Source organism: Onychomys torridus, chromosome 7, assembly GCF_903995425.1.
Source record: "Onychomys torridus chromosome 7, mOncTor1.1, whole genome shotgun sequence".
In the NCBI taxonomy this organism is placed as follows: Eukaryota; Metazoa; Chordata; class Mammalia; order Rodentia; family Cricetidae; genus Onychomys; species Onychomys torridus.
In genome coordinates, this window is record NC_050449.1 from 15,231,106 (window position 1) to 15,303,194 (window position 72,089).

At 39.5% G+C, this 72,089-nt stretch overlaps 2 protein-coding genes across 6 annotated transcripts in view; both read right to left on the reverse strand.

The window, feature by feature from the left end:
• Positions 1 to 15,614: 15,614 nt before the first annotated feature.
• LOC118587702 (zinc finger protein 345-like) lies at positions 15,615 to 41,134 on the reverse strand. 5 transcript variants are annotated; one of them, XM_036193705.1, is made up of 6 exons: positions 40,817 to 41,134; positions 23,516 to 23,698; positions 21,838 to 21,926; positions 20,899 to 21,025; positions 18,691 to 18,773; positions 15,615 to 18,267 (listed from the first exon to the last, which is right to left on the reverse strand). In XM_036193705.1, the coding sequence occupies exons 2-6, from the start codon at positions 23,538 to 23,540 to the stop codon at positions 16,435 to 16,437; spliced, it is 2,157 nt and encodes a 718-aa protein (XP_036049598.1). In that variant the 5' UTR covers positions 23,541 to 23,698; positions 40,817 to 41,134; the 3' UTR covers positions 15,615 to 16,434. The 5 variants fall into 5 exon arrangements, with proteins under 5 accessions (XP_036049598.1, XP_036049600.1, XP_036049599.1 ...); XM_036193707.1 differs by lacking the exons at positions 20,899 to 21,025; positions 21,838 to 21,926; XM_036193706.1 differs by lacking the exons at positions 23,516 to 23,698; positions 40,817 to 41,134 and having other exon boundaries at positions 21,836 to 21,877.
• Positions 41,135 to 68,252: 27,118 nt separating this feature from the next.
• The window catches only part of LOC118586953 (zinc finger protein 26-like), a 4,792-nt gene continuing 955 nt past the window's right edge, over positions 68,253 to 72,089 (reverse strand). Inside the window, exons 2-3 of the mRNA XM_036192422.1 lie at positions 70,582 to 70,670; positions 68,253 to 70,408 (exon numbers count right to left, since the gene is read on the reverse strand). Coding sequence (XP_036048315.1) covers positions 68,978 to 70,408; positions 70,582 to 70,670 — 1,520 coding nt within the window. The 3' untranslated portion in view covers positions 68,253 to 68,977. The remainder of the gene's footprint in view (positions 70,409 to 70,581; positions 70,671 to 72,089) is intronic.

Genomic DNA, 72,089 nt, shown 5'->3' on the forward strand with positions numbered 1-72,089 from the left:
TTACAAAGGCTGAACACAGCTATAACAAAAGCTGTGTCAGATAAAGAATTAAGAAATTAACTGAGTCCTTGGCATTCAACAATGCTAATGCAGAATGCAAAAGAATACTTACACCATTAAAGATCAGATCAGCTCCTTTGGAAGAATGGATTCAGTATACTAATGGTGTTGAGTCTCTTAACTGCAGTAATGAGGCTTGGATAGGAGAAACAAATCCCAGAGGTGAAAGAAGGCCCTGTGGTACCAAATGTTTTAAATGTGGTACACCAGGTCATATAAGTAAAAACTGTACATGGGGTAATCCTAGAAGTAATACTCCTTCTAGGAACAACCTAAACAGGAGACCCCAACCACCTCCTGGATTATGTAGAAGATGTGGCAAAGGCCGACATTGGACCAGTGAGTGCAGATCAAAAATAGATATATGAGGCAACCCTTTACTGGTGGGAAATACCTCAGGGAGCCTCTTGCAGGCCCCCAAATCAAATGTGGTAAGAACATTACCAGCCACTATGAAAGACATTCCTCTCCAGGACAACTGAATAAACCAATGCCTAATGTAAACAGCAATACTGCAATGGATGATAGAACAGCTCTGATAGATGAATCACAGTTTACAAGAAACACAATAAAACAAATATTTTGGCAGACTTCCATAAAAGAACAAAGACCAAAGCTTAGAATTAGAATTAATGGCTTGGTTCTGGAGGGCCTGGTAGACACAGGTATGGATGTGACTATAATTATACCAAAATCATGGCATCTGAATTGGCCTCTTCAAGAGGTAGATGTCCAACTTTTAGGAATTGGCACCCTATCTCAGATAAAACAGAGTTCGAGATGGGTTGAATGCATAGGACCAGAAGGACAGAGAAGAAGTCTAAAGCCATATGTAGCAAATGTAGCAGTAAATCTATGGGGCCGAGATCTGTTACAACAGTGGAATACCCAGATTAAAATTCCTACACTCTCAGAAAAGGAATACAGGCCAATGTGTGTTTCTAGGAATAATATCATAACATGCTATAAAAAACGGTCACCAACCATTCAGGCTGTACACAAACAGAGTACAACTGCTGTTGAACTCTCAGAAGTACCAAATGCCTTACCTTTAAAATGGCTAACTAATAAACCTGTCTGGGTTGGACAATGGCCTTTAACAAAAGAGAAGCTACAAGCTTTAGAACAACTGGTAAAAGAGCAGTTAAATGCTCAACACATTGAGGAATCTACCAGCCCTTGGAATTCTCCCATATTTGTTATTTTAAAAAAGTCTGGTAATTGGAGAATGCCGACAGATCTGAGAGCTAATAGTAAAGTAATTCAGCCAATGGGCTCCCTACAGACTGGGATGCCCTTGCCCTCTCTGCTACCCAAAGAATGGCCTATAATAGTTATTGACTTAAAAGATTGTTTCTTTACCATACCCTTACAAGAAAATGATAGAGAAAAATTTGCCTTCACAGTTCCTAATTATAACAATTCTCAGCCAGTCAAGAGATATCAATGGAAGGTCCTCCCACAGGGAATGTTAAACAGCCCTACCTTATGCCAATACTTTGTGCAAAAACCATTGGAGATAATTCCTGTAAAGTTTCCACAATCCATAATTTATCACTATATGGATGATATCCTATTAGCTGATCCAAAGTTAGACACATTAGAAAGCATGTTTGAAGAAGTAAAAAAAGTTTTGCCTCGCTGGGGACTGCAAATTGCTCCTGAAAAAATACAAAGAGGAGATTCTATTAATTACTTAGGATATAAGACAGAGTTACAAAAAATTAGACGCCAAAAGGTACAACTGAGGAGAGCTCGATTAAAGACTCTTAATGATTTTCAAAAGTTGTTAGGAAGCATTTCCAACTTATTGGGTATCATGGGAATACCCAAAGATGGACTACAAAATTTGGCTAATACTCTAGAAGGGGACAAAGAATTAAATAGTCCAAGAGAATTATCAGTCGAAGCTGAGAAGGAATTGGCTCTAGTAGAAAAGACAATTCGAGAAGCACATATGGATCGTGTGGATCCAGAACTTAAATGCATTCTTGTCATATTCCCCTCCAGACATTCCCCCACAGGTATTTTGATGCAGAGGGAAGATATTATATTGGGATTCCTACCACATAAACCAAATAAGAAATTAAAGACTTATATAGAAAAGATCTCTGAATTGATTCAAAAAGGTAAATTAAGACTTCGTCAGTTGATAGGAATGGACCCAGCAGAAATTGTAGTACCTTTAACTAATGAGGAAATTTCGTCACAATGGAAAGATAATGAATACTGGCAGAGAGCCTGCAGTAACTTTTTGGGAGAGATTAACAACCATTATCCCAAAAGCAAGAGAATAGAATTCATAAAGAAGACTGAATGGGTCCTTCCTCACATTGTACGACACAAGCCAATTTCTGGAGTCCTCACATTCTATACAAATAAATCAGGGAAAGCAGGATACAAATCAGGAGACTTAAGTAAAGTGGTACAAAGTCCATACAGCTCTGTACAAAAGGCAGAACTGTATGCCATTCTTATGGTACTGAACCCCTCAATATAGTCACTGACTCTCAATATGCAGAGAGAGTCGTTTTACATATTGAAACTGCTGAATTTATTCCTGATAATACAGAATTAACTTCATTATTCATACAACTGCAGGAAATCATCAGAAAAAGGGAACATCCTATAGATATAACACATATCAGATCCCATACAGGTCTGCCAGGACCTCTAGCACAAGGTAATGCGATTGATCAGTTACTAATAGGTAATGTGCTAGAAGCCTCATACTTTCATAAGAAACACCATGTAAATAGCAAAGGTTTGAAGAAGGATTTCTCCATTACTTGGCAACAAGCTAAGGATATTGTGAAAAAATGTCCTACTTGTTCCTTCTATAACCAAACTCCATTACCTGCAGGGAACAATCCAAAAGGTATACAAATAAATGAAATTTGGCAGATGGATGTGTTTCATTCACCATACCATTGACACCTATTCAGGATTTCAGTGGGCAACTCCTATGAGTACTGAAAAGGCTGATTCTGTGATTACACACCTATTAGAAGTAATGGCCATCATGGGAATACCTGTACAAATTAAGACAGATAATGCCCCAGCATATGTCTCCAATAAAATGAGACAGTTCTTTGCTTATTACACTATAAAGCATGTTACAGGTACACCACACAATCCCACAGGCCAAGCAGTCATAAAAAAGAAAGATCCAATCGAACTTTAAAGGATATGTTAAATAAACAGCAACAGGTAACAATGACTCCTAGAAATAGATTGCATAGTGCTTTATTAACCTTGAATTTTCTCAATGCTGATGAGAAAGGAACAACAGCTGCAGAGAGACACTGGATGACAGACAAAACTCCTGAGCTAAACCAACTGGTTTATTTCACAGATATGTTGACCTCAGAATGGAAACCTGGGTATGTCCTACGTTGGGGAAGGGGTTTTGCTTTTGTTTCCACAGGAGAAGAAAAGCTATGGATACCAACAAAATTAATAAAAATTCGATTCGAACAGGAGAAACCCCTTGATGAGGAGAAGTAAAAGATCATCCACCAATGTGACATCTCCTCAAGTTGTAAGAAAAATTTAACAATCAAAGGTTGGGGTAGGGTTATGTTTTTGTCTTTCCAGGATAATGGAAATACCCATCTTCCAGAAATCATAAGGCCTTGGATATCCAGATGTTTACAGCAGAAAGAAAGAATCTATTGGTACCAATCTACACAGGGTAAATATCACTGTCTAATATCTATATCTCCATCAATCTAGAATAGTTGTGGTTCCAATTCAATTATAAACCAAGCTGGCTTTGGAGATGGAATTGGCTCACTCCTTCTCTAAAACCCAAGCATATTGATAAAAGAAAAGGTTGAGAGATTCTTCATTCACATATCAGAAGAGCCCTCTGATGTGAGACAGAAGGAAACCAATTATAAGGGACCATTATCTTCAAGATTCTAATTCTCGCCATGCTTACTCTTGATTTCTTGGAATCCTTTCTTACATGTCATGACATCTTTAAATCCAAACCTTCCATTCTGATAAAAAATAAGTTTTTCAAATAGCAATTTCTGAAGTCTCCAGAAGGAAGATGGGGCCCCAACAACAACGCTACCCAATCCAGAATGATGCCATGGTAATCATCATCATACTACACTTCTTGCCAGAATTTCAGACAATCTTACCCATTAATCTGAGAGTTGCTGCAGAATCTACAGTTAGTCTAACTGAGATTTAACTATCTGAGCTTTCTCACAATACCCAACAGAGATACCATCGCCCCCTTAAACAGCAGGAAGCAATTCTAAGAAAATGATACCCCTTCTTCCTAAGGTTTCATATTTCTCAGGGTTATGGATGATGGTTCTAGGGTTGGGGGTGGAAGAAACTGTTAAACTCAGTACTCTCCTTAAGGAAAGGAAATATGTCTCAAAAAAAGGAGGAAAAGAAGAAATGGAATGGATAGGTATAAGATATTATGGTAGACTACCATATACATTAGTAAACAAATTTAGTAAAATAACCGCCTTAGATAATTTGCACTGTAATTTGCACTGTTATGAATTCTTATATGTTGATACAAATATAAACTTTTTATATTCCTATTTAAGATAATTGTATATTGATACAAATACAGAACTATGCTTGTTATATTGTACACATATTTTTACTCTTATTTGAAATATTTGTATATTGATACAAATGTAAATTTATATCTGTCATACTGTATGTATGTTCTGCTTCTGTTTAAGATATTCTGTATACTGATGTATATTTAGGATTATTATCATATTGCATATTGCACTATACATTTCTACCTTTGTTAAAGATATTTTGTGTATTGTCACAATTTAAAGTCATTGTCCTTTTACTGTACATTTGCTTACAGACTGTTTACCTTATTTATATGAAGCCTTAGTCCTTAGGTTGTTTAGGTAGATAAGACTTATAGATTTATTGTCACCTATGCTTGTCATCTCTATAATTATGTTAGTTAGGTTATCCAGATTTATAAATACATAGGTCAGATGGACAGGTAATCTTCAAACACTTCATGGACCTAGAGAATATTGCATTTAAATAACTTAGAATTCTGTTGACGTGAGACACAATTGCTCCTGGCAGCACCAATTTGATCCCGAGAGGATGCTGGGCTTCTTAGACATTTCCATTTGGAAGTTTGTCTTCTTGGCACAAAATGGCCTACTGGGCAAAGAACTGCCCTTGCCTCAACTGCTGACAGTACAAATGCTGTCCTTTCTGGACAAGCGGGACACAAGGAAAGTGACCACTGTACTTTGCCAAGACAGGGTAAGATGGTCTTTCAGAATTCCTGCTTCTGAAAATGGTCTGTCAGATACTCTAGTCCTGTAGCCAATTTGAATGCACCAATGATGCTGAGAAACATTAGGTGACTGTCAATGCTGCCAGCTGTCTCTGTCTACTCTTGCAAGACTCCCAAAAGTTGCTTGCATCCTTCTCCCATTTCTCAGGTATTATTATATTCCTTCTCAGGTCTTTGATGAGGTTGAAGACTAGCAGTTATAGTTACAACTTAGTATATATACATATATAATATCTTATAGATAGAATAGATAGAATATATTAAGTATTAGACTCAGGTACTTTAGGGTAGGACACCTTTTGGAATGATCTTTGTAACATGCCACCTACCCATACTCTAGACTTCCCTGGATTTTAGTATGTGTTTTTTGCTTGATATTGTTTGCATTTATTGTAATTCCAACTTATCTAGGTCATTATCCCTCATTACTCCTGGACAATATTTGATAACCATTTCTTAGTATATAGTCTTGTATTAGGTTAGAACCTTCTTACTTAGACAAAAGGGGGAGATGTAGTGGGTAGCCATCCCAGCCTTGGCCTGGAAGTTCCAACCCCAATTGAGGCTTCAGTAATGGTCATGCCCACAAGGCGGGGCTGAGGGAGGAAGCTGAAGACCCAGGATTGAGGGGAGAGGTCTCTCTTGGCTCTGGGCCCCTGGACGCTGGAGGTAGACCAAGCAGAGTTCTCCAGAGAACACTGCCGGGTTGCGCCATACCTTTGCCAGACCCTGTTACCTATCCCTTCATTTGTAAGTTACCCCACAAAATAAACCTCCCTTTTAACTATGTGGAGTGGCCCTAATAATTTCACCAATAGCTGGTGTCTTGGGGGATAAGTGGGTTTGGCAGATGGAGTGGGACTCATAGATTACAGGGTCCAATGGGGGAGTGGGCAGACCTTCCTGAAGGAGTTTTGCCTGCTAGCCTGCAACTTGGGCTGCAATTGGTGGGGATTGGGGGCACAAATTGTGCCCTGGGGCCTAGAGTGTAGAGACTGGGCTGACCAACTGGGAGAACAAGCACTCACCTCTTGGTCCAATCGGAGCTGGCAGAGTCTGTATCTCAAAGGGCCTCTGAGGTCTCAGGGGATGAGTGGGTTTAGGGGATGGAGTGGGACTTGTAGATTACAGGGTCTGGTGGGAGAATTGGGCAAGGCTGCCTACTGGAGGCTTGCCTGCTGCCCTGCAACTGCGGTTGCATTGGGTGGGTCAGCAGTATGGTTTTTAACAGCAGACATTAGGTCCTTTAATTGCTCTGTGTGTAGGAGTTTCCCCCTTGCTGACAGGGAATGATTGAACCAAATTTGACATGGGGGCCTCCAAGAGGCCCCACAAGGCATTTATCAATGGCAAAAGGTTACCCTGCCTGTCTCCTGTTGATCTGCATTCATTAGTCCAATGTCAGCCTTGCTGCATCTTCTGCATACTCCAGATAGCTGGGGGCTTCTGTTGGGATTATCTCTAGAAAAAAAACTTTGTTCCCAGAAATGCCTGTCCTTTTCAGATGACCTAGTTTACCACAATTAAAAGGTCTAACATTTTGAGTTTTCTTAAAATTTTTAGTAATCACTTCTCCTATCCAAGTATCATTGTAAGTGTGAAATCCAACTAGCTGCATTTCTAATCCATTCATCAATGGGTGCTGATCTTGCTTTTAAAATCCTAATCATCCTTTTGCATTCTGAATTAGCATTTCCAAAAGCCAAAGATTCAATTAATTTTTGTCTTACTTCTGGATCTGATATCATTCTATTTACAACTGAAATCAATCTTTGTAAGAAATCATTGAGGGCTCCTTTGGGACCTTGTATAACTTTAGTAAATGGCTCAGTCCTCTTTCCTCATTCTTCAAATTGTCCTAACCATTCAAAGCTGCTGTACAGCATAAGGCCAAAGTATGATCATCAAATGTAATCTGTCATTCCAAATCAGTATAATGGCTCTCACCAAGAAGTTGACTTTGGGAAATCTCATAACCTCTAGCCCTACCTCATTGTTCTATTACTCTAGCTTGATCTCTCCACCATGTTTTCCATTGTAATTGAGGACTAGCTTCCAATAATGCTATAACTAAATCGTTCCAGTCTTGTGAAATAATTCTGTTCCAAGTGGCCCATGAATTTAACATCTGCTTCACAAAAGGTGAATGAAAGCCATATGAAATTATTGTGTCCCTAAATCTCCTCAAATCTAACATTTCTATAGGATCCTAATTAACTTCTGAATAGCCTTGCGAGTGCCTATCATCTGGAGGTCATTCTTGAGTGGTAATTGGATAAATTAAGGTTGGTTTTCTATTGACCTTGAGCTGCTCCTCTTTAATTTCATAACGCAATGATGCAGTAGCTTCTGCCCTAAACTCCTCTGTGTGTGAATATTTTTATTGTTTTTATTAGTACATTTTTCCAAGATTTGTATCTTATCAGATTTTTAATTATTTAATTAGTATTTCTAAGGCTTGTATCTTATTAGTCACATTTTTATTACTTTCTTACTAAGTATTTCCAAAGCTTGTATCTTACCAGTCACATTTTTATTATTTTCATTAGTAAATATTTCTAAAGCTTGTATTTTGTCAGTCAAATTTTTATTATTTTCATTCATATTTTTAAATACTTGCATCTGATCAGTCACACTTATTATCACTAGTAAGTATTTGTAAGGCTTGTATATTATCAGTAGTGACCTTTCTTAAGGCTTGTGTCTTATGAATGGTAAGTTTTTCTAAGGTTTGTATCTTATCAGTCAATTTCTTATATTTGGCACAATTATCAAACCATTTTAAGTATAAAATATGAATTATCAAACTGATAATAATAATGACTGACATTAAGTTGATCCCAGCTAAGTTGTTCATTCCTTCATTTATCTTTTCTATTTGCATCCCATCCACGGTAGTAGAAAACAGGGTCCTAATTCCCTGCATTGCGATACGTCCAATTTTTATCATAGGGAAATTTTTAATGTTGCCCTTCACCCTTTTTTCCCTTTTTTAAAATTTATTAATTTATGTATTATTTATTTATTTAATAGACTAATTTGCCATTTAAAAATTCCCAATGCTCAAAAGATGGGGGTGTGCAAAGGTAATCAGATGTAGTGATGATGTTCAACCAGCAGGTGGAGCAGCTGTGGCACCATGACACCTCAGGCTCCGCATGCTAGGGACTAGCTTCTGCCCTGGCGCTTGTTCATGCTGAGCAGAATTGGCCTGGGTAGGTAGCAGCAAATACACAGACGGACTGTGAGGAGCCAGGGAATTGTGCCTAGGAAGATAGCAATGGAAACGCCCAGAATACAGGAAAGCAGGCTAGGAGAGGCTGGGGGAAGGAGATCTTCGTTTTCTCCTGCACTGCAAAGGCAGCTGCAGTGGGCATGGCGGAATCACGCTGCCTTTGTGTGGTTTAATAATGCCCCACATGGGCACCTGATAATGTGACTTTTTACCATTTCTTATAAAATAAAACTCAGGGATAAACACTAAATGAAAACCTGAGACAACAGCAAGTGGCTGTGATACCACCACCATCCACTTGCTGGCTCTAAGACTACGCAACCTTCCAGCCCTGCCTTCTCTTCCCAGTGGCTTCTCTTTGTAAGTCCATCAGGGAACTCTATGATCCATTCCAATCAGCTGAATATGAACCCCTTGTATTGGACCAATGCCTGAATCCATTGGACATCTGGCCACAACATAGATAAGATTTCATAGCAGTCCTACCTTGAATTGAGAAAGCTTGGCAGTTGCCTTTTTTAGTGTCCTGATTGTCCAATTTGGACAGCGTACTGTCAGTAGCCAAGGAAAGGGCAATTTCTTTGCCCAATGGCTAATTTAGCCAAAAAGTAAAGCAAACTCCATGTGGAGGTTCTTCAATGCCCATTATCTTTTCTAAAGTAAATTAGTGCTGCCAGGAGTAGACATGTCTCACTGTCTTATGTTATTAAAACATCTTAAATGCCAGACTTCTGTAGGTCTCTAAAGTGTTTGAAGACCATATATCTACCTAAAATAACAGAGACTAAGGGGGTCCTGCCCCTCAATAGTCCTCTACCAGGGTCCAGGAAGAATCTACAACCAGCTGATAATCTAATCTTTGATAATATGAAATGAATCTATGTATACAAAACTCCTTAGTCCATACACTTTATTATTCTGAGTCAGTTCTTTCTCTACAGTTTCTATTCTGCTCTCATGCCTGGCTCCTTTCTTGACTTTTCCAAATAGTAGCTTTTGTGATAGTAGCTGAATTCCATTACGTTTTCCTGTGGCTTGCAGCACTAAATATATCTCTGTTTAACCTTGAAAACATAACTAACATGACTACAAGTTTGATTGTTATAGATGACTAACTACTAGCCTGTATTTCTTAATTATCTTAAATAGTTTATAATAACTTTCAAGAACTAGAAATTTACACTACACTATTGAATGGGCTACATAGGTGTATCTTAAACAAGAGTAGAAACATATACAGTATAAAAAATCTTAAAATTGTATCAATTACAAAATTCCATACCAATGTAAAAATACTTAAGACTAGTAGTTCCTTTTTAGTTTAAAAGTAGACTCGATAATCTACTTTTTCTATCATTTCTATACTATATTCTTCCCTTTTCCTTTCAGAAAGAGATCTCTGAATCCAACCTCTCATTTAGTTTGCTTCTTTATCATGATCAGTAGAAATTTGCAACCAAATCCCCTAAATGACAAACATCCATAATCCACCAGATGACCAAAAATCACATCACCCCACCTTGTAGAAATGTGAATGTTGTGTCCTCTAGACTGATTCCTGTTGTTGGGGGGTGATGACATCTTTAGGGGACGCCAAGAAAACTGGGATAATGATCAAGTCCTGGGAGAGGTAGCTGAATCATTTGTTGTCCAGTCTATGTGTGATGGATAAGTGGTGAGTTTATCTGAAGTTTGGCTGGAGTAGTCTGTGAGGTTGGACCATCTCAGCTAGCAACTCTAAAGTTGTTCTGGATATAGATTTTTGAGGAAACTCCAACTGAGGCATTCTGAGAGGCTGGATGACTTGAGTCACTTGTCTTATCCTCGTTGTTGTCTGGTCCTTTTTTCTGAAAACACACAAACTTTTCAAGGTAACTTATGTATCCTCATTAACACAAGCATGGAATGTGTGGTGTGTACAAGTCAGCTAAAGATTTTTTGTTCTATGGGAAGGTAAAAAACATCTGTCAACTTTTTACGTCCATTTGGACTGTATAACCAAACTGTCATGAGGACTCTGTAGCCAACAAGATTTATCATGTCTCATCTAGTCTCAGAGATGTTCCCATGTGCCCCGGCCAGTGGGGTTTCAATGGGGGCGACGACCCACCTGTGGGAGCGAATGAAAGGAATAGGGAACACAAAGAGACGACAGCAAGACAGGATTCTGATCAAGCTGCAAATTTTATTTTCCTCTGCAAGGCTTATATAGCATAGGAGGGGAGGGGAGGGAAGGACATAGAAGGGGTGCAGAATGTGGGGAACGTGCAGATCATGCAACTGCAAGATGTCAGTTAAGGTCACTGGTCAGGGGCCATTTATTCTGTTGCTAGGCTACCTGACCATGGAATGCTTTTTACGTTTGGTTGTCATGGCACCTGACTGTGGAATGTCTTCTTATCTTTGGGAGCCTCCAGTTAGTAAACAGGTGTTACTGCTCTGGGGAAGGGCAGTGGTCTTATAATTTGTTCTCTGGTCTAGCTAGTACTTTTCCATGGTTCATGTTTGGTTCCTGACATCTTGGTCCTTGACACCCATGTAGCGGTATCAGCATATACATCACCTGTTTTGTAGTTTTTCTTCGTTTTTTTTCTTCATGTCTGTAGCCAAGATTTTCAGGTCTCCCCTGATCAAATCTGGTCTTTATTAATTTTGAAGAACTCCATAGCTATTTGTTTCCTGTGGAAACAAAAGCAAATCCTCTCAAATACAACATGTATTTTTACTTCCATTCTGAAGTTAATACATTCTTAAAATATATAGATTGGTTTAATTTAGCAGTTCCATGATCCAATGTCTTCAGCAGCTATTGTTTTTTAGACATTCATATTTAAAAATTTTAAAGTCAACAAAATACCATACATGATCAAGACACCCTGTGTATTTCCCATCTTTATGTGGCCTTTTTTCTAATATTATTTTACTCTTTCTTAAAAGATTATTATTTTTAAACTTTTGTTTTGTTTTGTTTTGTTTTTCAAGACAGGGTTTCTGTGTAGCTCTGGCTGTCCTGGAATTTGCTTTGCAGACCAAGCTGGCCTCAAACTCACAGAGATCCACCTGCCTCTGCCTCCCAAGTGCTGGGATTAAAGGCATGTGCCACCACCACCCAGCAACTATTTATTTTTCTATGGTTGTCTATATCCACTTTCTTTTCTTTCTTCAGCATTTAAGCATTTTAAAGCATATTATATCTATTCAGAGATTTTCTTAATTTGGGACCTGACTTTCTGCACGTCTGCAGCCTCCTCTGACTATGAGTCAAATCTTAAACTGCTAAACTACTGCCAAGTTTGGCTCTTATTAACATATGATACACTGATGGCTGGCTCTGCCCCCACTTGGTTCCATAAGTGCCTAGCCTCATGCCTATGGATACCAGCCCTGTAGCCACATTTACCTACTCTAGCTCTAGGAATTTGCTATGTCCACCTGTGGCAGACATTTTACCCAGTGCTAGCTGCTCAAGTACTCAGCTGCACAGTAGGGCCTCTTAAAAGAGCCACACCTCTGTATGCCACTAAGCAACCACAGTCATCAGGAAGCTGCTTATTCAGAACTTTTTTTTTTTAGCTTCTCAAGCCTTATGTGAATATACGTGGCCAAATATTGGGCACCATATGTAGCAAGCTTTCTTGTCAGACTGGATCACCAGCCCCAAATATCAAAACAGAGACTTCTTATTAATTATGAAAGCATGGCCATTAGCTTAGGCTTGTCCCACTAGCTCTTATAACTTAAATTAACCTGCTTTTATTAATATGTTCTGCCATGTGGCTCAGTTACCTCTACTCTGTACCACATGTCCAACCTCTTCAATATCTCCCTGGTATATTGCTGGTTTTATCCATAAGCCTCCTAGCTTTCTCTTTCCTCCTGGATATCTTGCCTATCCTCTCCTGATTATCTTTTGGCCATTCAGCTCTTTATTAAACCAATCAGAAGAAGGCTGAAGAGATGGCTCAGAGGTTAAGAGCACTGCTTGTTCTTCCAAAGGTCCTGAGTTCAATTCCCAGCAATCACATGGTGGCTCACAACCATCTGTAATGAGGTCTGGTGTCCTCTTCTTGCCTGCAGGGATATGTGCAGACAGAAACTGTATACATAATAAATAAATAAATCTAAAAAAAAAAAAATCAGAAGGCACCTTGTCAAAAAACACATCTCCCCAGTATACAAAACAATTATCCTACAATATGAGATTCTCTTTCATCTCTTGTATTCTACAAGTTAGGTGTCAAAACCTGCCCAACCTGTCAAATGGTTCTGAAGAGGGAGTGGAATTGGAGAAATGATAGCTTTGAAATATAAATGTAGATGAAGAAAAAGACAGAGGCACAGAATAGCTTTGGGAGGGCTCTGGGTCAATACCACAGACAACTGAGTTTATTATTAACAAACTATTTTTTTTGAGCTGAGGATCGAACCCAGCGCTCTACCACTGAGCTAAATCCCCAACCCAGTCACAAACTTTACATACCTAAAGCAAGGGGACAAAAAGACCTCCCCCTTTCAAGGACATCAGGGTTGAAGGTACAAAGTACAGTCAAGTGTAAACACCTCCTTAGTACTCAAGGCATCTGGGGACCACACCTTATGGCAAAGCATCCTGTGATTAAGTCCTTGAAGTATAAGACACTTGGTAACCATGCCTTTGGCTAAAACATCCTATTATGGGACTTGTAGGGGTAGGGGAGAAAAACAAGCTCAGACTCTTACCGTGAGTCAAGATAAAAACAAGTCACAAGCTGAGGTATCTGTGGGCACCCACACTGAGGTTCCTGTTCAAGTTCCTAAACTTTTCATTTCCTGATTTCCTCAGTGTGGGTTTTATTGGTTCAATTTCCACTTTCAGTTCTTAAACTATTTTATTCTTATCCTTCAAATATTTGTGTCTTCATAAATACCTTTATGATTCATTTCTTCTTTAAGGACCTCTATCATAATCATAAAGACTATTTTAAGGTCTTATTCTTGTGCTTCAGTTACGGTGCAATACTTAGGCCTACAGTGGTTGAGTTGCCAGGCTCTAGTGGTGACATACTGTCCTGGCTGTTAGTGTGTTTCTATTATGGTATCTAGGCATGGGTTTAGGAAGATTCCAATTCTAGGTGCTGACATCTGGCCTTGTGTTTATTGAATGGGTGTTTTGTTCCTTGGTTTCTGTTCCCTTCTCTGGTTTTTAGGAGAGTGTGGTGCTGGTCCTGTGTTGCCAAGTGGGAAATTCTTCTGGTATCCTAATATGTGTGGCCACAGGGGCTCCAGGTAAAATGTGTTTCTAGGTTTTGGGAGCTGACACTTAGGAATGGGGATTGGCTAGAAAGGGGGGCTAAGAGGGTTGATAGGAGGGAGGAAAGCAGAAATCCACCAAGATCTGCTTAGTTAAGAATAAGAGACAGTAATAGGTGGTCTGCTACAGAGCTGGGGATGAGACTGGGGGATTGGATTTGGAGAAATGGAGGGAGAGGTGAAGAGCTGCAGTGAGCCTGCCTGTTTCCCTGGCTGGAGCAGTGCCTCCTGGAGTTGAGGGTATGGACAAACCAATGAGTTGCAAAAGGGAAGGTGGGAGGGGAAAAAACAGTGTGAGCCATTGGAGGAGGTTGGAGAGAAGACAGGCCATAGAAGATGGTCTGCTGCAGGGCTGGGGATAGATTGGGGAATTGGATTTGGAGAAGCAGAGGGAAAGACAAAGATCTGCAGTTAGCCTACCTGTTTTCCTTGCCAAAGTAGCCTATGCGCTCTTCGTGTCTTTTATTTTCACATTTATTTGTTTTGTGGATATGTGTGCTCATGTCATGAATGTGTCATGAATATGGAGGCCAGAGGATAACCTTCAGGAGTCAGTTCTTTCCTTCTATCATGGATGTTACGGGAATCATACTCAAGTTGTCAGGCTTGATGCTAGTGAGCCATCTCATCAGTCCATGTCTGTCTTTTGATAGAAGAATTTAATCATCACATTTGAAGCACCTATTTTATAAAAGGATCGTGCACTATGATTTTGATCCACACCTATAATGCAACGTTTATTCAACATATGCAATAACCAGGTGTCACACATCACATAACAGAATAAGTAAATCACCATAGAAAATGTTACAAAAATAAAAGGCACTTAAAAAGTCAACACTCTTTCATGATTCTCAACAAATATTTAATATATTTAATATAGAAATGATTGCACCTTAATTTGTTAATGACTATATATGTATGACAAGCCAGTGACTGTCACCATAATCAGTTAAAACTCCAGAGCTTTTCCTTTAAGATCAATAACAACAGCATTCCTTACAGAAATAAAAGGCATCTAAATAAGAAAGACAAAAAAATGTTTGCATATACTGTCATTTTTGAATGGAAGAAAAATTGGTAGAGCTATCTGAAAAAGTGTCAAAGCTCCTCATAAAACTATAAATATACCAACTAAATAATCCAACAAACTGATTATGGGTATAAACTTAAGGAATGCTTACTGAGATATGTGCAATCTATGTTCAATGTAACAGTTCAATTTATTTCCACAATAGAGATGGAAACAACCTAAATGTTCATTTGTGTAAAAAAACTTCCATGGGGACTGGCAAGATGAGAAATTGACTGTTTTAAGGTGGAAGGCAAGGATGAAACCCAAGGTTCTCCCTTGACTTCTATATGCACACTGTAGAGCCCACACTCATACAGAGATGCATGTACACTCACATCACATGTACACATACATACAAATGTTTTGAGTCTGTTCGTAAAGAGTAGAATGTCTACCCTTCTTGTTTCTTAAAGAAAATTCTGTCATGCAAGACAACAGGCGTGAAACTAGAAGACACTTTGTTATGTCAAAATAAACCAAGACAAAAACTAAAAATACATTATCATATTTAAATATGGAGTGTAAATGGGTGAGCTTATGTGTGCATTTAATCCCAGCACTTGGGAGGCAGATCTCTGTAAGTTCAAGGCCAGGCTGGTCTACATAGTAAGTTACAAGATAGTCAGAACTACATAGTGAGACCCTGTCTTCAAAAGAGGATGATACAGTCAAACAGAAGAAAAAAAATGTAATTGTGGTTACCAAGAGCTAAGAGTTAATGTTTATGAGTTATTGTTAAAGGTTATAAACTTTCAGTTACAAGATAACTTAAGAGTTCAGTTGATGAATATAGTTAACAATGTACTTTACCTGAATTTTCTAAGATAGTAAAAATTGCTTCATAACACCAAAACCAAATTACTGTATCACATTTTAATTGAACTGATAATTGTTTTGTGGTGTATATACTCTACAGAATCTTATACATCTTAAATAGATTTTAAGACTGGAAAGTCATTAAGTGCAAATAATAAAAAATCTCATATATTGAAAATGCAAAATAATTGGTTAAAACAAATTTATAAAACTATCAAGAAGCCAAGTTTCTGCTAGTATATAAGATGTTAAGACAAAGAAACAACCTCCATATTCTATACACACACTTTCCCAAGTGTGAACCACTTCATGTTTATTGAATGCTGATGACTAATGTAAATAATTACTTTCCAACATTTCTTACTTTCACAAAATCCTCCACTGTAGGAAGACAAAGCACTGAGCAGAAATACAATTTTCCACATTGTGTATCAATAGTTTCTCTCACATACTTCTAAAAAGCCCATGAAACAGTGAAGGCTTTCCAATTTCTGACATTGTGCAGCTTCAAAGTGGGCTCATGTGAATTTGATTTTGAGCATTCTGATGACTTCCCATACTCTTTAAATTCATGAGGCATCTTTGCAACATGAGTTCTTTCACAACTTTAAAGCCAACTAGTATATAAATAATCACTTTACAAATGCCTTACACTGATAAGCTTTCTTGCCACTGTGAATCTGAATGCACTTTTAAAGCAACAGAACTTCCTAAAGCAGTCTCTTCATTCCTTCCAACCAAAGAATTTATCTCAAGGGTTTTTAGATGAGAACTACTGAAAGCTATTCCATAACTTTTACATTTATAGGCTTTCTCCCCACTGTGAATTCTTACATGTTTACTTAGATGTGAGTAAACAGCAAAAGCTTTCCCACACTCCTTACATTCATAGGGCTTCTCTCCAGTGTGAGTTCGCATGTGAATATGAAGGTAGGAGGAACATGTAAATGCCTTCCCACACACATTACACTCAAAGGGCTTCTCTCCAGTATGAATTCTCAGATGTGCAATAAGATATGAAGAAGAAGCAAAGGCCTTTCCACATTGGTCACATTCATATGGTTTCTCTCCTGTGTGACTTCTTATATGTTCAAGGAGGCCTGAAGATGTAGTAAAGGCTTTCCCACATTCTTTACAAGTATAGGGCTTCTCCCCAGTGTGAGTTCGTATATGTTTTGTGAGACCAGAACGCACAGTAAATGCTTTCCCACATTCCTCACACTTATGGGGTTTCTCTCCTGTGTGAATTCTTACATGTTTACTTAGATGTGAAGAAACAGTAAAGGCCTTTCCACATTCCTTACATATATAAGGTTTCTCTCCAGTGTGAGTCCGTATGTGATTATGAAGGTAGGAAGTACATGCAAATGCTTTTCCACAAACATTGCATTCAAAGGGATTTTCTCCAGTGTGTGTTCGTAAATGTTTAGTAAGACTTGTACGCTCAGTGAAGGCTCTGCCACATTCCTTACATACATAGGGCTTCTCTCCAGTGTGAGTCCGCATGTGAATTCGAAGATAAGAGGAACATGTAAACGCTTTCCCACATACTTTACACTCAAAGGGCTTCTCTCCAGTGTGTGTTCTCAAATGTGTAATAAGAGTTGAGGAAGAAGCGAAAGCTTTCCCGCAATGATCACATTCAAAGGGTCTCTCCCCCATGTGACTTTTCATATGTTTAATAAGGCCTGAGGTTGAAGTGAAGGCTTTCCCACATTCCTTACATATATAAGGCTTCTCTCCAGTATGTTTTGGTAAATGTTTACTAAGGCCAGAGCGCCCTGTGAAGGCTTTGCCACAGTCCTTACATTTATAGGGCTTTATTCCAGTGTGAACTCGAAAGTGATCATTAAGACATGAGGAATTTCTAAAGCATTTTCCACAAACCTTACATTCAAAGGGCTTCTCTTCAGTGTGAGTTTTTAAGTGCTGAGTTAGTGGGTAACACCTAGAAAAAGCTTTCCCACATTCCTTACATTGATAAGGTTTCTCCCCAGTGTGGGTACGCATATGAATATTAAGGTTGGCAGAATATTTAAAACTTTTCCCACATTCATTACATTCATAGGATTTTTTTCCAGTGCATGTTTGACCCACAGCTGGGTTAAAAGCATCACCACACCGTACCCATTTAAAGAGTTGGTCTTCACTGTGAGTTCTCCCAGATGCCTGAAGGTATGACTGACTATCCAAGGCTTGCTGAAATTCACTAGATTTGAGGAATTTGACTTGTACGCATCTTGTCTGGTAAGCATCACTTGCAGCCAGACCGATGTCTTTTTCATACTGGCTTAATTCAGGACCTTTGTCTGCAGAAGAGGTTTCCTCATGCCGATTAGGGATGGCTTGTCCATACTGAACACAATCATAAATGTTTCCTCTGTTTTGAATACCTTTGTGTGCCAGACTACATGAAGGTTCTTTGAAGTTGTCTTCATGTGGCTTAAAGTCACACAGCTCCTTTCCATTGTGGCTATTTGACTGTTGATTAAAAGAAAATAATAATATATTAAACTTTTTTCAAATTTATTAGTATACTTCACTCATCTAAAGTCATGAACATGATGAGAATGAAAGTTTTTCCCATTTTAATTACATGTATTTTATTCAATGTGAATGAAAAAATCCTATTACAAGAATCTTACGCCTTCTGCTCTCATTCTGAAAGGCTCCCTGTGTTTTCATGAAATTGTTTTAAAAGCCCAATATCTATAACTATAGGTAGGAATACAAGCTTATGAGAACTCAAGTTTCAAACTAGAATTAGAACATCTTTCTAGACTCTATGGAAGTAAGCTTTTTCTCTCTAATACCTCTTTATTTGGAAGGATTTTAATGAAATTTACATGAAATACCTAGTCTATTTTAATGAAGAAAATATGAAATATCTCTTGTGACTCTTACCAGTTGTATCTCATTTGATATTTTTAACTGAAAAATATCCTGCTGAAACATTGTCCCTCTGGTGTTAAGTCGCATAGCCCATTCTGAAGTTAAACAACAACAAAAACCATGTAAGTGCTTCCACAGAGAAATAAACATTAATAATTATACATTTCATTTGAATTTGTATTCATATTAAACACGTTAAAAACAAAGCTATGTTATGTTAGCAACTTGGCTAGGTCTAGGATTTTACAGGCTGGGATATAGGTCTGTGTCAAAACAAAAGAGGCCCTAAGAGCTAGAGAGATGGCTCAGAGGCTAAGACCACTTGCTGTTCTTGTTTAAAAATAAATAAATAAAACACCCAGATTCAGTCCCCAGCACCCACATCAGACACCTCACAACTACTTCTGACTTCATTCCAGGGGACCGGACACCCACTTCTGACCACCACAGGCACCTGTACACACAAGGCACACATGAACTCACACAGGCCCATATGCATCACATAAAACAATATTTAAAGAGGCCCTGGATCCTATAGTCAATAATAATGATGATAATGATAAAAACATAAACATAAAATATAATTACAAAGAGAATAGGCAGTCAAAATTTAGAAATGAATGATTTACTCTGAAAGTTAAATGCACTGGTAAACAGAGATAGTATTATTAAGGGAGGAAAGAAAGGTTTGGACTATTGAGATAGTAAAATAATTCTAAGTAAAGTAATGGCGTTTGGAAACATCTCCTAAAACTTTCAAGTCCAATGGCCTCAGCCTCCTGACTCAAGTTTTCACTTCTTGGTAATATACCCTAGTGGTAGAGCACTTGCTTAGCTTGCCATGCCATCCACAGAATTGGGGTGGGTTGGGGTGTCCCTACTATATTCCAAATAGACTGAACTCCCAAACGTTTACCTTGGTGAACTCCTCTCTCAACTACTCTAAACTCTTCTGCCTCCAAACAAGAGCTTGAGCTAGGTTTGATGAGCTGACATTCTATACATGATGATGCATTCATGAAAGCAGATCAAGCAAGAAAGGGAATACCTTTCTATGACTTACAAACTACAGTTTCAGAAACAGCAATGAAATACTGCTGAAGACTCCAACAAGTAAATACCCCTTTTATAGTCAATAGGTACTGTTTTCTTTCCCTTAAATCCTAAAGTGATGGTTACAAGGACAAGACAAAACACTAATACTGAGACAGCTCACCAAGTGAAAACATGACACTAAGCATGACCACCTGATTTACCTGTCTGGGACACAGTGGAAAAAAAGAACTAACTCCCACAAATTGACTACTGACTTTTAGATGTGTGCTGTGACAAACAAAAAAATAAATGTAAACAGAACATTTTTAAGCACTAATATTAATCAAATAGAAAAGAAAGTGAAAGAAAAAAATTTTTGAGACAGGTTTCTCCACTGTGTGTAGACCCAGACTGGCTTTGAACTCACAGAGATATACCTGTCTCTACTTCCTGGAATGCTAGGATGAAAGGCATGTGTCACCACATCCACAAGATCTTTGTTATTATGAAGAAAAAAATTACACTAGTATTAAATATTTCAGTGCATCAGAATCATATGGAGGAACTGTTAAAACAGAGATGATCAAGGCACCAAACTAAATGTTTCTGATTCAGTTGGTGAAAAGTAGTCTGAAAATGTACTTTTAGTAGAGCAGAACAGCAACACTGGTGATTTTAGGACTGTCTTAAAAAGCACCACATTAAAACACAGTAGAGCAGAGTAGTCCCAGCTGTTCTGGAGCTCGCCATGTAGACCAGGCTGAATTCAAATACAGAGATCCTCTTGCCTCTGCCTCCCTAATACTAGGATTAAAGCATGTGCCACCATGCCTGGCCTTTTTTTTTATTGTCTAGCCCTCTGTTATTTTCTGCCCTTAGAGCTGCCATCACAATCCTAAAACACAGAAAACTCATAGGTTCGTGATGACTCAGCAGGTAAAGGTGCTTGATGCCAAACCTGACAACCTAGGTTCCATCTCCACAACTCACGTGATAGGAGGAGATGACTCCCAAAAGTTGTCCTCTGAACTCCACTTGTGGACTCTCTCTCTCTCTCACACACACACACACACACACACACACACACACACACACACACACACCATAAAATTAAAAAATAAAATTAGAAAAATATACAAATATTTTTGTTCTGTGAGCATCTACAGGGAATGAGGGGAACCTCACCTAATGTGGCCAGGTTCTGGTAGTTCTCCAGCATCACCTCTCTGTAAAGGTTCCTTTGTTTTGTGTCCAATAAAGTCCATTCCTCCTGGGTGAAGTCTATAGCCACATCCTCAAAGGTCACTGACTCCTACAATCACACACACTTGGATTTGAGCCAACTAACATCTCCATCTAAGGTCACAGGAGATTGAGGATGGAAACTCAGTGTTACAAAGAGCTGGGAGTTCTCCAGCAGTCTGTGCCAGAGTTCAGTGGATAGATGTAGGCACTTTTAATATCCATCTCACTACTATTAATTTTCACTTTCACATCTTTTAAAGACAGGGTTGGCCAGGTTGGCTGACCCTAAACTATTTTCTCACCTTTACTTATCCAGTGCTGGGATTAAAGACATATATACCACTAATCTAGTGCCTAGACTCCATCCTTACATCTTTCTTGAAACATCCCATTATCTCACCCACAGCCAGACCAGATATTCTTTCTCATTTATTTCCTTCTATTTAAACATGCTAAACACACTGTACACACTTGATAAATGGTGATAGGTGAATAACGTCTTTCAGAAAGGAGAACATTCATCCCCTTTATCAACTATCAGAACACAATAAATCAGAAATGTACACGATCAGGGTCATGAAGGTGAAGATTAATTATAAATTACTGAAATACTGGAATGATTTCACAGTAATCCTAAACTAATATAAAAGTCTACTTTTCTCATTGATATGATAAAATATATGACAAGAAGCAACTTCAGGGAGAAAGGATTTATTCTGGCTTACAGTTTCAGAGGATATAGTAATGAAGAAATACAACTAATCACTCAGTCCTCGAATACAGTTTTATTTCGCTCCAGAAACTCTGGAGAAAAATGTCTGCCTACATGGAAATGTATCAGCCTTATGGGTGTAATGGCAGGATACACTTTAGTCACACCTGATAACAACTTGTCAGGCAGTCAGACACCATCCTGTCCATCTCTGTCCTTTCATTATAAAAGTAGCATGGGTCCCTAGAAAATGGACCTAGTGGGGAAAAAAGAAACCAGAGTTATCCATAATTCTCACATTTACAAACATGGATGTCATCCTATCCCAATTCAAAATTCCCATATAATCCAACAGAGGAAATCAATATCTCAATCTCTCTCTCTCTCTCTCTCTCTCTCTCTCTCTCTCTCTCTCTCCCTCTCCCTCTCCCTCTCCCTCTCCCTCCTCCTCTCCCTCTCCCTCTCTCTCTCACACACACACACACACACTCACTCACTCACTCACTCACACACATACACACAAAACTCATCTCATCTCATCTTATTGCTTCTCATCTCACATGCATACAGAACTACCACACAGTGTCAGAACAGCCAACCTCAGAAAAAAGTAATGGTGAGCCACACTGCCCATGAGGACAAGTATATCAGCCTTTTTACAGGTAAAGAACAATAAGCCCTAGAAACAGGACCTATTAACTGCACATGGTAAAGGAACTCATGAGTGAAATCAAGTAGCACCCATAACCAAAAGACACATATCAGCAAGCTGGCTTATAAAACAGACAACTTCAGCAACTCTTGCCAATTTCAGCCACCTATATTAGCTATTTTTCTTATTGATATGATAAAAAATACCCAACAAGAAACAACTTTGGAGACTGGAGAGATGGCTCAATTATTAAGAGTACTTGTTGCTATTACAGGAGGACCTATGTTCAGTTCCTAGCACCTACACAGTAATTCACAACCATCTATAACTCCAGTTCCAGAAGATCTAATACTCTTTATGACCTCCACATGTCATAAATGTGGTCCACAGACACACATGGAGGCAATCACATAAAAAAATAAAATGAATAAATCTTTTTAAAAAAATAAAAAAGAGCCGGGCAGTGGTGGCACACACCTGTAATCCCAGCACTTGGGAGGCAGAGGCAAGTAGATCTCTGTGAGCTTGAGGCCAGCCTGGTCTACAAAGCGAGTTCCAGGACAGCCTCCAAAGCTACAGAGAAACCCTGTCTTGAAATAAAGCCAATAAATAAATGAATGAATGAATGAATGAATGAATGAATGAATAAATGAATAAATAAATAAATAAATAAATAAATAAATAAATAGAAATAAAGAAGAAGCAACTCAACAGAGAGTTTATTTTGGCTTATAGTACAAGAGGATATAATCCTGGAAATATCCTGGAACACTATCTTCCAGAATTTGAAGGACATGATTAGGTAGTTTATACACACAAGTGTATGTACACACAAGTGGTGATCTTCTGCTCTCTACAGGGGAGCACATGGCAGCAGGAGTGGGAGGCTGGCTGGTTACACTACATCAGCAGTCAGCAAAGAGAAAGAATAGGAAGTAGGTCTAGGCTACAAAACCTCAAGGCCCATCTAACACTGAGCCACTTCCTCCAGTAACGCTCTACCTCCTGAAAGTTCTACAACCTTTCCAAACAACACTACATGCTGAAAACCAAGGATGCCTGTAAATCATTGGGCTAATTTCATATTCAAACCACAGAAGAATCCCTGAGATGCAGAATGACTATTCCAAGCCCAGAGCACCAACACCTATTCCATCTGTACAAGGAGCACACAATGCATGAGCAAGACTTACCATGAGACAAATTGATGGCTTCCATCCTGAAAGGATGATGGTGAAATACACTGGAACACTTTCTTCCAGAATTTGAAGGACACGTCTAGGCAGTTTACATATATAAGAGGCCCAGTGATGATCTTTCCTCTTTCTACTTCGTTACTTGCATTCTTGAAGACACAGATCATCAGCAAATCTTACCTATCAATAATAAAGTATCATAATTAGTTCTCTCTCTTTCTGATGGTGATATGAGTGAAAGCCACTAAAAACGGTAACACATCAGCTGGAGAGATGGCTGAGCAGTTAAGAGCACTTGCTGATCTTCTAAAGGATCTGAGTACAGTTTTCAGCACCCATGTTGGGCTGATCACAAACATCTATAACTTCAGCTCCAGGTGAGCAGGCACTCTCTTCTGCCTCTGTGGGTACCTTCATATACATGGAATACATTCACAAAGACATTCATAGACAAAAATTAAAATTAAAATTTTAAAATTAACTATCCTAAGACTTCAAGGGCTCCTATCATTAGTAACACTGATGAGATTGTCATTCTGTATGATGTGAATATGTGTTGCTCTAATTGGTTGATAAATAAAGCTGTTTGGCCAATGGTAAGGCAGAATAAGGTTAGGTGGGGCATTCTAACTAGAGAGAGAGGAAGGAGAAAGAGAGCTGAGGAGATGCTGCTAGTTGCCACCAGGAAAAGCAAGATGTAAAATACCAGTAAGCCACAGCCATGTGGCTAATTATAGATTTATAGAAGTGGGTTCATTTAAGATGTAAGAGCTAGTTAGCAAGAAGCGTAAACCATTAGGCCATATAATTTAAAAATAATATAAGCCTCTCTGTGTTTATTTGGGTCTGAGCAGCTGCGGACCAGGCAGAACACAGGAAAACTTCCAGCTGCATTTATGTTCAAAAACCTAGATTCAGAGGGCTGGGGAGATGGTTCAGTGATTACAGTGCTGTTGCTCTTGCAGAGGACCTGGGTTCAGTTCCCAGCAATCACATAGTGGCTCACAACCATCCATAACTCTAGTTAGCTTCTTTGGACCTCCACAGGCACCACAAATGGAACACACATATACAAGCAAAACACTCATACACATAAAATAAATAAACAAATTAAAAAGAAACAAAAGCATCTAGATTTAGGACCAGTAAGGTCAAGTAAAAGTGCTTACTGCTAGACAAGGCAGCCTGAGTGCAATCTCTGGGACCCATATGGTAGACAGAGAAAAATCAACTCTTGAAAGTTGTCCTCTTACCTCCACACTCATGCTGGGACATGAGTCCTTCCCCCATCCAGTAACACATACTAAATCAATAAATGCGTCATAAAACAAACAAGACTCAGAAAGAAAAAAAAAAAAAAAAACAGAATTGTTCCAATCATCTACTTAAGAGATGAACTAAAGCTTTAGCCACTTTGACCCTAAATTCTGATGTGGTAAATGGCACTCCTCAGTGGGATTACAATATAGAAGACAATAAAAATTAACAACTGACTTACTTTTGCTGCAAAAGATTAAAACCAGGACATCTTATGGGGTTGTTTGTTTGTTTTGTTAGTTTGAACCATGTCTCCTACAGTCCAGGCTGGCTTCATACTAAATATGCAGTTGAGACTGACCTTGAAGCCCTAAGCATCCTGTCAGTACTTCCCAAGTACTGGAATTATATACATCTACCACCATCATGGCCAACTTCAGCATAGACTTACCAAAAAAAGTCTGACTAGGGAGCTGCCAAGATGGCTCAGTGAGTAAAATGCTTGCTGCACAACCTGGCAATCTGAACTTGATTCCTACAATGCACATGAAGGTTGAAGGAGAGAAACAACTACAAAATTTTCCTCCATCCTCTCCATGTTTACACCATCACACACACACACACACACACACACACACACACACACACACATCATACAAATAATAAAAACTGATGAATACATTGCTTGGAAAAAGACACTTAAGAGCTGGAAAACTGGTTCAACCATTAAGAGATACTGTTCTCTTTTTTTTTTAAAGATTTATTTATTTATTACATATACAGTGTTCTGCCTGCACATATCCCATAAGACAGAAGAAGGCACCAGATCTCATTACAGATGGTTGTGAGCCACCATGTGATTGCTGGGAATTGAACTCAGGACCTCTGGAAGAGCAGCCAGTGCTCTTAACCTCTGAGCCATCTCTCCAACCCCGATATACTGTTCTTACAAAAGACCCAAGTTTGGTTCCCTGAACTCATGTCAGGAGGACCACAACCACCTGTAACTCCAGTTCCAAAGTATCCAACACTCTCTTCTCAGGACCTGCCCTCACATGAACAAACCACCATGAAGACACACATGATACACAAAAATTTAAAAGAAACATCAGACTATATCTGAAGAACTAATAAAGCCAAACACAGTCCCTATCTACAAACACTGAGATACATGTTTTGAGCTCTATGGTTTTGCTCCTAGCAGAGGGCAGAAACCACCCAGAGGGTATGCTGGCTAGTTTTGTGTCAACTCGACAAGGAGGGAACCTTAATGAAGAAGTCTCCATAAGATGGGGTTCTAGGCAGGCCTTGTCTTAGGGTTTCTATTACTGTGAAGAGACACCATGAGCACAGCAACTCTTATAAATGAAAACATCCAATTCAGTGGCTTACAGTTTCATCATGGCAAGACATGGCAGCATGCTGTTGGAAATGGTGCTAAAGAAGCTGAGAGTTTACATCTTGATCCAAAGGCAACAGGAAGTGAACTGTCTCCCTGGGTGTAGCTTGAACAGAGGAGACCTCAAAGCCCATACCCACAGTCACACACTTCCTCCAACAAGGCCATACCTACTCCAACAAGGCCAAACCTCCTAATAATGCCACTCCCTTTGGGGGCCATTTTCTTTCAAACCACCACATTTTACTCCCTGGCCCCTAAAGACTTGTAGCCATATCATAATGCAAAACTGCATTCAGTCTAACTTCAAACTATAGTCCATCACAGTCTCAAACTTATATAAAAGACTAAAGTTCAAAGTCTCTTCTGAAATTCATGTAATCTCTTAACTATAACTCCCTGTAAAATTCCAATCAAAAAGCAGATCACCAAAATCCATCCCTGGTGCATGAGTGGGCTTTCTGGAGCCCACTACCTAGGATGGGACACCTAGGGCTTAGACTTGCCTCTACTGGATGCGCCTCCCCATGGGAGGCCTTGCCTTCTTATGGGAGGGAGAAGGGGAGGTAGGGGGTAGGAAGAGGGAAGAGGGGGATCTTTGGTGTGTAAAATGAATGAAAAAATTTTCTTAATAAAATTTTTTTAAAAAGCAGGTTACATATTTCTAATATATAATGACACAGAATATACATTACTATTCCATGTGGTGATATATTGTACGTCCTAATAAATTTGCATGTGGATCAGAAGACAGCCACTAGATTAGACATAGAGGTCAGGCAGTGGTGGCACATACCCTTAATCCTATCACTCTGGATCTCTATGAGTTCAAGGCCACATGTGGTGATATATTGTACGTCCTAATAAATTTGCATGTGGATCAGAAGACAGCCACTAGATTAGACATAGAGGTCAGGCAGTGGTGGCACATACCCTTAATCCTATCACTCTGGATCTCTATGAGTTCAAGGCCACATTGGAAACAGAGCCAGGCAGTGGTGACACACACCTTTAATCCCAGTACTAGGAAGCACACATGCTTCTAATTCCAGGAAGTGATGTCTGGACAGAGAAAGGCATATAAGGTGTGAGGAAACAGGAATTCACTCTCTTTAGACTGAGGGTTTTGTAGAGATAAGATCTAGTGGCTGGCTCTTCTGTTTCTTGTATCTTCCAGCTTTCACACTGATATCCGGCTCTGGGTTTTTTACTATAAGACCTTTTAAGATTAGTGTTACAATTCCAAAATGAAGGAAAGTGGGCATAGTGAAGAAATACTGGACCAAAGCAAGTCTGAAACCCAGCAGTGAAAACTCTGCAGCTCTATATCTGATGTCAAAGGACTTAGATGGCTCTTCCCTTCCAGCCTTGCTGACTGCAGCTTACTTCTCTCTCTCTTTGGCTGGCTCCACATCCTGTCTGAAGCTTTCCTTGGCAGGTATCCCAAAACTCTGGCATCTCCAACATCTTGGGGTCTCCAAGGCAACCCAGGCTTCAACTTCACAGCTCATGCAATGGCCTCTTTGGGCATCTGTTCAGGGTCACACCTGACACATTTCTAGCCTCAGTGGCTTTCCTTAATCTCTCCTTGAGTCTAAAGCTAGAACCACATGGCTGAAGTTGCCAGGTTCTGCTGCCTGCTGGGGCTGGAACATGGCCCTCTTGTTCAATTACATCTTCACTAGCTTTTTGTTTTCATAGATACCTTCACTGCCTAAGCCTGGCTGTCCTGAAACTGGATCTGTAGACCACACTGGCCTCAAACTCAGAGATCTGCCTGCCTCTGCCTTCCAAGTGCTGAGATTTAAAGGTGTGCACCACCACACCCAGCCCTAAGCTTTTCTTTAATTCCTTTAACACAAATTGGAAACTTAGCTGGGTGGGATCTTACCCAGAGGTCACCACTTCCTCTATTCCATTTCTTAATTTGTTTATCTTCTTGATTATAGGACTTAGCTCCATTCCACTTTCTGGTGCTCCTTTTATCCTCAAATTGTACATTTTGTAATTTTCTTTGCTCAGCTTGTTCCTTTCATTATAAATCTGTATAAGAGTGACCACTAACAACCACACAACAGACACTAGGCTGTTGTAAGATTTCTTCTGCCAACAGAATTAATCCAAAACTCTTTACTTTAGCCTCTAGCAAATTTTTTGGACAAGGGCAAAAGGCAGCCACATTCTTCACCAAAATATCACAAGAACGATCATTAGGCCACATATTAATATTCTTCTCCTCTGAAACCTCTTGAGCCAGGCCCCCACAGTTTAAATAACTCCTAGTACTGCTGTGGGATGTTCTGTATGTTAAATGTGTTGCTCTGATTGGTTAACAAATAAAACACTGATTGACCAATAGGCAGGAAGTATAGGTGGGACAAGGGGAGAGGAGAATTCTGGGAAGTGGAAGGCTGAGTCAGAGAGACGCTGCCAGCCGCCACCATAAGTGAGATGTAAGGGACTGGTAAGCCACGAGCCATGTGGCAACTTATAGACTAATAGAAATGGGTTGATTTAAGAAATAAGAACTAGATAACAAGAAGCCTGCTGCGGCCATACAGTTTTTAAGCAATATAAGTCTCTGTATGTTTACTTGGTTGGGTCTGAGAGGCTGCGGGACTGATGGGTGAGAGAGATTTGACCTGACTGTGGGCCAGACAGGACCAGAAAAACTCTAGCTACATAGCCCCATTGTCTTCCAGGCTCCCACTAGTATGGCCCACTAAGGAGCACTTAAAGCATTCCACATCTTTCCTAACCCAAACTCCCAAAGTCCATATTACTCCAAACAAAAATATGGTCAGGCCTATCACAACAATACCCCAGTCCCTGATATCAACTTCTGTCTTAGGTAGGATTTCTACTGCTGTGAAGAAATACCATGATCATAGCAACTCTAACAAAGGAAAACATTTAATTGGGTGGCTTACAGTTTCAGAAGTTTAGTCCATTATCATCATGGTAAGACATTATAGCATGCAGTTGGACATGATGCTGAAGAAGGAGCTGAGAGTTTACCTCTTGATCCAAAGGCAACAGGAAGTGAACTGTCTCACTGGGCGTAGCTTGAGCATAGGAGACCTCAAAGCCCACCCCAACATGACACACTTTCTCTAACCAGACCACATCCACTCCAAAAAGGCCACGTCCCCTAATAATGCCAATCCCTTTGGGGGACATTTTCTTTCAAACTACCACAGGTAGGGTGGGGTTTTTTTGTTTTTAATTAAGTGACTGATGTGAGAAGGTCCAGCCTATTGTGGGTAGTGCCATTCCAGGGCTTGTAGTCTAGTGTATTTTAAGAAACTGAGTAGGCCATTAAGAGCAAACCAGTAAGCTGAACTTCATGGCCTCTGCATCAGCTCAATGATAAACTGTGATATAGAAGTGTAAGTGAAATAAGCCCTTTCTTCTCCAAATTGCTTTTGGTAATCATAGTGTTTCATCACAGCAAGAGAAACCCTAAGACAGAGGATGAACACCAACTTATCTTTTGCCCAACATGTGGCTATTTGGTGCTGTTTTCAAATACATAAGCTTATTATTGGTAACTCCAGATATGGGTTTTTCACGTACAATTCGAGGCAAGATCCAATCAGCTCTCTTTATAAGATCAATTCTATTGCTTTTAGGATATTTGCTGTTAATTTCTCCCAAAAAATTACTGCAAGCTCTTTGCCAAGGTTCACTTTCTGTCCATAATTTTTCAATGTCCTCTTTAGTTAAAGGTACAACAATTGCTGCTGGGTCTATTCCTGCTAATTGACAAAGTCTCAATTTTCCTTTCAAAATTAAGTCAGAGATTTTTTCCACATAAGTTTTTAATTTTTTATTTGGTTTATTTGGTAAAAATATCCATTCCAATATAATATCTTCTCTCTGCATTAATATTCCTGTAGGAGAATGCCTAGAAGGTAAAATAACCAAAATGCAATCCAGCTTTGAATCAATACGATCCACGTGTCCTTCATATACTTTCTTTTCTACCAAGGCTAATTCTTTCTCAGCTTCAGGTGATAATTCTCTTGGACTATTTAAGTCCTTGTCACCTTCTAAGGCTTTGAACAAATTATTCAGTTCATCATTTTTTACCCCAACAATAGTATGTAGATGAGAAATGTCTCCAAATAATCTTTGAAAGTCATTAAGAGTCTGTAGTCGATCTCTCCTAATTTGCACCTTTTGAGGTCTAATTTTTTATAGCTCTATTTTATATCCTAAATAATTAATAGAATCTCCTCTTTGTATCTATTCAGGAGCAATTTGTCCCCAGCAAGACAATATTTTCTTTACTTCTTCAAAAATTCTCTCTAAAGTATCTGCATTTGAGTCAGCTACTAAAATATCATCCATATAATGATAAATTATAGATTTAGGAAATTTTTTATGTATCACTTCCAAGGGCTGTTGTACAAAATACTGGCACAGGGTTGGACTAGTCAACATTCCCTGTGGGAGGACTCTCCACTGAAATCTTTTAACCAGTTGAGAATTATTGTAAGTAGGCACTGTGAAAGCAAATCTTTCTCTGTCTTTTTCTTGTAAAGGTATTGAAAAGAAACAATCTTTTAAATCAATAACTATGAGAGGCCATCCTTTAGGTAACAGAGTAGGCAAAGGAATTCCAGATTGTAGAGAGCCCAATGGATGAATTACTTTGATGATTGCTCTAAGGTCTGTTACCATTCTCCATTTACCATATTTCTTCTGGTAGATTCTTCAATATGCTGAGTATTCAATATTCTTCTACCAGCTCTTCTAAAGCCTGGAGTTTCTCTGTTGTTAAAGGCCATTGATGAACCCATAGAGGCTTGTCTGTTAACCATTTTAAAGGTAGAGCTGTTGGTGTCTTTGGAAGATCATCAGTTTTTGTGCCCTGTTTTTGTATAATATGGATGGCTGGTGACCACTCATTAGAATAATACCTTCTAATATTTCTCTCAGAAACGTGCTAGTTTATGATTTATTTCTGAGGTTGGAGGGATATTAATCTGAGTATTCCATTGTTGTAACAGGTCTCAACCCCACAGGTTCATAGCTATGTTAGTTAGCCACATATGGTTTTAATCTGCCTCTCTGTCCTTCTGGCCTATACATTCGAGCCATCTTGCACTCTGTTTCACTTGAGATAATGTTCCAGTTCCTAACAGTTGAACATTTACCTCCTGAAGAGGCCAAGATGGATGCCAAAATTCTGGTTCAATTATGGTCACATCAGCACCTGTGTCTACCAGACCAGACAACAAAACACCATTTATTTTTATTGTTAATTTTGGTCTTTGTTCATTTATAGAAGTTTGCCAAAAAATTTTCTTAATGGTTTCTCCTGAATTTTCTGTCCTCTCTGTCTCAGTTGTTCCATTACTCTGAGTATCCTGGTTTATTCCAATAGGCATTTGGTTATTTAACTGCTCTGAGTAGGGGTCTCCTCTACGATTGCAGGAAAGGTCTGAACTGGATTCACTGTAGGGGCCTGCCTGAGGCCCCTCTGGGAGTTTCCAGAAGACTGAGGCCAAGTATCACCTTGTCTGTCTCTTGTTGATCTACATTCATTGGTCCAGTGTCTTCCCTTACCACACCTTCTACATACTCCTGAAGGAAGGGGCATTCTGTTGCCATTGTTCCTTGAAGAAACATTGTTTCTAGAAGTGCCCTGTTTACAGTCCCTTTTCAAATGTTCTTGTTTTCCATATCCAAAACATCTGACATTCCTCAAACCTCTTGAAATTGCTTCTCCTACCCACATATTATCATGATCATGAGCCTCAACATTAACCTGTCTCTAATCCAATCTTCCAAGAGTGCAGATCTTGCCTTTAACGGCGTGATTATTCTCTTGCATGCTGCATTTGCATTCTCAAAAGCCAAAGATTCAATTATTATCTGGCTAGCTTCTGAATTTGGGACCATTCTCTTTACTGCTGAAGTCAATCTTTGTAAGAAATCTGTGAAAGATTCTTTTAGGCCCTGTATAACCTTTGTAAATGACTCAGTTTTCTTTCCTGGTTCCTCAACTCTGTCCCATGCATTCAAGGCTGCCATTCGACATAGAATTAGAGTTTGAATATCATATAAACATTGTGTTTGTACTGCAGCATATTGGCCTTCTCCAACAAGCTGATCCTGGAAGACTTGTATACCTTTATCCCTACATTGTTTTGCTATGTTTTTAGCAATTTTGCTATGTTTTTAGGAATTTAACATTTGCTTTACATATGGGGAATGCATGCTATAAGATATTATTGCTTCCATAAACATTCGTAAGTCTAACATTTCAACTGGAGTCCAAATATTTTGTGTATTCACTTGACCAGGTTGCTGTTGTATGGTTACCGGATAAATTAAGGATGATTGTGTGAAAATAGGCTTTCTTTCTGTAACCTTATAATCCAGTCCTGAAACAACTTCACTGTTAATTTCTTCTGTCTGAATCTGAATTTCTCTATAATTCATTTTAACAGGTTTAACAAGTTTTTCTAAAATTTTTATCCTGGCACTTAAATTGACTATCTTTCTAAATAGTAAAATAAGGATAAGAAGAATAATAATATACATAATTTGATCAACATTAATCTTCTCATATAGTTGTTCCATTGTCAGACTGCCTAAAATTCCAAACAAAGCCCAATTTTCTTCCAATGTACACATAAAACCCATTTTTTTAAATGTGGGAAAAAAAATATCTTTTAAATAGTTTCCTTTAAAATATCTGATATAATTGACTTACCAATTTTGCGTAGAACAGTAGAAATCTGAGGGAATTTCCAAACAGCTACCTAGCGTCCTAGGTAGGAATCCAGAGAAAGAGAGAGAGAGAGAGAGAGAGAGAGCGAGCGAAAGCAAGAAAGCGTATCCACATTCTAGCTAAAAGCTTGAATCCAACCACTTCAATGTTCCCGCTTGAGCGGAGTCGAGCCTGGGCTCTGGCTTCCTTAAGCTCCGACCGACCACATGCGCTGGTGTTTCAGCCAAAAGCAGCCTATCTGCAGTTGCGTGTAGCTACTGCAATTAGCGGTAGCTCCTGCAGGCCTGAGTTGTTTGTAGCACCAGCTTTTTAAGCAAGTAACTCCAGGTGCAGCAGTAACTGCTTGTAGCTAAGTAGGTTGGGCCTGAGTCCTAAACTGAGCTAGGCCCGATTTAGGCCCGAGCTTGGCCCAAGCTTGGCCCAAACTAGGGAGCCAGACCCGCCCAGGTGGGAAGCCGGACCCACTACCAAGCCAAGAGGTTTTTTTAATGAATTCTTGCCCCACGTTGGGCGCCAAATGTAGATGTAACCATCTTGTTAAATAAGAAACACAGAGCCAGTTGCAGAGCTAAAAACCAAGAGGTCAGAGGAAAAGCTGAGAGCCTTACCCTTCACTGCTTCTGCTGTCTTTACTCTCCGCCAGAGAGCTACTTCTGTGTGTCCTGTCTTTTTTATAGACTTTCTGTTCTGTTTTCTCATTGGTTGTAAACCCAGCCACATGACCTCCTCGTCACTGCCTGTCTGTACAGACCTCCAGGTCTTAAAGGTGTATGTCTGCCATGCTGGCTGTATCCTTGAACACACAGAGATCTACCTAGCTCTGCCTCCCAAGTGCTGGGATTAAAGGCGTCCACCACCACAACCCAGCTTCTGCTCTGGCTTGCTCTGACCCCAAGGCAACTTTATTAACATACAAATAAAATCACATTTCAATACAAATAAAATATCACTATAGTTCTCACAGCCAAACACCACAGCCTCTAGGTTTTGGGTCCAGGAGCTCAACCCTGGACTCAAAACCACCACCCATTAGAGTCCCAGTTTCAGGCCAGCAGGCGGGTCACCTGCAGACAAGTCAGACTACCACCATCCCCCACCAGACCCTGTAACCCTCAAGCCCCACCCCTCCCAAACTCACCCACCTTCCAAGACTGCAGCTGCTCCCTGAGTCAAGAGTCAGCCAGTGCTGACTGGACTAAGTGCTGCTCCCTGAGACACAGAGTCCATCAGCACTGACTGGACCAAGAGCCCCAATTAGACCAAGAGCTACCACTGGACCAAGAGTAATGACTGAACCAAGAGAAGTTCCCTCAGACAAAGACACCGCTTGCACCCAGTGGAGGAAGAGTTGATAGGACACCAGTGCAAAAATACAGTCAACAGCATAAAGACCAATATGGCTCCATCAGAACCTAGTGGTTCTACATCAGTAAGGCCTGAACATCCCAATGCAGAAGAAATCAACCTTAAAAATGATTTTAAGAAGATGAAAGAGGCCTTTAAAGGGGAAATGAAAAACTTCCTAAAAGAAATCCAGGAAAAAACAAACAAAAAATTGGAAGAAATCAATAAATCCCCTAAAGAAAGCCAAGAAAATCATGAAAAAGCAATTAAACAGGTGAAGGAAACAGTTCAAGATTTGAAAACTGAAATAGAATAAAGAAGACACAAACTGAGGGAATGCGGGAAAGGGAAAATCTGATTAAACAAACAGAAACTACAGGTGCAAACATAGCCAACAGAATACAAGAAATGGAAGAGAGAATCTCTGGCAATAAAGATACAATAGACAATATAGATTCATCAGTCAAAGAAAGAACTAAAGCCAACAAAGTCATAACAAAAAACATCCAGGAAATTTGGGACACCATAAAAAGACCAAACCTAAGAATAATAGGGATAGAAGAAGGAGAATACCAGCTCAAAAGCACAGAAAACATATTCAACAAAATCATAGAAGAAAACTTTCCCAACCTAAAGAAGAAAATGCCTATAAAGATACAAAAATCTTACAAAACACCAAATAGACTGGATCCAAAAAAAAACAGTCCCCTCACCATGTAATAACCAAACTACTAAACATTAAGAAAAACTACTAAGACCTGCAAAGGAAAAAGGCCAAGTAACATGTCAAGGCAGACCCATCAGAAGAAATGGAGACTCTAAAAGCAAGAAGGTCCTGGACAGACGTCACACAGATACTAAGAGACCATGTATGCCAACCCAGAATACTATACCAAGCAAAACTCTCAATCAAATACACATAGTAAACACAATATTCCATGATAAAACCAGATTTAAACAATACCTATCCACAAATCTAGCCCTACAGAAAGCACTAGAAGGAAAAATCCAATCTAAGGAAATTAGACACACCCATGAAAACTCAGGAAATAGAATATCCCACACCAACAAACACCAAAAAGGGAAACACAACACTACCACCAAAAAATAACAGAAATTAACAATCATTGGTCATTAATATCCATCAATATCAATGGTCTCAACTCACCTATAAAAAGACACAGACTAACAGAATGGATAAGAAAACAGGATCCATTCTTCTGCTGCATATAAGAAACACATCTCAACTTCAAAGACAGACACTACCTCAGAGTAAAAGCTAGAAAAAGACTTTCCAATCAAATGAAAGCAAGATGATCGAAAGAGATCAGGAAGAACATTACATATTTATCACAAGGAAAATCCACCAAGATGAAGTCTCAATTCTGAACATTTATGCTCCAAATACAAGGGCACCCACATTTGTAAAAGAAACATTACTAAAGCTTAAATCACACATCAAACCCTTACAATAGTAGTGGGAGACTTTAACACCCAACTCTCACCAATGGATAGGTCTGCCAGACAGAAACTTAACAGAAAAATAAGGGAACTAACTGACATTAACTCAAATGGACTTAGTAGATATCTACAGCATATTCTACCCTAACACAAAAGAATATACCTTCTTCTCAGTACCCCCTGGAACCTTCTCTAAAATTGACCACTTGCTCAGTCACAAAGCAAATCTCAACAGATACAAAAAAAATTGTAACAATCTCCTGTATTTTATCAGACCACGATAGCTTAAAGTTAGATTTCAACAACAACAAAAATTATAGAAAGCCTACAATCTCATGAAAACTGAATAACACCTAACTGAATCACCAGTAGGTCAAGGAAGAAATTAAAGAATTCAATGAAAATGAGTGTACAACATACCCAAACTTAGGAAATACTATGAAAGCAGTACTAAGAGGAAAATTCATAGCACTCACACTAATGACTTAACAACACACCTGAAAGCTCTAGATCAAAAAGAAGCAAACTCACCCAGGAGGAACAGAAGCCAGGAAATAATCAAATTGAGGGCTGAAATCAATAAAATAGAAACAAAGAGAAAAATACAAAGAATCAATGAAACAAAGAGTTGATGCTTTGAAAAAAATCAACTAAACAAGCCCTTACCCAAATTACCAAAAGGTAGAGAGAGAGCATCCAAATTAACAAAATCAGATATGAAAAGGGAGACATAACAACAGACAATAAGAAAATTCAAAGAACATCAGGTCATACTTCAAAAACCTGTACTCCACAAAATTGGAAAATCTGAAAGAAATGGACAATTTTCTGGATAGGTACAACATATCAAAGTTAAATCATGGCCAGATAAACTATTTAAATAGACCAATAACCCCTAAGGAAATAGAAACAGCCATTAAAAGCCTCCCAACAAATAAAAGCACAAGAGACAGTTTCCACACAGAATTCTACCAGATTTTCAAAGAGGAGCTAGCACCGATACTCTTCAAATTGTTCCACACAATAGAAACAGAAGGAACATTACCAAATTCTTTTTATGATGCTACAGTTACCCTGAAACCCAAAGCACATGAAGATGCAACAAAGAAAGAGAATTACAAACCAATTACCCTCGTGAACATTGATGCAAAAATACTCAATAAAATATTGGCAAACCAAATCCAAGAACTCATCAAAAAAATTATCTAACATGACCAAGTAGGCATCATCCCAGGGATGCAAGGATGGTTCAACATATAAAAATCTGTCGATGTAATAAACCATATAAACAAACTGAAAGAAAAAAACCATATGATCATCTCATTAGATGCTGAAAAGGCCTTAGACAAAATCCAACACCCCTTCATAATAAAGATTCTAGAGAGATCAGGAATATAAGGAAAATACCTAAACATAATAAAGGCAATTTACAGCAAGCTGACAGCCAACATCAAACTAAATGGAGAGAAACTCAAAGTGACTCCACTAAAATCAGGAAAAAGACAAAGCTGTCCACTGTCCCCATATTTATTGAAAATAGTACTTGAAGTTCTAGCTAGAGCAGTAAGAGAACAAAACAAAATCAAGGGGATACAAACTGGAAAGGAAGAAGTCAAACTTTTACTATTTGCAGATGATATGATACTATACATAAGTGACCCCAAAAATTCTACCAGGGAACTCCTACAGCTGATAAACTCCTTCAGTAATGTGGCAGTATATAAAATTAACTCAAACAAAAATCAGTAGCCCTCCTATATACAAGTGATAAAGAGAAACATCACCCTTTACAATAGCCACAAATAATATGAAATACCGTGAGGAAACTCTAGCTAAGCAAGTGAAAGACCTGTATGACAAGAACTTTAAATCTTTGAAGAAAGAAATCGAAGAAGATATCAGAAAATGGAAAGATCTCCCATGCTTATGGTTAAGTAGGATTAACATAGTAAAAATGGCAGTCTTACCAAAAGCAATCTACAACTTCAATTCAATCCCCATCAAAATCCCAACACAATTCTTCACAGATTTGGAAAGAACAATACTCAACTTCATATGGAAAAACAAAAAATCCAGGATAGCTAATAGAATCCTGTTTAATAAAGCAACCTCTGGAGGCATCATGATCCCTGACCTCAAGCTCTACTATAGCGCTAGAGTAATAAAAACAGCTTGGTACTGGCATAAAAACTAACATGTGAACCAACAGAATCAAATTGAAGACTCTAACATTAATCCACACACCTATGAACACCTGAGTTTTGACAAAGAAGCCAAAACTGTATAATGGAAAAAAGAAAGTATATTCAACAAATGGTGCTGGCTTAACTAGAGGTCAACATGTAGAAGATTGCAAATAGATCCATATCTGTCACCATGCACAAAACTCAATTACTGGGCTCTAATCAATTTTGTAGTGTTCCAACATGTTCTGTGCCTATTTCAATAGCCTCTCACCTGGAGACTGCTTCCATCTCCAAAGGGAAATAATACATGTTTTCTAGGCTACCTAATAGAGCTGTCTTCAAGCACTACTGATGCAAGCAAGAGCTCAATGAGACCCACCTTCTTCAGGAACACAAGCATAACATTGCACTGGAGAGCTAATGACCTAAAAGAAAGGGCCTCAGAGGACTTGAGAAACTGGACTCTACATACTGATGAGAAAACCTGCCATAAAAGGAAGCCAACAGTGATGAGAACATCTGCAGTCAGGAGCCAAGAGAAACCTGACAAGGTCAACACATGTTAAAAAATAAAATAAAATAATAAAATAAAAAGAAAGTCTGCAGGCATGTCTTGGCCCTGAGTCTCCACTTCCGCAGCAAAGGGCAGTGTGCTTCTGTTGAGATTGGTCTCCTTCCTTTTATTTACATATTGCCTATGTCAATCCTGACATAAAAATACCAGTTTTCTCCAAGGAGACTCAGGCGACACTCTGAAAAAGATAGCCCCAATACCTACCAGTATTTTGGGAGGAAGGAGGAGGTCACTGTCGCCTACTTCCTTCCCTCTCATCATGACTAACGCTGACATCTAGTATTTTGGATTAAACTATCATTCTTTTCTTCACTTGACAAAGACAGGAAAAATATTGCCCCTTACTTTGAGTCCTCATCAATTTTCAGTTACATATTTATTTCCTTGGTTAATATTAAGCTTCTCCAATTGTTACAAGCTCCCTAAGAACAACTATAAGCTGAATTTTGCTGCTTTGCCATACCAACTATTCATGTATCTAGGAAATGAACAAAACATTTAAATGGGTCAAGAAGAGGCTAGGGATGTACATCAGTGGTACAGGAATTGCCTCATATGTGCAAGGCTAAGAATTCAATCCCTTGTACTACAAAATAAATAAACATAGTTATCACAATACATAACTTTCTGAAGAATGAGTGACAGTTTCAAAACAATACAACAGAATAACTATAACCATTGCTCTAAGCACCAAGAAACTTAAAGACATAATCACTTTCAATGCTATAAACCCTCAAAGGGAGCTACAGATGGTTCTTTCAAAGGAGCCATCCGTAACTCTAGCTCCCTCCTCTGGGGTCCCTCTTCTGGCCTCTTCGGGTACCCACACACACTTGCACATTCAAGCACACAGACAAAAACATAAATAATATATCTTGGGGGAGAAAAACCACCTTTGATGAGGTATTAGCACCAAGAACAACCAAAAGCATATTTTTGAACATGTGGAGAACGTTTTTCCACAAAGGCCATATGTTAATAACATTTTAATATCTTTATTTTTTAGATTTATGTGTTTTATGTGTGTTTTGGCTGCATGTATGTCTGTGTACCACATGTGTATCCAATGCTCAAAGAGGTCAGAAGAGGAGATTAGATCACCTAGGACCGGAGTTATTGATGACTGTGAGCTACCATATGGTTACTAGGAATAGAACCTGAGTCCTCTGAAAGAGCAGCAAAGGCTCTTAACCCTTGAGCCATCTGCCCAGTCCCTAATTTTCTTATTTCATGATGCATTACCAGACACTTGAACTCAATTACCAAGCCTGCAACTGTCAAACTATTTCCTTTGAAACAACTGAAAATTGGAGTTTAAAAAAAAAAAAAAGCCATACTTACATTAACGATTCTATAAGGCTAATTAGAACTTAATGGTTGTTGCATATCCATAGCAAAAAGTTATCTGGGATTATGTTTAGTCTTCCAGACTAATATGGTTTAATAACCATCTAATGCCCACCTCTGTATCTGACCTAACATCCTTTCAACTGTCAGGTAAAAACTTTGTTCTGTGTTCTTAGCAGGACACTAGCCTCCACCAGCCCAATGGGTAGCAACCTGTTATGGCCTGGCTATAACCCAGCTTTACCTGGTGTTTCCACCAAGGTTTTGAAATTGCCTTGATATATGACTTTTGGTCTAGAATTATAAAACGTTCACATTGCCAGGTGTTGTCACCTATGCCTTTAATTCTACCACTCCGAAGACAGAGCCAGGCCAAATTCTGTTCCAGGCCATTCTGGTCTACTTTGGGAGTTCCAGGCCAGCCAGGACTACACAGTGTCACTCTCGCTGTGTAGCCTGGCTGGCAGAAAAATAAAGAAAAAGAAATCATGTAACCACTTCCACACTGGAACACATTACTTGGGGCAACAAATGTTCTTGGGTCATGGTCATTATTTGGTTCAGAATAAACTCTTATTATCTTTGAGGTGAGAGTTTGTTTGTTTTTTTGTTTTTTGGGTTTTTTGTTTGGTTGTTGGCATCAACACACCTCACCCAAACACTATTTTTTGCAACAACAACAAAAAAAAAAAAACCAATCCCAATACTTTAATAGCCTCCCCCGTTTCATCCTGCGGGCCCTGTTCTGAACCCCTGTGGGCAGGACCTAAGACGTTCAGATGGACAGAATGACTGGATCCTGGTTTTCATTCAGTACATACGCGTTGGCGTGCACACTGACAACTAAGAAAGCAGCTTTCCTACCCAAATGTTACTGAGTTTTGGAAACAAGTAAAGGACGAAGAGGACGCCGTGTTTCTGACGATGCATCTGTCTGTAAATACAGGGTGGCAACCTCTCTCCATGGCTTTCAGCTCGCACTCACCTGAACGTGCCGGATCCGCCAGCTCCTGAGGACGCCAGACGCAGAACTAAGCGCGCAGCGGAGATCCTGGCGGGCGCCCGCGGTCCGCAAGGCCGAGGACCAAGCCCGCCTCCCCCAGGCCGCCCACCGGCGCCGCCGCTGCCGAGCAAATCTACGAACCCCCGCCGGAAGAGACGGAAGGCAACGCCAACAGCGCTTCCGCTTCCGCCTTGGGGCTGCAGGGCGGCTTCCGGCTCCTACTCAAGCGGTTTGAAAGACTTTCAGGGGAAGAAATTCGTTTCTTGGCTTCCCCGCGTCTCACCCAGGTTGACGGGCGAAGAGACCGCGAAGGGCGGCTAAGGTCACTTCCGCTTTCCGCTCCAATCTCCTCCGGCTTCCGGTGCTTCAGTTACGCCCCTTCGGGCAGGGAAATGAGTTTCTTGCCCCAAGTCCATGAAGAGTCCTTAGAGTCTGGGCTGACGTGACCGCAGAGCCTTGTTAGGCGACAGGCCTGTCAGAGCGCATGTCACACGCCCTTGCTCTTCCTACCGGTTCGAGTCCGGGTCCCAGTGCACCCACGTAAGTATTCAGGTGCTTGTGTCTCCAGCGACCCGAGTTCCACCCCTGGAGAACCGACGCCCGCAAGCAGTCCTCTGCCCCTCACACGTGCACCCACACGCTCACACACATCATACAAAATAATAATAACTGAAAGAAAGGGGGGCGTAGAGCCCCACACCTTTAACTCCAGCTCTCGAGTTGAGTCCAGCCTGGTCGAAAAGAAAAGAAAAGCTAATTTAAAGGAGCGGGGAGCACTCCTGAGGAATCTGCTCCAAGTGCACTGGGCCAAGAGCCTTATGATAGTACCTGCCTCTCCTAAGTATGTGAGGGCTGCTCTTGAGTGGGCTCCATTTGTTATATAAAGCCCAGTGAAGAAGTCTTTTTCTGACAACTGGATTCTTTGATAAGTTTAATATTGGTGTGTCTGGATACACAAAACAGTAGTTTAGCTTGAACTGTTTGGGGGGGGGGGGGGGTGCCCCGGGCAGGGAGATCAGGATCTGTTCCTGGTGCATGAGCGGGCTTTTTGGAGCCCAGTGCCTATGGTGGGACACCTTGCACAGCCTTGGTGCAGGGGGGAGGGGCTTGAACCTGCCTCAACTGAGTGTGACTCCCCATGGGATACCAAGGCAAAGAGATGGGAATGGGAGGTGGGGTGGGGGGAAAGGCTGGGGGGTGGGCAGAAGAAGGAGGGGAGATCTGTGGCTGGCATGTAAAATGAGTAGAAAATGTCTTAATAATAATATTCAACAACAAAATATTGGTGCAGTATTGGTAACTTGGGAGGAGAGGGGGCAGCCCTAGCTACCACCAGTGTAATGCAAGAAAATCCACGTATGCAGCAAGGGCTTAGGAAAACTTCTTATATATCTGAGGGCTAGACTTTTTCTATCTGAGGGGTAAATAATAAGGAAACACATGCTTTCTGATAACTTACTCTTTTACTTCTACTTAAGAAATCCTCTCTCAGTGTTGGGGATTTAGCTCAGTGGTAGAGCACTTGCCTAGCAAGTGCAAGGCCCTGGGTTCAATCCTCAGCTCAAAAAAAAAAAAAAAAAAAAAGTCCTCTCTCAGAGATGTGGAGTTCCACACCCAGGCACTGGGGCTGAGCTCCAGGAATCCAGTTGAAGAGAGGGAAGAGGGATTATATGAGCAAGGGGCATCAAGATCATGATGGGGAAGTCTACAGAAACAACCAAACCAAGCTAGTGGGAACTCATGAACTTTAGACCAACAGCTGTGGAGCCTGCATGGGACTAGACTAGGACCCTCTGCATAAGCGAGACAGTTGTGTAGCTTGATCTGCTTAAGGGGCCCCCTGGCAGTAGGATCAGGATCTATCCCTGGTGCATGAGCTGGCTTTTTGGAGCCCACTACCAATGGTGGGACACTTTGCACAGCCTTGACACAGGGGGAAGGGCTTTGACCTGATTCAACTGAATATTCCAGGCTCTGCTGACACCCCATGAGAGGCTTTGCCTTTTTGGAGGAGATGAGAAGGGGGATCTGTTGTTGGTATGTAAAATAATTTTTTTTAAATCCTAATAAAGAAAAAAATCCTCTCTCTTAAATTATCTCTGAAAATATCTGTCTCCACACAGTTACATCTCTCTTCATACAGCTACATTTTCCACACACACTTACACAGCCCTTCTCTCTGAAAATCTCTCTTGCTCTCTCTCCTGCCTACCTATTCATGTTCTCCCCTCAGCTCCTTCTTCACACACACACACACACACACACACACACACACACACAGACACACACTCTCTCTCTCTCACTGCCCAGCTCTTTCCACAGTTCCCTCACACAGCTCTTCCTTCATGGCACAGCTCTTCACCCAGCTCTACACAGCCGTCTCTCCACACCACAGCTGCTGCTCCACAACCAAACTCTGGACAATTATAAGTTACATTTTCAGGGCCATCCCCATTCTCAAAACAAGATAATTCATGTAGTTTCTCTTGGGCTAGTACTGTCACATTGACCCTTGATGCAGCTCTAAGTTGGTGAGGGATCCCCGACAGTAAACAACTGGCTGAACTTGAGCAGTCAGGGTACATGCAGAAAGAGAGCTGCTGCAGGGAGCTCTGTCTCAGTGTAAACAGCCTGGCCTGGATTGAGCAATAAACAACACCTGGGAATTAGTCTGTGTGTATTTTCTACAGGGGCAGTTTAGTCTGTTTTGAATTTGTTCTGAAGTCTAAAATTAGCTGTCTGTATAAAAGGTTGTCTTTGTGCCTGGGAATCCTATGTCAGTCTGAGTAATGTAAAATATTCTGGTATTGTTTCTATACATCAAAATTATACACCTTAAACAGAAATCATGTGTGCCCAAAGATGGAATATATTCTCAAGATAAACACATAAGCAGTGGGAAACACCCATAGCAGTTCTTAGGGAAGAAATGTGGTGGCACATGAGAGAAATTACAGACAGAAAACAACTGGTTTCCACAGCCAGTGGCCCCATGGCCTTTCCAGGTGGGGCTCCCCATCAGGTGAGCCTGGTGGGTCGACCTGTTAAACACTAGTTGTCACTGCTGTACATTCCCATGGTCCCCTGCAGTGTAGCATCTTGCAGTCTGTCCTGTCAAAATACTCTTCTAGTGTTCCTAGAATAGTAAGGAACCTGCCTGACTCCATTTCAAATGCAGAATCCATTATGCTGTATTTTTAAAAATAAGTTTCTATTTACTATGAGAGTTGAGTAGTTCTATTTTCTGGAACCTGACATTCCCAACCCATGACCTTGATTTGTTTTTGAGAATATCCTGACCCTGACTCTCCCTAACACCTCCTAATCACATGGTGGGTGATCACATGATGTTTCTAAAGGGATTTTTGTCTCCCTTCAGTAAAATTACTAATGATTTTTCTCCTTAAAATGGGCCCAAGAGGTGGATTTGGGGCTGATCTCTTTAACTAGACTTAGGAGGCAGTTGCTGGCCAGCTCTTGGTTGCACCCTGATAAAAATGAAGCTTGCTTCAAATTGTGGCAGTGGTCTTATTCTCGCCATTGGGATTAACAATAGGTAGCTGGAACGAGAGCTACAAATAACATAAAATATTTTAGGGTAATTATAACCAAACAAGTGACCTGTATGATAAGAACTTTAAATCTTTGAAGAAAGAAATTGAAAAAGATAAGAAAATGGAAAGATCTCCCATGTTCATGGATAGGTAGGATCAACATAGTAAAAATGACAATCTTACCAAAAGCAATCTACAGAGGCAATGCAATCCCCACCATAATCCTAATGCAATTCTTCACAGACCTTGAAAGAACAATACTCAACTTCATATGGAAAAACAAAAAACCCAGGATAGCCAAAACAATCCTACACAATAAAGAAACTTCCAGAGGCATCACCATCCCTGACTTCAAGGTCCACTATAGAGATAGAATAATAAAAACAGCTTGGTACTGGCATAAAAACAGACACATTGATTAATGAAATTGAATTGAAGCCCCTGACATTGATCCACATACATATGAACAACTGATCTTTGACAAAGAAGCCAAGATAATGCAATGGAAAAAAGAAAGCATCTTCAACAAATAGTGCTGGCATAACTGGATATCTACATGTAGAAGAATACAAATAGATTCATATCTATCTCCATGAACAAAACTCCAGACCAAATGGATCAAAGACCTCAGCATAAATCCAGTTATACTGAATCTCATAGAAGAGAAAATGAGAAATAGCCTTGAACACATTGGCACAGGAGACCACTTCCTAAATATAACACCAGTAGCACAGACACTGAGAACAACCATTAATAAATGGGACCTCTTGAAACTGAGAAGTTCTATAAGGCAAAGGACACTGTCAATAAGACAAAAAAAGCAGCCTACAGAATGGGGAAAGATTTTTACCAATCCCAGATAGAGATATGATCTCTAAAATATATAAAGAACTCAAGAAACTAGACAGCAAAATATCAAATAATCCAATTAAAAATGGGCTACAGAACTGAACACAGAATTCTCAACAGAAGAATCTCAAATGGCCACAAAACATTTAAGGAAATGTTCAACATCCTTAGCCAGCAGGGAAATGTAAATCAAAATGACTCTGAGATACCATCTTACACCTACCAGAATGGCTAAGATAAAAAATACAGATGACAGCTTATGTTGGAGAGGATGTAGAGAAAGGGGAACACTCCTCCACTGCTGGTGGGAATGCAATCTTTTATAGCCACTCTGGCAATCAGTATGGCAGTATTCAGAAAATTAGGAATACACCTACCTCAAGACCCAGCAATACCACTTCTGGGCATATACCCAAAAGTTACTCAACCATACCACTAGGACATTTGCTCAACCATGTTCATAGCAGCATTATTTGTAATAGCCAGAACCTGGAAACAACCTAGATGCCCTTCAACCGAAGAATGGGTAAAGAAAATGTGGTACATATACACAATGGAGTATTATGCAGCAGTAAAAAAAAAAACAATGTCATCATGAAATTTGCAGGCAAATGAATGGAACTAGAAAATCATCCTGAGTGAGGTAATCCAGACTCAGAAAGACAAACATGGTATGTACTCACCCATAAGTGAATGTTAGAAGCAAATCAAAGGATAACTGGACTATAATCTACAACCCCAGAGAATCTAGATAAAGAGAAGGGCACTGAGAGGGGGAAATAGAGGGAATTGGATGGAAGGTGGGAACATGGGGAAAAGACAGGGAGGGAGAGCAGTGAAAGAGAGATCTTGACAGAGTGTACCATTAAGGGGTTGGAAAGAAATCTGCAGCTAGGGAAATCCCCAGGAACTCATAAGCTTGTCCTCAGCTAAGACTCATAGCAATGGTGGAGAGCATTCTTGAACTAGCCTTCCCCTCACTCAGATTGGTGTCTACCCTAATTATCATCATAGAACCTACATCCAGGGACTTATAGAAGCAGATGTAGAGACCCACAGCCAAGCAGTTGGCCAAGATCCTGGAGTTCAGTTGAAGAGAGGGAGAAAGGATTATAAGTGCAAGGGGGAGAGGGGTGTCCAGAATCATGATGCGGGGGGGGGGGGGAAGCATGGAAATAGCTAAACCAAGCTAATGGGAGCTCATGGACTCTGGACTGACAGCTGGAGAGCCTGCATGGGACTGAACTAGACCCTCTGAATATGGGTGAAAGTTGTATGGCTTGATGTTGCAATGGGACCAGTTCTTAACCCGGGTACAAAAAACTGGGTTATTAGACTTCATTCCCTATGGTGCAATGCCTTACTCAGCCTTAATGCTGAGGGCTAGGTCAAACCTCAACATGGTAAAACAGCCTGTGTTGACCACCCAAGGGAGGCCTTACTCTATAAGAAGGGGATGGGGGTAGGTGGGGAAGCGGGAGAAGAGGATGGAGGGGGAACAGGGGTTGGTATATAAAAGGAAAGAAAACCTTTTTTAATAAAAATAAAATAAAATAAAACCAAAATATTCTTCAACATACAATGGCAAAGAATATACATTACCATTTCAAAATAGAGAAGAGACAGCATAGCAAGAAAATACTGGACCAAAGCAAGACTAAAACCCAGAAGTGCAAACTCCAAATTCTGAATCTGTATGTCTGACATCAAAGGATTTAGATAGATGGATCTTTGGATCTCCTATTCCTTCCAGCTTTGTTGACTGCAACATACCCTACCTGCAGTTCTCCTTAGTATACATCCCATGGTTCTGGTATCTCTAGCATCTTTGGATTTCTAATGTGGTCCAGGCTTCACTTTCTTTTTTTAAAAATAGAATAAATTCTTCTCTCATACAATATATTTCTACCAGTTTCCCCTCCCTGCACTTTTCCCTGGCCCCTCTCCCCACTTTCCCCATCCATTCCCCTTCTGTCTCCTTCTCTAAGAGATAATAACCAGACATGATAAAACAAAATACAATAAGACAAGGCAAAAGCCCTCATACTGAGGCTGGACAAGGCAACCCAACAAAAGGAAAAGAGTCCAAAAAGAAGGCAAAAGAGTCAGACACACTGGCTGCCACAGTTAGGAGTCCCACACAAACACCAAGCTAACAGCCCCTACATATAGACAGAGGACCTGATGCAGACCCCTGCAGGCCCTGAGCTTGGCTCTTCAGTCTCTATAAGCCCATATGTGCACTGCTTAGTTGATTCACTGGGCCATGTTCCCCTGTTGTCCTCCATCCCCTCTGACTCCAACAATCTTCCTGCCCCACGCCTTCTGAGGATTTTCCCAAGCTCCAAGGAGAGGGACCAAATGGAGAACAATTTAGACTCTCTCTCTGTATAATGTCTGGCTGTGATCTCTGCATCCATTCTCATCTGCTGCTGGAGGAAGCCTCTCTGACAATGACTGAATAAAGCATCAATCTATGAGTATAGCAGAATGTCATCAGGAATCATGTCATTAATTTTTTTAAGACCAGTCATGTTTGGTTCTACCCTAAGTTTCTGGGCTTTCTAATCTCCAGTTTGTAGCCATCCAAGCTGTATCAGGTATGGGCTCCCTCTCATGAACTGGACCTCAAGTTAAATCAGACATTGGTTGGCACTCCCACAAGTTCTGTACCACTATTGTCCTAGTACATTTTGCAGGCAGGACAGATTGTAGGTCAAAGATTTTGTGGCTGAATTGGTGTCCACCTTTCTCAGAGTACAGCAAAGCGACTACATCGCAGGGTTCACAAGGCTCCATGCAGGCACCAATTTAATCTTTCCACATTCAGTGAGCTGTGTGGATGTTGTCCTCAGCAATGGGGACTCCACTGTCAGTTTGTGGAGAACTGTCCTCTGTAGTGGCATCATCCTGAGTTGTTTGTGGATCTCCACAGGTCCCATTTGGCCAACAACTCAACTAAAAGAAACCAAGCTCCCACTGGGAAACTAATTTTGGGAGTTAATCTTGTATCCAGCCACCTCACTGTGTGGGAGCCTTCCCCTGTGGATTTTTTAGGGTTACTTATGTATATTATCATATCATCTACAAATAAAGACACTTGGACTTATTCCTTTCCAATTTGCATCCCCATGGTCTCCTTCAATTGTCTTATTGCTCTACCTAAAACTTCAAGTACTATATTTAATAAATACAGAAAGGGTGGACAACCTTGTCTTGTGTAGTTGGAATTTTCTTTGGGCCACCAACTAGCTCCCAAATAAAGACACGGAGACATTAATTATGAATGCTCAGCCTTAGCTTAGGCTTGTCTCACCAGCTCTTTAACTTCATTTAATCTGTTTCTATTCATCTATGTTTTTGCATTGGGGCTTTTTACCTTTCTTTCATTCTGTATGCCCTACTTTCCTGCTTTCTCCATGTCTGGATGGCTAGACCCTGTCATCTTCCTGCTGTCTCTTTTTCTTTCTTCCTTGAGCCTAAATCCTAATCTCTCCAGAAGCTTTTTTTTTTTATCATGAAGAGGGGTTGGATTCTATCAAAGACCTATTCTGCATCTGCATGTGTGTTTTTTTTCTTTCAGTTTGTTTATATGGTGGGTTAAATCTATTGATTTTTTTTTAATATTGACTCATCCCTGCATCTCTGGGATGAAGCCTACCTAATTATGGTAGATGATCTTTTCGATGTGTTCATTGATTTGCTTTGCAGTGGTCTATTGAATATTTTTGGATCTATGTTCATAAGGAAAATTGGTAATTCTCTTTCTTTGTTGAGTATTTATGTGGTTTAGCATTGAGGGTAACTGTGGCCTCATAAAAAGAATTGGGTAGAGAGGCAGGCAGAGTGGTCACAGAGGCAGGCAGAGTGGTGGCAGAGATGGTCGTAATAAAAACCAGAAACTGAGCTATTGCCCACTGAGGAGTTAGTGAAAACAAGGAGATTAAGAGCTTGGAACAGGGATGCCTTTAATCCCAGCACCTGGGGAAGGATCCATCTTTTTTTTTTTTTTTTTTTTTTTTTTTTTGGTTTTTCGAGACAGGGTCTCTCTGTGTAGCTTTGCGCCTTTCCTGGATCTCACTCTGTAGACCAGGCTGGCCTGGAACTCACAGAGATCCGCCTGGCTCTGCCTCCCAAGTGCTGGGATTAAAGGCGTGCACCACCACCGCCCGGCAGGAGCCATCTTCTTGAGACATGACCAGAATGGATCCAAACACTCTGTCTGAGGCCAACCCAGGGCCCAGGTGCCAATCCTGCAAAACCCAACAACTTGGAGGTGTTGGTGAGATTACCCTACTAAACAACCTGCTCAGCTGAGATCCATCCGGGAGAGGATTCAGAATCCTACAGTCTGCAGTCTGAGGAACAAGATCAGCTGAGGAGTTGACAAATGAGCAAATCCTGACCTGAGAACACAAAAGAAGGCGCTGCCCAGCCACCAAACCAGATCACCACAATCATAAACCTACACTACACTGACTGGGAACAGGTAAGACCCCATCTCCAGACCGGCAGACCAGGTCTCTAGCCCCTAGGCCCTACCCATCAGAGTCCCAGGGACCACACAGTTACCTTTCCCTGCTCCCCCACCAAAAACAACCGAAAAAATAAAAAATAAATACAACCTCTATGAACCTAACAACCACTGAAACCATAAGCACACCCTGCACCAACTGGGAACAACTGCTCCCTGAGACAGAACCCACTAACACTGATTGGACTAAGCTGTTCCCAAAGAAACAGAGCCAAACAGCACCGATTTAACAAAGAACTCCTAGTGGACCAAGACTAACAATTAGAACAAGAGAGGCACCTTCAGACATAAACACCACTTACACTGAACAGAGGAAGAGATGAGTAGACGCCTGTGCAAAAACACAGGCAACAACATAAAAACCTATATGACAACATCAGAACCTAGTGATTCTACACCTGCAAGACCTGAACATACCAAGGCAAAAGGAGCAGAAGAAATCAATCCTAAAAATGACTTTAAGAAGATGATAGAGACCCTTAAAGAAGAAATGAAAAACTCCACTAAAGAGGAAATGAAAAACTCCATTAAAGAAGAAATAAAAAAAATCCCTTAAAGAAATGGAAGAAAAAACAAAACAAAAAAATTGGAAGAAATCAAAGAAAGCCAAGAAAAAGTAATTAAACAAATGAAAGAAACAATTTAATATTTGAAAATTGAAATTGAGACAGTAAAGAAAACACAAACTGAGGGAATGCTGGAAATAGAAATACTGACTAAACGAACAGGAACTACAGAAGCAAGCACAACCAACCAAATACAAGAGCTGGAACAGAGAATCTCTGACACTGAAGACACAATAGAGAAAATAGATTCATCAGTCAAAGAAAACACTAAACACAAAAAAGTCATAACACAAAATGTCCAAGAAATTTGGGACACCATGAAAAGACCAAGCCTAAGAATAATAGAGATAGAAGGAGAAGAATACCAACTCAAAGCACAGAAAATATATTCAACAAAATCCATAGAAGAAAACTTTCCTAACCTAAAGGACATACCTATGAAGATACAAGAAGCTTACAGGGCGGGCATTGGTGGTGTATGCCTTTAATCCCAGCACTCAGGAGGCAGAGGCAGGTGGATCTCTGTGAGTTCGAGGCCAGCCTGGACTACAGAGTGAGTTCCAGGAAAGGCACAAAGCTACACAGAAAAACCCTGTCTCAAAAAACAAAACAAACAAAAAAGAAGAAGAAGAAGCTTACAGAACACTGAATAGGCTAGATTTCCCCACACACACACAAAAAGGTCCCTTGCCACATAATAAAACACTAAACATACAGAACAAAGAAAAATATTAAGAGCTGCAAAGAAAAAAGACTAAGTTACTTCTCAATAGAGACTATAAAAGCTAGAAGGTCCTGACAAATGTTATGCAGACACTAAGAGACCACTGTAGAGAGCTGCGTGTAGCCGCACCCTAAAGATGGCGCTGGCTTCCACCCTCTGCCTTCCCGATGGCAAGTACTCTTTGTGGTAAACAGCTCCTTATTTGGCTATGGCTGGATTCGTGTGCCGCTGGCATATGCGTGGACCTGTGGATAGTGCCCACATGGCTGTCTGGGGTTGGTAGCCCAGACCTACTTAGGGGCTGGGAGAGGCTTGCCCCGGGGAGAGACTTCGCTACTAACAAGGTCCTGAATAAACTGCTTAAAGAAGAGCTTCGGTGTTGCGTCATCCTTGCTGGTCGAGGCGGTCGCAACAGACCACAGATGCCAACCCAGACTATTATACCCAGCAAAACTCTCAATCACCATAGATGGAGTAAATGAAATATTCCATGGTAAACCACATTCAAACAATACCTATCCACAAATCCAGCCCTACAGAAAGTACTAGAAGGAAAAGTTCAACCTAAAGAAGCTAAACACACCCATAAAAACTCAAGCAATAGATAATCCCACACCAACACATACCAAAGAAGGAAAATGCAACACTACCACAAAAAATAATAATAACAGGAATTAACAATCACTGGTCATTAATATCCATCAATATCAACGGTCTCAACTCACCTATAAAAAGACACAGACTAACAGAATGGATAGGAAAACAGGATCCATCCTTCTGCTGCATACAATAAACACACCTAACTTCAAAGACAGACACTACCTCAGAGTAAAGGGCTGGGAAAAGGCTTTCCAATCAAATAGACCTAAAAAACGAGATGGTATAGATATCCTAATATCTAATAAAAAAAAAGACTTCAAACTAAAATCAGTCAAAAGAGATCAGGATGGACATTACATATTTATCACAGGAAAAATACACCAAGATGAAGTCTCGATTCTGAACATTTGTGCCCCAAATACAAAGGCACCCACATTCATAAAAGAAACACTACTAAAGCTTAAATTGCACATCAAACCCCACACATTAGTAGTGGCAGATTTCAACACATCACTCTCACCAAAAGACAGATCTATCAGACTAAAACTTAATAAAGAAATAAAGGACCTAATAGATGTTATGACTCAAATGGACTTAATAGAGATCTACAGAACATTCCATCCTAACACAAGAGAATATACCTTCTTCTCAGCACCCCATTCTCAAAAATTGACCACATTCTTGGTCACAAAGCAAATCTCAACAGATACAAAAACATTGAAATAACCTCCTGTATCTTATTGGACCACCATGCCTTAAAGTTAGATTTCAACAACAACAAGAATTATAGAAAGCCTACAAAATGAAAAATGCCCACCTGAAACACCAATGGGTCAAGGGAGAAATAAAGAAAGAAATTGAAGATTTCCTAGAATTCAATGAAAATGAAAGTATCACATACCCAAACTTATGGAACATTACAAAAGCAGTGCTAAGAGGAAAATTCATAGCTCTAAATGCACACATAAAGAAGATAGAGAGGGAGGCTCTCAGGAATCCACAAAGATGACCCCACCTTGGTCTGCTGGCAGTGGTCCAGAGAGTGTCTGGACCAGTCTACTCTAGTGACCAGCCTAGCAAATAACCTAGCTGTCATCATGGAGCCTTTGTCCAGTGACTGATGGAGGCAGGTACAGCGATCCATGGCCAGGCACCAGGCTGAGCTCCAGGAATCCAATTGATGAGAGAGAGGAGAGATACTGCAGGTGAGGGACATTGAGATCATGACAGGAGGATGTGCAGAGGTGACACACAATAGAAACAGAAGGAACATTACCAAACTCTTTTATTGAGGCTACAATTATCCTGATACCCAAACCACACAAAGAAGCAACGCAAAAAGAGAATTACAGACCAATCTCCCTCATGAACATTGATGGAAAAATACTCAACAAAATATTGGCAAACCTAATCCAAGAACACATCAAAAAAAATTATCCACCATGACCAAGTAGGTTTCATCCCAAGGATGCAAGGATGGTTCAACATATGAAAATCTGTCAATGTAATACACCATATAAACAAACTGAGAGAAAAAAACCTGTGATCGTCTCATTAGATGCTGAAAAAGCCATTGAAAAAATCCAACACCCCTTCATGATAAAGGCTCTAGAGAGATCAGGAATACAAGGAACATACCTCAACATAATAAAGGCAATTTACAGCAAGCCAACTGCCACCATCAAATTAAATGGAGAGAAACTCAAAGCAATTCCACTAAAATCAGGAACAAGACAAGGCTGTCCACTCTCCCCATATTTATTCAATATAGTACTTGAAGTTCTAGCTGGAGCAATAAGACAAAGGAGATCAAAGGGATACAAATTGGAAAGGAAGAATTCAAACTTTCACTATTTGCAAATGATATGATAGTATACACAAGTGACCCCAAAAATTCCACCAGGGAACTCCTACAGCTGATAAACTCCTTCAGTAAAGTAGCAGGATACAAGTTCAACTCAAAGAAATCAGTAGCCCTCCTATACACAAATGATAAATGGGCTGAGAAAGAATCAGAGAAACATCACCCTTTACAATAGCCACAAATAATATAAAATACCTTGGAATAACACTAACTAAGTGAAGGACCTGTATGACAAGAACTTTAAATCTCTAAAGAAAGAAACTGAAGAAAATATCAGAAAATGGAAGGATCTCCCATGCTCATGGATAGATAGGATTAACATAGTAAAAATGGCAGTTTTACCAAAAGCAATCTACAACTTCAGTGCAATCCCCATCAAAATCCCAACACAATTCTTCACAGACTTGGAAAGAACAATACTCAACTTCATATGGAAAAACAAAAGACAAAGGATAGCTAATAGAATCCTGTTTAATAAATCAACCTCTGGAGGCATCACCATCCCTAACATCAAGATCTACTATAGAGCTATAGTAATAAAAACAGCTTGGTACTGGTATAAAAACTGACATACAGATCAGTGGAATCGAATTGAAGACCCTGACATTAATCCATGCACATATGAACATCTGATTTTTGACAATGAAGCCTAAACTATACAATAAAAAAATATATCTTCAACAAATGGTGCTGGCATAACTGGATGTCAATATGTAAAAAATTACAAATAGACCCATATCTGTCACCATGCACAAAACTCATGTCCAAATGGATCGAAGACCTCAACATAAATTCAGTTACACTAAACTTAATAGAAGAGAAAGTAGGAAGAACTCTTGAACACATTGGTACAGGAGATCATTTGCTAAATATAATATCAGCAGCACAGACACTGAGCACAACAATTAATAAATGGGACCTCTTAAAACTTAGAAGCTTTAGTAGGGCAAAAGACATGGTCAATAAGACAAAAAGACAGCCTACAGAATGGGAAAAGACCTTCACCAACCCCACATCTGACAGAGGACTGATCTCCACAGTATATAAAGAACTCAAGAAACTAGACATCCAAATATTGAACAATCCAATTTTTAAAAATGGGCTAAAGAGATAAACAGAGAATTCTCAAAAGAAGAATCAAAAATGACTGAAAAACATTTAAAGAAATGCTCAACATCTTTAATCATCAGAGAAATGCAAATCAAAATGACTCTGAGATACCACCTTACACCTGTCAGAATGGCTATGATCAAAAACACTAATGACAGTCAATGTTGGAAAGGATGTGATGCAAGGGGAACACTCCTCCACTGTTGGTGGGAATGCAATATGGCAGTTTCTCAGAAAATTGGGAGTCTATCTACCTCAAGACTTAGCCAAACCACTCTTGGGCATATACCCAAGGAATGCTCAATCATACCACAATGATACATGCTCAGCTATGTTCATAGTAGCATTATTTGTAATAGCCAGAACCTGTAAACAACCTAGATGCCCATCAACAGAAGAATGGGTAAAGAAAATGTGGTACATATACACAATGGAGTACTACTCAGCAGAGAAAAACAATGACAGCATGAAATTTGCAGGCAAATGGATGGAACTAGAAAAAAATCATCCTGAGTGAGGTAACCCAATCCCAGAAAAACAAACATGGTATGCACTCACTCATAAGTGGATTCTAGATATAAAGCAAAGAACAATCAGATTGCAACCCACAGAACCATGGAGGCTATATATATAGCAGGGGGTACCCTAGGATGACTGTGGCTTATAATAAGTTTTGGTTTTACTCAATTACTGAGCAAGCCTCAAACATTTCACTATTAGGATAAGAATGTGTACTGTATCAAGCTGATATTAGATAAATAGATGAATGAATGAATGAATGAATGAATGAATGAATGAATAGAAAGAATTGAGTAATGTTTTTTCTATTTCTATTTTATGGAATAATTTGAGTAGTATTAGCATTAATTCTTTTTTATAAGTCTATTAGAATTCTATGCTAAAACCGTCTTGCCCTGGGCTTTTTTTTTTTTTTTTTTTTTGAGACTTAATGATGGCTTCTGTTTCACTAGGGGTTATGAGTCTGTTTAAACTAGTTATCTGATCATGATTTAACTCTGATAAGTAATACCTATTGTCTTATTGGGGTTTCTATTGATGTGAAGAGACACCATGACCATGGTAATTCTTATAAAGATAAACATTTAATTGTAGGTAGCTTACAACTTGAGACATTTAATCCATTATTCTCATGGTAAGAAGCATGAGTGGATACAGGCCAACATGTACTGGAGAAGGAGCTAAGAGTTCCACATCTGGGTCAGCAGGCAGCAGAATGGGAACTGTGTACCACACTGGGCATAGCTTGAGCATTTAAGACATCAAAACCTACTCCCACAGTGACACATTTCCTGCAACAAGACCACAACTACTCCAAAAAGGCCACATCTCCTAATAGTGCCACTCCCTATGGGCCAAGCATCCAAACACATGTGTCTATGAGGGCCATATCTATTCAAACCACCACATTCCGTTCCCTGACCCCAATAGGTTTGTAGACATAACAATACAAAATGCACTTAGTCCAACTTAAAAAGTTCCCACAGTCTAACACAGTCTCCTTCTGCTACCTGCAGATCAAGATGTAGAACTCTTAGCTCCTTCTCTAGCACCATATCTGGAGACATGCACATTGTCATGCTTCTCACCATGATGGTAATTGACTAAACCTCTGAAACTGTAAGCTGGGGTTGGGGATTTAGCTTAGTGGTAGAGCGCTTGCCTAGCAAATGCAAAGCCCTGGGTTCTATCCTCAGCTCAAAACAAACAAACAAACTGTAAGCCAGTCCCAATTAATTGTTTTCCTTTATAAGAGCTGCCACAGTCATGGTGTCTCTTTGTAGCAACAGAAATCCTAACTAAGATACCTATTGATAAAATTATCCATTTCTTTTATATTTTCTAATTTTGTAGAGTACAAGTTTTTAAAGTATGTTCTTATTCCCTGGATTTCCTTAGTGTCTGTTGTTATGTCCCCACTTTCATTTTTGATTTTGTTAATTTGAATATTCTCTTTTAGTTAGTTTAGATAAGTTTATCCACCTTGTTGATTTTCTCAAAGAACTAACTTTTTTTTATTGATTCTTTGTATTTTTCTGTTTTTATTTTATTGATATCAGCCCTTAGTTTGATTTGGGGTGGGAGGTTGAGGCAGGGTTTCTCTGTGTCACTTTGGAGCCGGTCCTGGATCTTACTCTGTGGACCAGGCTGGCCTTGAACTCACAGAGATCCTCCTGCTTCTGCCTCCCAAGTGCTCGGATTAAAGGCATGTGCCACCACTGCCCAGCTTCAGTTTGATTATTTATTGCCATCTACTCCTCTTCTGTGTGCTTACTTTTTGTTCTAGAGCTTTCAGGAGTCCTGTTAAGTTGCTAGTATGACATTTCTCCAATTTTTTATATAAGCACTCTTAGTGTTACGAACTTTCCTCTTAGCACCACTTTCATTGTGTCTCATAAGTTTGTGTATGCTGTGTATGCACTTTCACTCAATGATAGAAGTCTTTAATTTTTTTATTTCTATCTCGACCCATATCTCATTGAGATAGTTGTTCAGTTTCCCTGAGTTTTTAAGCTTTCTGTTGTTTCTGTTGTTGATATCCAGCTTTAATCTGTGGTGGTCTGATAAGATTCAGGGGATTATTTTAGTTTTATAGTATCTGTTGAGTCTTGTTTTGTGACCAAGTATGTGGTCAGTTTTGGAGTTTCATAAGGCACTGAGGAGGTATATTCTTTTGTGTGTGAGTAAAATATTCTGTAAATATGTTAGATCCACTTGGTTTATTTTGTCTGTTAGCTCCAGTATTTCTGTATACTATCTCTGTTGAGGGTCAATTGTGATTTAAGCTGTAGTGTTTCTTTTTATAAAAGTGGGTACCCTAATGTTTGGGGCATAGATGTTAAGAATTGAGATGTCAAGTTGATGGATTTTTCATTTGATGAGTATGAATGTCCTTCCCCATATCTTTTGGTTAGTTTTGGTTTGAAGTCTGCTTTGTTAGATATTATAATGACACTACCAACTTGGTTCTTAGGTCCATTTGCATGGAATATGAACTGAGGTGATGTCTATCCTTGATGTTGAGATGTGTTTCTTAGATGCAGCAGAAGGATGGAACCTAGTTTGTGTCCTGTTAGTTTGTGTCTTTAAATTGGGGAAATAAGTTCATTAATATTGAGATTTCAGTGATCAATGGTTGTTGATTCCTGTTATTTTGTTGTTGATGGTGGTAGTAGTGAATGTGGTTTATGGGTGTATGTGTGCATACATGGTTCCCTTCTTTTTTGGTTGGTGTGAGATTATTTATTTCCTAGGTCTTCGTGGGTGTAGTCAACCTCTTTAGGTTGACGTTTTCCTTCTAGCTCCTTCTGTAGGGCTGGATTTGTAGATAGATATTGTTTAAATTTGACTTTATCATAGAATGTCTTCTTTTCTTCATCTATAGTGACTGAAAGTTTGGCTGGGTAGAGCAATCTGGGCTGTCATCTGTAGTCTTGTAGTCAGAAGTTTTTCTGTGTCCTGCTCAGTCCACAGCTGCTCAGAACCAAATAAACACACAAAGGCTTATATTATTTACAAACTGTATGGCCATGGCTCAAGCATTTTGCTAGCTAGCTCTCATATCTTAAATTAGTCCATAACTATTGACCTATGTATTGCTACATGTTCTGTGGCTTTACCTGCGTCCCATTACATGTTGCTTCTTGGGCAGCTCACTGTCATCTCCTCTCCTTCTTCCTGTTTCTCTCTCTTTGAATTTCCCATCTGCCTCTAAGCTGTCTTGCTATAGGCCAAACAGCTTTATTTATCAACCAATCAGAGCAACATATATTCACAGCATATAAAAGACATCCACAGAACTTCCTCTTTTCTTTTTTCAAAAAGGAAGGTTTTAACTTTAACATAGTAAAATTACATATAATAGAACAATTATCAAGCAAAAATTACAGTTACAATATCTAGCCTATTTGTATTTGGCAAATTCAGAGAAAATATTCCATTATCTATCCTATTTTGGTGAGTCCAAAATGTACCTGATTCACTTTCTATCCTAACTTATATTGCTAACAGAGAACTATCATATAATGTCTTTCAGATCTATACACTTTACACTTCCTTAGTGAGTTTCTTTTCTGAAATTTCTTAACAAGGAAAACTGTAACTACAACTATCTAATCTTCAACTCCCTCAGAGACCCAAGAAGGAAATAATATTACCTAGTAAAACAGGAAGTGCAAACAAGTGACTTAAAAAAAAAAAAAATGTGAGTTGACAGAAACAGCCAGCTGCCTGGACAGTCACCCAAGGCTTCTCTGCATGTTGGGGCATCATCTTCAGCTTACAGGCTTAGCATATCTGATAGACTGTGAAGTAGAATGTACACGAAGCCTACAGCTCAACCTCACATTCAGTGTGAGTATTCCATGTACCAGATAAAACTTGAATTCTGCCAGTGTCCTGCCATGATTCAGGATTTTAAACTCTGAAAATTGCTGGTATTTTTGGAATTTGTCTGCCTATTCTTCTCGACTTATGGATGGCTTCATCTCAGCATCCCATTCTTCTCTGCTTGTGGGTGGCTTCATCTCCTTTAATAAATGCCAGTCTACCATTGAGAGGCTAGACTCTGTCAGCCTAATCACTCCTTCAAGAATAACTATTTTAGCTACTGTTCCACTGCACACCAGAAGCCATGGGCCCACTGCCTGTTCAGCTGCCTTCAAAGAAAGGGGCACTGTACCTTTTCCAGATTGCAAAGCCACTTCAGCAATGGTGCCATTTTGTCCTGGCCTCAGAGGACACCTGTTGCTAAAGCTGCAACCACACTTGTCTTGGCAAGGATCGGTAGCTCTTTGTTTTGTATCCTGTTTGTCCATTTTGGATAGCATACTGTCAGCAGTTGATAGGAGGATACTTTGTTGCCCAGTGGCTAACTTTTGCCACAATGAAAGTTAAACTCCATATGCAGTTTTCTTTTTTTAAGATTTATTTATTTATTATGTATACAGTGTTCTGTCTGCATGTATCCCTGCAGGCCAGAAGAGGGCACCAGATATCATTATGGATGGTTGTGAGCCACCATGTGGTTGCTAGGAATTGAACTCAGGACCTTTGGAAGAGCAGCCAGTGCCCTTAACCACTGAGCCTTCTCTGCAGCCCGTGGTTTTCTTCAATACCCATATATTCTCTGAAGTAGACTGTCTCTCTCTCTTTGAATTTCTGCCAGGAGCTGACATGTCTCATAGTCATAAAAAAAGAAAAAAATCTAAGCTATTAAATCATTTTAAATGCCATATTTTGTATATCTCTGAAGGGTTTGAAGATGTCCTGTATATCTAAAATATATCTCTGCTTGACCTTGATATATATAATTTGTATACAATATATAAAAATCCAATCCAATATAAAATATTTAAAACTAGTAATTGCCTTTTAAAAGTATATTCAAGCCAGGCGGTGGTGGCGCACACCTGAAATCCCAGCACTCGGGAGGCAGAGGCAGGTGGATCTCTGTGAGTTCAAGGCCAGCCTGGTCTACAGAGCTAGTCCTGAACAGGCTCCAAAGCTACAGAGAAACCCTATCTTGAAAAAAAAAATGTAGATTCAATAATCTACCTTTTTATTTATATCATACCTATATCCTCTCTTTTTTCTTTTCAGAGTAGATTCAATAATCTACCCTTTATTCTATCATTTCTATATATCTTTTTTTGAGTAGATTCAATAATCTACCTCTTATCTATATCCTCTTTTTTTTTTCTAACAAGAATCTTAAATCTAATCTCCTTTATTTAGCCCTTTTCCTGACCATTAACAACAACAACTTATAACCCTCCTAAACAATGACAACCTACCAAACCTGAAACCCATTGAAAGACCAAAAACCACCCATCCAACCTGACCTCTTGTGAATGTGGGTGTCGTGTTCTTAAAATTGCTTCCTGCTGTTTGTGGGTGAATGCATCTTTAGGGGATCCTAAAAAGAAAATTTTGGGGTTAATTGTCAAGTTCAGGGAGAGGTGGCTATATCATTTGTTGTCCAGTCTCTGCATAATGTCAAAGTGCAGGGCTTGTCTCAAGTCCTCGTTCAAGTAGTCTGTAAAGCTGGATCATCTTAGCTAACCATCTTGAAATTGTTCTGAGTAGTTTGTAGTTCAAAGCTGTTCATTTGGTGATGTTTGTCAGCTTAGTTAACACAGAAAAACTTCTAACTACAAATGGCACCAAAACATGAGACCTAAAACCTAAGAAAGCTTTAAAAAAAAAAATTCTAAAACAGAGCTAAAAACAGCTTTCTAGTTATGTCTCTCAGGCCATCTGTGAGCTACAGTATGGCAGGTTTGTAGTGGCATGTGGCCTTGAGTGCAACATGGCAGATTTCCACCACAGTACACAGTGGTGTCTCCAACCCACACAGTGCACTGAACTGTGACAGCTTTAGCTTTTGCTAGTACACAAAATTTTATTTTTAAATATTTCTGGGCTACATGCTGCTGGACGGAAGCATAGACCCACTGTTTCCCACAGTCAATGATGAGCCTGGTTCCCAGAGATGGCAGTTAAGGTAGTTCTGCCATGTTGGGAAGCTGAGGTGGGTGGAGCCAGCAGCCAAAGCTGCCATTTCAGTCCTAGTTATGCTGCAGTTTGAAGCAATAGATTCACAATAATGCAGATTCAGATGGAATAAGACTTTAAATGGTTTACAGTGTGTGTAAAAATGTACATAGGTTTGGAAGAGAGAGAAAAAGGATAATAGACAGTTATATAAAGACATAGTTTTAAAAAACAAAGTCTTTGAACAGATAGTAAAGGTTAAAAAAAATAAGCCACGTAAAGATGTATATTACACGGAGAATCTAGATTATGTTGTCCTTGATATTTTTAACTGCAGAAAACCATTTGATTGCAAAGACTGCTAAATTAAGCCTATATACATACATTTTTTAAAAGGTATCTTGACTTCAAAATTTGGATCTAAGTGTATGTTGCTTTGGAAAGGAAGCTCTGCATTTGTTTCCACAGGAAGCAAGATGCTATGGATTTGTTCCAGATTAAGATACATCAGGTTGGACCAGCTAAGACCCCTGAAAGGTCTCCAATGACACCATGGCCTACATGATCCAACATCCAGAATGGTTTCCAGGCAACTGGCTCAGACAATGCAGCCTCACAGACTAGTCCAGTCAGGATTTGATCATAATTCTTCATGTTCTCAGGATCCTCATAAGAATACAGCACCCACTATCAGCAGGCAGTATCCCAGAAAACTACACCCACATTCCAAAAAACTGGATTATGGATGTCTGTTTTTGTTTAGGTTGTTGGTAACAAATTGTCATTGGTCATAGTCAATATCTTTCTAAAAGAAAAAAAGGGGGATAGGAATAAAGGGTGGATTGTTGAACCTACTTTTAAAGAACAACTTGTTTAAAATGTTTTACATTGATATACTTTTAGTTTATTGACACAAATTTAGAGTTGATTTTCTTATACTATCTGTATATTTCTACTCTTGTTTAAGGAAGTATGTTAATGTAACTCATTTAAATTGTAATGGATAATTAAAAATACAGATTAATAGTCTTCTATGATAGTCAAACTTATAGTCATGTTAAGTTCTAGGTATACATAGATATAATTCAGATAGATAGGTAATCTTCAAACACTTCAAAGGCCCACAGAATATGGCATTTAAAATGTTTTAAAAACTTAGACTTTCTGGACAGTGAGACACACCTGCTCCTGATGGCACCATTTACTTCAAAGACAGAGAGGGACATTAAAGACACTCCATATGGAATTTATCTTCTTCTTGGCAAAAATAGCCATTTGGGCAAGAAACTGTTCTTGCCTGGACTGCTTGATAAAATGTTGCATCAACTGGACATGCAGGATACATAGGAAGGTAACCACTGAACTTTGCAAGGCAAAATGGTCCTTCAGGTTCCTGCTTCACAGAAGAAACTGCCAGACATTCTACAGGACACAGAAAAAAGCGACTGAGAGACTAGACCTACAGGCTGAAGATAGATACCCCAACACTGCAGAAGAACTTGGATGACTGTCCAGGCAGGCAGCTGTCTCTGTCATTCTAGACTTTGGGAAGTTGCTTACAATGCTTTTCCTGTTTACTTAGGTAATATTATATCCTTCTGGGGTCTTTAATGTAGTTGAAGACTAGATAGTTATAATATTCCTTGGTTATGATAAAAGATAAATTAGATATGAAACTTTAGACTCACAAATTTAGAATATTTTCTTTAATTTTGCCAAATACAAATAGATTAGATATTGTAACTGTAATTCTTGCTTGATAATTGTTCTATTACATGTAATTTTACTATGTTAAAGTTTAAAGCCTTCCTTTTTGAAAAGAAAAAGAAAAAGAAAGAAGGTGTGCTGTGGATGTCTTTTGTATGCTGTGAATATATGTTGCTCTGATTGGTTGATAAATAAAGCCATTTGTCCTATGGCAAGACAGCTTAGAGGCAGGTGAGAAATTCAGAGAGGGACAGGAAGGAGAAAGAGACACCAGCGAGCTGCCCAAGGAGCAACCTGTAATAGGATACATGCGGCGATACATAGATTAATAGTTATGGGCTAATTTAGATATAAGAGCTAGCTAGCAAAAGGCTTGAGCCATGGCCATGCAGTTATAATTAATATAAGCCTTTGTGTGTTTACTTGAGGATGCATCTGGAAGAGATTTATCCTAACCACCAGCAGGCCTGGACACAGGAAATCTTCCAACTACATAGTCTTGTAGAGTCTGCAGCACACCTGTCCAGGCCCTTCTGCCTTATACAGTCTCCATTGAGAGGTCAGCTGTAATTCTAATAGGTCTGCTTTATATGTTACTTAGTCTTTTCCCCTTTTAATAGTCTTTCTTTGTTCCTTTCATGGTAAACAATGATAAGGAAGTGTAAGCCAAATAAACCCTTTCCTCCCCAAGTTACCTTAGTCACAGTGATTATCATAGCAATAGTAACCCTAAGACAATAGCCCTCAAAAAAACTCACTGTTTCACCCAGTTAGATTTGGTAGAATTATTTTTTTTTTTTTTAGTCTTTCATTGGTACCCCACCTAAAGTGAATAGACATTTATTTCTGTCTACCCAAGAAAAGTTAAACATAATTAGCATGCAAACATGTACATAAAAACCTAATATGATTTGGAGAGGGGTAGTTACATGGCTGTGATGGGTGATAAGACATACAATTGAGGCTGGTGCATATAAAAGTGGAGTTTTCATGAGGTCAATACTGATAATGGCTATATTACCTCATGTGCTATGGAATGGTATACCTTGCTGTAGAGTATGAAATAAGTGGTTGTATGTTCCCTGTGATGGGTGATAAAATATGCAACCAAGGCTAAGCCATCTGAGAGTCAAGTATTCAAGGGGGAATCCTAGGGTAACCACTTTCTTCTATATGTCATAGGAAGGCATGTCCTCTTGAAAAGAGTATAGGATGCCCTCTCCCCAAATGGCTAATCTAGAAGAAAATATAATGCTATCTCTGAATGTAACACATATGGGACAGAACTGTAAGTAGGGTGTAGTGGCAGTTGCATGATCTTTGCAGTGGACAACAGAGCTGTTTTGCAGAAAGAATTTGCCCTTCTAAAGTAGGAATTATAATGAGAAAAAAAACATGGGTGCTATCCTCTGCACTTGGCTGTGATCTGGCAGGAAGAGTAGAAAACAGAGATGGAAGCATTTGGCTTACTGATTTTTACAGCTAGAAGAAACGGAAAAGAAACAATATCCAAGTGTGAGCTATGTTAAAGCATCATTCTCAGAATCCTAAAACTTGAAACACATTGAGAAGAAAAGTCAACCCATGAGCAGGGAATAAAACATGAGTAGCAGAAAATGTACCTCAAAAATCCATGATTCAGCATGCAGACAGCACCCAGCACAGGGAACTATTATCACAAAATATTCAGCATCTGAACTGTGTGAAGTGGAGAAAGATTTATTTCAATAAGAAATGAAAGAACTTCTCATATCCTAGCCATTAAGGCTATGAGAAATGGGAGCCAAGGAGGATCAGTCTGAATGACACGAGAAACTGAGTTCTATAACTAAGCATCATCTTTGAGACAAAGGCTGCATAACCTAAGGCAATGAGAAGGAAATCAGAGGATAGATGGGTCAATACAGGCCTTCAGGGGCACTTGGTTATTGCCTGTTGAAGTTTCCATAAATATCTAGGACTGTAAGACAGTAGGATTGGCATTGCTGGGGAGATTCAAATGTCAAAGATAGTGTGTGATACCTGTTCACCAAGCTTAGATAGGACCGTGTTCATGGGAGAATAAAGAAGACTTGATTCAGAAGGGACCTGCGATTGAAGCTTTAATGGCTTTACTATTCCCAAGTGAAATGTACTCTTTACAGGGTCTTGTGAGGAGGCTCTGGAAGAGTCAGATATTCACACCAGCATGTAGAGTTTATCAAGTGCTAACAAAATCAAAAGGGGAGGAGAGAAGAGCAAAACAGACAAAGAGGTCTGTCCAAGTTATTCAAAGGCAAAGATAGCAAGATTTGTGTCAAGGAGTTCCTAGAGAGAAAAGGCAAATGCTGTGCTACTGAGTTAAAGGTGGTTATGACTGGCCCAACATGGGTGCTGGGAATCAAACTCAGTTTCTGGAGTATTTTACTAACCAGGAGTTTACCACAATTATAACTGATAAAGCAATGCTAGAAAAAAATTAAGCATGTTCTAGGGGTGGGCAGTAATTCCCAGTGTATTGAGTATATTTTTCTCTGTAAGAATATTATTAGGGTTATAGATTATTCACTCATCCAAGGCTCCCTTCAGGAAGCAGGTACAACCAAGGAAAGGCAAGGGCCATGAGGCTGGCCTCGGACCTGTGAGACACAGGAAGCTGACTCCAGTGGCAAGCCTAGCAGGCTAGAACATGGCCCTGCTGCCTCTTGGTTCTGGGCCTGACTTAACAGTTCATGCTTATTCCACTAAGACTATCATATTCTAAATCAATCCCAGTGAACCTAACATATTGCTCTCTCAAGTAAACATGATAGAAGCGATGGAATCTTTCATGATGCACTGGGTATTGCTAATGTATTTGGTATTTCCTTAGCCATCCAAGCTCAACTGGCACTTGTTTAAAGGACACAGTAGTAGGCCTTCAGAGATCTTGCCCACCATCTTAAAAAAAGTTTCCTTACACATTGCCAAACCTTTTGGAAAAGCATCAAAAAGTACAGTAAAATTAAGACTTTCAACAAAACACCATGTACGAATGAAAATAGCCACTCCAATAAAGCACGAGAGGGCTGAGTGGATAATCACTCAGCACTACTTTATGAGTTGTTGGCCAGTGAATCATTTGAATCTTCACAAGCCATTAAGATCTATTGTAGTTAGTGTTTTCCTGCCTGGCCCACAGTCAGGAAAAATCTATGTCACCTGCCAGGCCCATAGACGCTCAGACCCAACCAAGTAAACACACAGAAACTTACATTGTTTACAAACTGTATGGCCGTGGCAGGCTTCTTGTTATCTACTTCTTCTATCTTAAATTAACTCATTTCTATTAATCTATACTTTGCCACGAGGCTCGTGCTTACCATTACCTTACCTTCCTTGTCATGGTCTCGGCTGGCAGAATCTCCGCCCCAGCCTTTCACCTCCCAGAATTCTCTTCTCTCTTGTCCCACCTATCCTTCCTGCCTGGCCACTGGCCAATCAGAATTTTATTTACACAGAGTGATATCCACAGCAATCTATGGCTGTTGGTTGTGTGCCAAAATTAGATAATTTCCTACTGCTGAAGACAATATATGCTCTGACTGCAAAACATGGAGAAATCAGGCTACAGTGGAGCTGGGATATCTTTTCCTGGTGTCTGGCTTTCATAGTGTCAGCGATAGCGTAGGCTTCTGGAAAACTTTCACAAGAGTCCTACAGATATGAACTCTGAGTATTTTACTACTAACATGTCAGGGGATGTGTCCACTAGGGAATAAATAGTGGCATGACTATTGTGAGCATTATCAACTGCTTCATAATTGGATTTAAGGCTACTGCACATCAATGAGGGAAGCTTCATTTTTGCAGAGGGCAATGGTTACTATGGAGAATCCTAACTAGTCAAGCTGCTGAGAGTGACTGTTAGAGTGGCCTAGTGGACCAATGCTCAGCTATAAATAGATGAATTAATCCAGAATCTATACATCACCCCCATTCAAAGTTCAGACAACACTGTATAAGAGCAGATGCAAAGAATGTAAGAGCTAGATGGAAGGTTGGAGTATTATGCAGCTATTTTCTCCAACTAGAAACATTCTCTCTCTTTCAGAGGGGGGAGATACATAAAACTCAAGAAGCTAGTGAAACAAGATTCAGGAAGTTCAGAATGCTACAAGATTCCCAAGGACACTTTACAAGTATTATAATAACAATAAACTACTACTATGTAGAGACTCTCCAATGGATACTGCCTGAAGAATGAGCAGGGAGGTTCAAGAATGCAGCTTTCATGAATCATCACCGATTCCAGGGTGGGCTCCACAGTGGCACAGCCGCCTTTGAATCACCCATGCTCCTGAAGGTAACCCTGTCTAAGTCACTATTCTATTGCTATGAGAGACATCATAATCAAGACAATCTTATAAAGACACTTAATTGGGGGCTGGGTTACATTTTCAGGGGTTAGTCCATTATCATTATGGCAGGCAATATGGCAGTATGATGACAGACATGGTGTTGGAGAAGTAGCTGAGACTTCTACATCTTGATCCATAGGCAGAGTGAAACTGGGTCTGGCACAGGCTTTTGAAATCTCAAAGCCTACCCCAACACGTCCTCCAATAAGGCCACACCTTCAAATCCTTCTCAAATGACGCCACTCCCTGGTGACTAAGCATTCAAATATGTGCACCTATGGGGCCATTCTTATTCAAACCACCAGAAACCCCTCCTTCCCATAAGTAGCCCCCAAAAGTTCAATGGCTCATCAAGCTCTGTTTGGATGGAATAATTTCTTTGATCTATTATCAGTGCCCTACCTGGGGTGAACAGATGTCTTTTTCAATTGCCCCAAAAACTAACACAGCATAAATGATTCATACACATATATTGAGGTATTCAAAACATTAAAAGTACACCTATAGAGACACTTAAAGTCCATGGCTGTGTGAGCACCTAAAATTTGAGAACATATGGAAGCATTTGCCATAATCCATACATGTAATTTGTCTTTCATGTGAATCACATTTAGCAAAGGTAGCAGAATACATTTTTTCTTTAGTTCTAGTATTTCCTTTCTTAAAGTTATTCTCTACTGTGGGATCACAGGTGAACATTAAATTACTTAGCAGGCACATAACAGCTACACATATCACATATCAATAGTGCTTTGCTCTATTGCAGTTGTTCACATACTTAGCAAAGCCTGGGATAATAATCAAGTTTCCATGTTACACTGTATGGTCTCCTACTTGACAGAGTGTGAGTAGACTCCAATTACTTTTCCAAGTTCACTACATTCATGGGTCTTCTTGAGTGTGATGCCCCTGTGTATTTTAGGATTCATTTTTAATTATGTGTATGTCTGTGTATGAGGCACATGCAAATGCAAATGCCCACAGAGGCCAGAGCCATAAGATCTCCCTAGAGCTGGAGTTACAGATGGTTATGAGTGGCCCAACGTGGGTGATGGGAACCAAATTCAAGAAGAGCAGTACATCTGTTAAGCCATTTCTAGGACAAGTGAATACCTGTGCTGAGCTTAATAATATGAATATAAAAAATGTGCACACTTCTACATGCACTTTCCTCATTCTTTACATGAGTTTCACTCTGTGATTATTTATGTTCCATATGATCAGAAGAATAAGTGAAGCCTTTTTCATATTCTTTCCATTTAGAGTGTATATCCACTGAAGTATGAACAGTAGAAGCTTTGTCAATTCCTAATATTCATGGGGTTTCTGTACAGTATGTATTCTTAAGTGTTTACTAATGGCTAAGTGCTCAGTAAAGGCTTTCCCATAGTTCTTACATACATAGTATAGGTCACATTCAAAGGGTTTCTTTCCTGTGTGACTTCTTAGATGTTAAAGATGTAAGGAAAGAAGTGAAGGCATTCTGACATTCTCTGAATTCATATGGATTGTTCCCAATGTGAGTTAGTACAAGTGTAGTAAAGCCAGTACGGCCACCAAAGACTTTTCCACACTCCGTACATTGATATAATTTTAGTCTAGTGTTAATTCAGAAGTGCATCATAAGGCATGCAAATTTCTAAAAAATTTTGTACATATCTGATATTCAAAAGGCTTCTCACCAGTATGAGTTTTCATATGTTAAGTGAGTTAAGAAAAGCTGGTGAATGCGCTCCCATATTGCTAACACAGATAGGGTTTCTCTCCAGTGTATGTTCTTATGTGTCTGTTAAGGCATGAGCACCCACTGAAGGCTTTCCCACAATCCTTACATACATAGGGTTTCTCTCCAATGTGAGTTTTCATGTGTCTACAAAGGTAGGAAGAACGTGTAAATGCTTTACTACACACTGTACACTCAAATGGCTTCTCTCCAGTGTGAGTTCTCAAATGTGCAGTAAGATATGAGGAAGATGCAAAGGCCTTTCCACATTGATAGCATTCAAAGGGCTTCTCTCCTGTGTGACTTCTTATATGTTCAATAAGGCCTGAGGATGTACTGAAGGCTTTCCCACACTCCTTACACTCATATGGCTTCTCCCCAGTATGAGTCAATACATGTGTGGTAAAGCTAGTCCGTCCACTGAAGGCTTTCCCACAGTCCTTACATTGAAATGGTTTTATTCCAGTGTGAATTTGGAAGTGCTTCTTAAGGCATGAGGAATTCCTAAATGATTTTGTACACACCTGACATTCAAAGGGTTTCTCATCAGTGTGAATTTTCATATGTTCAGTTAGTTGATAAAAGCTAGTAAATGCCTTCTCACATTCCTTACAATCATAAGGCTTCTCCCCAGTGTGTGTTAGGGAATGTTTATTAAGGCATGAGCGCACAGCAAAGGTTTTGCCACACTCCTTACAGTTATAGGGTTTCTCTCCAGTGTGAGTTCGCATGTGAATTCGAAGGTAGGAGGAACGTGTAAATGCTTTCTCACATACTGTACACTCGAAGGGCTTTTCTCCAGTATGAGTTCTCAAATGCGCAGTAAGATAGGATGAAGAAGCAAAAGACTTTCCACATTGGTTACATTTAAAAGGTTTCTCTCCTGTGTGACTTCTCACGTGCTCAGTAAGTCCTGAGCATTTACCAAACACTTTCCCACACTCTGTGCACTCATAAGACTTCTGCCTTTTATAACTTTGTACATGTGTAGTAAGGCCTGAGTGTGCAGTAGAGGCTTTTCCACATTCCTTATCTTCATAGCATTTCTCTAGAACAGAACAATTTGTGGACTGAGTAAAAGCTTTCTTACTTTGCTCCCATTCACAGAGATTTTCTTTACTGTGGGCTTTGTTATGTGCCTTAAGTTGCAACTGATTAACAAAGGATTTGCCAAAATCACTGGATTCAAAGGAATTGTCCTGAATGCATGTCCTCTGGTAAGCAATGCTTGGCATCTGAGCAAAGGCTTCTTCACATTGAGTCAACACAGAAAGTTTCTCTTCAGTAGAGGTTTTCTTTACTGAAGGAAGTAAGTCTTTTCTATACCAATTATATTCAGAAATCTTTTCTGTATTGCAAATATTCATATATGTCTGAAGTCCTCGGTGTTCACTGAAGAATTTTCCAACCTTCTTAGAGTCACAGAGCTTCCCTCCATTGTGGCTTCCTGCCTGTTGAAAAAAGAGATGAATGAGCACTAAAAATTTTTTCAGACTTAAGTAGGACAATCTTAGGGTAACCCTGAAGCACAAAGCATCATGCTAGGAAGCAGGTCCCTATGGGCAAAGGCATAGAAATAACACAGAATTGCAAATATTCTCTGACTTTGGAAACAAAGAAATACCTTTGTTAATCTTGCCAGTTGTGTCTCATTTGATATATCTGACCAAAAACAGCCCAGCTGAAGTTCTGTCTCAAGCTCCATTTTTCTTTCTGAAATAAAACATTAAAAAAATACACATATAAACATTTACACAACAAAATGGAATGTTGAGTATTTATTCTGATATTAAACATGCTAAATTAATAAAGCAAAGATAGAATTAAACAGATTGATCATATAATCAAATTCAATTATATAATGCTATAATTTGACAATCATAAGGATCTAGGGTCAAAATAAAATTAACAATTTTTTTCTTTTTACATTGATTTACTTAATGTATGTGTACACATGCATACATGGCATGGCACAAGGTTGGAGGTTAGAAAAAAATTACTAGAGATACAGTAAGAGATGCTGAAAATATCTCAAAACCTCCAGTCCAAGGACTTCAGTGTTCAGATTTAAGTTGGCCTTTTGGTTTTTACATTTATTTGTTTGTTTGTTTGTTTTGTATGCATTTGTGTGTGTGCATGTGTACACATGAATATAGGCTTGCACCATGTGGGTTCAGGGAGTCAAACTCAGATAGTCAGATTTGGTAGCAAGTTTCCTTACCTGCTGAGGCATCTCATCAACTAGCTTTTAAAGTTTTTTCATTAGTGGCATTGAGAATGGATTTGCTCAAAATAAAATATATCATATATGAAAAAAAATTCCTCTGGCTAGAGAGAAGGCTTAGCAGTTAAGAGCACAAAACCTAGGTTCAATCCAGCACATACATGGCCACTCAAAACTGTCTGTAACTCCAGTCCCAGGGCTCCACAGGCACTGCACACATGGTGCACAGATATATATTTAAGCAAAACATTCATGCAAATAAAATAAAAATAAAAATAAAAAAACACTTTCCAAAAAAGCTTCCTTGTACTTCAAAACAATGCTGAACTTTTCAATAAGAAATCATTTTAACCCATGCTCAACCTGGAGACTGCCTTGTTCCTCTATAGTCAACAAATTTACTTCTTCCAACCAAGAGATCAGGCTAGGTTTGACAAACTGAACTCTTATACATGGGAAATGATATACCAATGACAGAGGCTAACAAAAGACATAACAAAGCTTCCCATGAAAGTTTCTAATGAAACATGAGAATTATTATCTTTTTTGAGATAGGGTCTCAGGTGGCCCAGGCAGGCCTTGAGCTCACTTTGTAGCCAAGGACAACCTTGAATATCTGATCCATGCCTCTATCTCTCAAGTACTGAAATTATAGACATGCAACACCATGTTTAGCTTTATGTAGTACTGGGAACTGAACCTTTTGTGTATGTTAGACAATCACTCTACAAATACTGCTACATCCCCAGCCCCTAGAACTGTTTTTATAAAAATTTATTTTTACTTTATGTATGTATATCATACGTGTGCAGATGCCCAAGGAGGCCGAAGAGGGTGTCAGATCTTCTGATATTAGAGTTACAGATAGTTATGAGTTGCCATGTGGATGCCAGGAACTGAACCTGGGT

Coding starts and splice junctions, on each gene's coding strand:
- LOC118587702 (XM_036193705.1), bottom strand. CDS start 23,540: ATGGAAGCCATCAATTTGTCTCATG. Junction 21,026..21,837: donor GCCTGACAAGTTGTTATCAG/GTGTGACTAAAG, acceptor GTGTGATTGTAG/GAGTCAGTGACCTTTGAGGA. Junction 18,268..18,690: donor TATCAAATGAGATACAACTG/GTAAGAGTCACA, acceptor TTTAATCAACAG/TCAAATAGCCACAATGGAAA.